Source organism: Chanodichthys erythropterus, chromosome 7 (assembly GCF_024489055.1).
Source record: "Chanodichthys erythropterus isolate Z2021 chromosome 7, ASM2448905v1, whole genome shotgun sequence".
Taxonomy (NCBI): domain Eukaryota; kingdom Metazoa; phylum Chordata; class Actinopteri; order Cypriniformes; family Xenocyprididae; genus Chanodichthys; species Chanodichthys erythropterus.
The window spans coordinates 27,779,251-27,851,339 of record NC_090227.1 but is presented as its reverse complement, the minus strand read 5'-3'; the positions used below and the strand labels follow the sequence as shown (position 1 = coordinate 27,851,339).

The window sequence follows — 72,089 nt, the reverse complement described above, 5'->3', positions numbered from 1 at the left end:
AGTCACACTCTCTCCAGACCTCAGGCATATCATTTAGTAAATGTTTGCTTTTGGGAACAAGGTGGATACAGACCCCAACATGTCTTCAAGCTGAAAGCAAACATTTAGAGGCCATCTGCTGTGCACCATCACTTGACATTTGAATGATCCAATTTATGGTTACAAATTAAAAGTTATTGGGATTTCATTATATATATTTTTTTTTCCTGATATGCAATTGCAATGATAGTCAAGTGAGTTTTAGATATAGTGAGCTTTTTTGCAACAAAATTCTCTCATGATCATTTTACACTCTTTTGTTGACCATTAGAATTAAATAGGATGTTTTTTTCTACTGTTCCTTTAAGACTATGTGAATACTGTCTTTGCTTGTGAAATGAGTAATAGTGCATACTTGCAGGTTGTGGGTTTGTTGTTGAGTACAGTGTAGTTGGTGCACTCCATCTTTAAGGGATATTTCACCCAAAAATGAAAATTACCCCATGATTTACTCACCCTCAAGCCATCCAAGGTATATGACTTTGATTTTTGATATATTTAAAAAATATCCTGGCTCTACCAAGCTATATATTGGCAGTGAATGCAGGGCCTGGTTTTGAAGCCAAACAAAAAGTGCATTCATCCATCGTAAAAAGACTCCACACGGCTCTGGGGGGTAATAAAGGCCTTCTGAAGTGAATTGATGGGTTTTTTGTAAGAAAATATCCATATTTAAAACTTTATAATCTAAAATAGCTAGCTTCCAACAGACGACTGTACACATCATATGATGTAGGATGTAGGAGCAGTGTAAGCTTAGACGCCTCTCCTGATTTAAACAAATAGGGCAGTACAACAAACTCAAGCTCCTCTTCTCTTATATCGAAATCCTCCATTTCTTTTTAAAAGTTCTCATTTTAGACTTCTAATTCGTGTTTTGTTTTGCTCTATCCTCTGCGATTCCGCATTCGTCAATATGCGGTTCACTCAAAAATGAAAATTATGTCATTAATTACTCACCCTCATGTCATTCCACACCCGCAAGACTTCAGAACACAAATAAATATATTTTTTAAGAAATCTGAGAAAATCTGTATCTGACTCATCCATAGACAGCAATTTAACCACCACTTTCAAGGTCCAGAAATGTACTAAATACATCATTAAAGTAGCCGACATGACTGCAGTGGTTCAACCTTAATTTTACGTAGCGATGAGAATACTTTTGTGCGAAAAAAAACAAAAAAAACCCAACTTTATTCAACAATATCTTCTCTTTGGTTTCATTCTCATACACTGTTTACGTTAAAGGGATAGTTGACCCAAAAATGAAAATTTGATGTTTATCCGCTCACCCCCAGGGCATCCAAGATGTAGGTGACTTTGTTTCTTCAGTAGAACACAAATGATGATTTTTAACTCCAACCGTTGCAGTCTGTCAGTCGTATAATGCATGTCAATGGTAACAAAATCTATGAGAGTAAAAAAAACATGCACAGACAAATCCAAATTAAACCCTGCTGCTTGTGACGACACATTGATGTCCTAAGACACGAAACGATCGGTTTGTGCAAGAAACCGAACAGTATTTATATAATTTTTACCTCTAAAACACCACTATGTCCAACTGCCTTGAGCGTGCCCACGGCATCCGGTGCGTGAGGTGTGTACGCGCTCTGGCGTAGTTTACGCAAGCGTCGGAAGTGATCTCTCACACGTATATATCACTCATTGTTTACCCAGTGCATAAACATTGTAGTTACGACGGCTAATCAAAATGGTACTTACTTGCGCTTATCCGAATTGTTCAAACCAACTTAAAACTAAAAGATTACTTTCTCTACATTTACATTTCTCTACATAAATACTGTTCAGTTTCTCGCATATTGATCATTTCGTGTCTTAGGACATCAATGTGTCGTCATGAGCCACAGGGTTTAATTTGGATTTGTCTGTGCATGTTTTTTTTACTCTCATAGATTTTGTTACCATTGACATGCATTATATGATGGACAGACTCCAACGGTTAGAATTAAAAATCATCATTTGTGTTCTACTGAAGAAATAAAGTCACCTACATCTTGAATGCGCTGGGAGTAAGCAGATAAACATCAAATTTTCATTTTTGGGTGAACTATCCCTTTAAGCGCTTCCGGGTTCTATCTTAGAATGCCGGCTTGGGTGAATTAACAGTTTAATTCATGCATTGGGTCAGGGGTTACTCTTCCAACACAAATCAATGCGGACGGCCATTTTCTGGAAGCTATTTATTATAGTTAATAAAGTTTGAAATGAGACTGACATGATCAAGGACATCACATAATAATAATAAACAATCCAAACTTCCCTATATTTGAATCCTTCAAATTGATACTTGTATTTCAATTGATTTACATCCTGGAATAGGAGGATATCTACTACTTCTAGTTTTAATTTATGCTGCTCTGAATAGGCTTTGTTGCTGCCTAAATATGGGCTATCAAGTGTTTATGTATTCACATGATATTTGCTTTGCCGTAAACTGTATTTTTGGACTTGAGTGGAATTTCTCCGCTCTAAAAACATGCTATTATTTATCATATTTTAAAGGCATTTAAACTGCACATATGATGTTCAAAAAAAAAATTGCAAAGTATTTTTTAGTGGTGCAGTACTGAGATGTTGCTTAGAAGTTCATGATTGTTCTCTCTCTATGATTTGGAATAACAAAGGCAGGTGCGTAATGACACTCTTCCCAGCATATGGAGTGCCGGGTTAACATCTGCACTGTTGAATGCTTTTATGTGACAGACTGACAACTGCAGCCAAAACAAAGAACGAATAGGTGAACATTTCGCCTTTACTCATGCTGGATTCAAAGTTACCTATCTAACTTCAAAAGAAAAATGCATATTTGCCTCTTCAATGAGCATGTGTCTTGATACGTGTAATAACTATCAAACACGATCATGTTTCTTGAAAGTTTTGCGAGATTCAGAGTGAAATTTCCAGTGAGTGAAAATATTTTACCTCCTTACTTTAAATCCAACCGACAGGATTAACAAAAGCAAGTGCAAAATAAAAATGCATTTGCTAAAGTAACCATGCCATTTTAGCTTGCTTCTACAAGTCTTTGACTATATCAGAAAAGCCATTCATATAGAGCTAGTTTAAGTGATGGAAATATCAAAATGTATTAGTTTACAAATGATGTGCTATGGTAAAAGCGTTTCAAGCTCAGGACATAGTATTGTGCAAGGAACCACACAAAAATAAGTCTTTCTTAATTGATAATCTGCCCCTGCAATCATAATTGTGAAAGGAATACAAATTGTTGGTATTTTACTGCTGTTAATTTCACGTGGAAACGGCAGTTAATTGTATGTATAGGTACTTTTTTGTGGAGTTTTGCAAAAATGCAGATGAGCCTAGGTTGCTAATGAAATTCCTTGGCCTTCTCGTCACAACTCAAAGCAACTGAACTCTATGACCTTGAGTTTCATGTCCGGGTTGTTGTGGAAGGGAACACAGAAGAAAAATAGCATCACTTTTCAGGTGTAACTTTCATGACCAGGAGTGAAGTTATACTTCAATATCACCTTCACTGGCTCTGCATGCCCACAGGGGTGTAAAGTTAGGGAGGTTACTGTTCTCCAGTGCTACACTGAGAGATCGAGTCTCTTCTCAAATATTTATAGGCTGTCACTGCCACACAGCTGTTGCCGCTGCTACTGCCCAAACACACGCTAGCTGGCCTGTGGTCAATGAGAGTCTGCCTGTCAGTCACAACACTGATGCTATCACATAAAAATATACATTACCTTTGTCACTTCAGCAGGTTTCCGAGGGACAAAGTCTGTATGAATGACGTGTGTTGAGTTAGCTGAAAAGGGCACCTGTTAAAAAGGAAATTAATGCAATGAGAATAGTGGCTTCTACGATTCAACTGTCAGAGGATGTGATGTAAGATTGCAATGAACCATATTTTCTAACACATAATACAGCCTCTCATGTTATATGACTGAAGCTGAAGTAATGAGACACTCTGTCTCTGCACAAACTCATTTTTGCTCAGGCCGCACACATCTTAGCCAAACGCTTTTCATCACTTGTATCACTTGATATCCGACACTCACGGTTTAAAGCTTTAGAGTTTGAGCTGACCAACTGGGGGGTTATAAGAGATGATGTAAAAACACAGTGGGTCTCGTTCTCTTACTGTGAGCCCAAATATATTTATGTATTAAACCTGTGTGCATTCATTTCCATGCAGAAATCATGAGTCATCAATTATTTGTTCTACGTTTATGACTAAGAAGAAATTTAAATACATAAAGTATAACATAAAATGCTTTTTTATTTTATATTTATATATTCATACATATTATATATATTATAGTTTCTTTATATATATATATATATATATATATATATATATATTTAAAATGTTATATATATATATATATAATTTATTTATTTTGTAATTGTGATATATTTATATATTTTTTATTTATTTATGTTCATTAAGGCAGCATTTATTTGATCAAAAATACAAAGTTCTGTGATGAAACTCTAGATGGCACAGGCTGATAGGTCCAATCACATCATTCTCTATAGGGCACAGCTGATTGGTTCCTGCTGTATCAGTAGCCAATGAGCTTGCTGCTCAACATTCATATATATATATATATATATATATATATATATACACTACCGCTCAAAGGTTTGGGATCAGTAAGATTTTTAATGTTTTTAAAAGAAGTTTTGTCTGCTCACAAGGCTTAATTTATTTAATTAAAAATACAGTAAAAACAGTAATATTGTGAAATATTATTACAATTTAAAATAACTGTTTTGTATTTGAATATATTTTACAAAGTAATTTATTCTTGTGTTGGCAAAGCTGAATTTTCAGCATCGTTAGCCTACTCCAGTCTTCAGTGTCACATGATCCTTCAGAAATCATTCAAATATGATGATTAGTTCCTCAAGAAATATTTGTTATTATTATTAATGTTGAAAACAGTTGTGTACTTTTTTTTCAGGATTCCTTGATGAATAGAAAGTTCAAAAAAGAAGAGCATTTATCTAAAATTCAAAGCTTTTGTAACATTTTACACTACCGTTCAAAAGTTTGGGGTCAGTAAGAATTTTTTATTTATTTATTTTTTTTTTTTAAAGAAATTAATACTTTTATTCAGCAAGGATGCATTAAATCCATCAAAAGTGACAGTAAAGACATTTATAATGTTACAAAAGATTAGATTTCAAATAAACACTGTTCTTTTGAACTTTCTATTCATCAAAGACTCCTGAAAAAAAATATTGTACACAAATATTTTGAACAATTGTACACAATAAATGTTTCTTGAGCAGCAAATTGACATATTAGAATGATTTCTGAAGGATCATGTGACACTGAAGACTGGAGTAATGATGCTGAAATCATTTTGCTGAATGCTGAATTTTAAAATATTTTCAAATAGAAAAGTCATTTTAAATTGTAATAATATTTCACAATATTACTGTTTTTACTGTATTTTTAATTAAACAAATGTACCCTTGGTGAGCAGACGAAACTTCTTTTAAAAACATTAAAAATCTTACCGATCCCAAACTTTTGAGCGGTAGTGTATATATATAATTTTGAATATTATTATTTTATTTCCATTTTGTATACATGCAAGATTACAGAGCCAAACTGAAGATGCAGGCATACTTCTTTTGAAAAAAAAAATTAAAGAGAAAAAAAATTCAGCACACCTAAGGATACTTGTCAACATTATTAGAACATGAGACCCAGTGTCTTGGTGACAAAGTCCAATTTCAGCTGTAATTGTGATTTATGACGTGATGTGTTGAGGTGTACAAGCCATGCAGATCTACATGTCAATTCTATTGATTTAAAAATAAATACTTCCTGCGGTGTGTCTTCTTGTATATTTTGAGCTGTCAGCATGTGTTTGCATGCCCGAGTAACAGATGTTATGTTTTTACAGAGCAAAGGTCTTGATTATGTAATGTGCGTATTCGAGTATGTGAGATTACAGAGCGGAAATGAAGACATGAATATCCACATCGAGGGTTATAACTCTGAGATTAAACATTCCATCCTGACAGCAGTTGGTTAAGCTCTTCCTATTGTACAGAGTGTAACAGGACAGGGGTCCTGTATTGTAGACAGTCGAGGTACACAATTTGAGATGTCCTAGAGGACGCCATTTAATCCTGCAAGTGCAAATGTGTTGGGTTTTGTCCCATCATATTTTGGGTTTTGGGTTTGTCCCATCATATTTTAAATATCAATATTTCAGGACTCACTTTTTTTTTTTTTTTTTTTTTTACATAATTTAGTTTTGGCCCCTCTTATGTCAGAAATGACCTTTATGTTCTTTCTCCCTTTGGCATTAAAGCCCTGGAACGCTCTGGACTCAATGTCAATGTCGCAATGTTCTCAACAATGACATACTGTATATGGGTTGTCAGATCTACAGGACAAAGATAATCAAATCAAAACTAGTCCAAAATTAAAACTCAAAATACCACTTACAAAGCAAACACAAAGTTATTTGATACAGGGGCGTAAATTTCATCTGACAGTAGGGGGGGGACAATAAACATAAAATTTATTAAAGGTACAATTTGTAAAATTTTTGCAGTAAAATATCCAAAAACCACTAGGCTAGTGTTATATATTTTGTCCAGCTGATTACTAACAATATCTCTAATGTTTTCAACTACTTGTAAATCATGAGAAAATTCCCATTCTAAACAGTGACACGGGGCAGTGCAGTCGCCTTTCAATGACGCAGTTACCTTTGTTACCGCCTTTACTGACGTAGAAACCACATGACAACAGTGCCGTGGACAAATGCGGAAGTAGAGTCTAGCGTCCAGCCAACCAATAGCTTGCTTCAAGCAGTTCCTTATTTACTTCTTGCACGTTTTATGGTGGATTGTGTTAATTATTTATGGAACATAATTACTGTTTACCATCTGCCGCTGGTTCTGTCGACAAGGACAGCTCCCGTAAACTCATGACCGGAAAAGCGGAAGCGGCGCCGGCGACTGTGTCATAATAAAAGTCCGGCTGCTCGTGAGGCGTGTGTTGATCAATCGCTCCAGCTCCTCGTTCAGCTCCCACAACACTCGGTCCTGCTCTGCTTCATACTACAGTAACGTTAATAATCGCATCCACGAACATGAGTTCTTCCAGACTCCAATCCCTATTCTTTTGCACCGTCCGTTGAGATGGAGACCACATGTCCCAAGGTTCCACTCTAAAACTTTACGTCATCAAACTACGCCTTTGTTTTGAATAGGCTTCTAGCGACCTCTAGCGGAAAAAAATATCACAAATTGTACCTTTAAGAGCAATTTTTGAAGGGGACACAAATAACACAGCCAAAATTTTACTTATAAGGAATATATGTAATGTTACACAGAAGAAAACCTACTATTATTAGTATAGCATGGAGTCTGCCATTATGCTCATTGTTTCTCTTTGGTTCAATGAAAAAAAACTGACTAAATTGGCCAAAATATTCTTCAAAATCTTATATATACATATATATATAGATATATATATATATATATATATATATATATATATATATATATATATATATTATATATTATTTTATTTTTTTAGGTTGTTTACAACCAAGTCACCAAAATAAGATGAATACCAAAGTCCCTTTTAGTTTTTGTGAATACACACTGAGCATAACCGAACACACAACAGAAAATATATTAGCCTTATTACAGTTGACATATTCTTTTTACAGTGTTAATTGTTGTTGGTGTGGGTGACTTATAATATCCAACAAGCTATGTAAACAAGCTAGGTAACATTACAATCGCTAAAGTAGCGGACTCACGGGGGGGTGGGGGGGGATAGAGAAAATAATCACTTCATCCGATGTTTTTGAATAAAATAGCCTTGACAGCCGACTTACTGGAACTAATCTGTCTGTAAAACTGTTCTCTCCCGCCGGCGCCGCCGGACTTCTACAGAATCTACACACACGCGAGTGTGACGTGCGCGGTGGACCAAACCACTGTGAGGCAAGGGAGGGGTGACTCAAAATGTTTCTAAACTTAAAACGCCCGTTTGCGTTTGTATTGCTTCACTACTTACATAATTATTTTAAGTTTATATAATTTATGTACAATACTTAGCGTGGTTATTAATTATTATTTTTTTTTATGGGGGGGGGGGGGGGCAGCACTCAGATGGGGGGGTCCTGACCCCCCAGTCCCCCCCGCGATTTACGCCCCTGTATTTGATTAAAGTAGCTGTCTTAGAAGACATGAATAAAAACTGAACCCGAAAAAACAATATCATTACTGCCAAGCATCTTGTCATGTCAAACGCCCAACCTTTGAAAAAAATCAGGCCATGGCATACTTTAAAAGTAGCCTATAATTCTGTGGGAAAACCTCAGACTTGGCAACACTGCATCGCATGACCCACTAAACACACTGCATTACACTTTCTCCATGGATGTCCTAGAGGAATCTGTATTCGGCCCCTTAATATTCTGTCCACCAAATTATTTAGTTCTCTCAAATGCATGTATTAATTTTTCTTTGCTCTGCTGACAGCATGCAACTGTACTCAAATAAACCAGTTTTATCTCCATCTTTATGAGGTCAGTCTGTCTCTATGACATATATAATGCATAAAAAAATTCTGTATGGAAAGAATTTTAGCATTCTTTTTGCCACATTAAGGTTTGGTAGTACATGATTTGTATCCATAATAAATGTACAATTTACATTCCTCTCTTTTTCTTCAATGCTGATGAATACTCAACTGGTCATCTGCTTTTCATTTCCATCTCTTCTGTCTCTTTTGGTGCCACTACCTCTCCTCTCTATCTCTCTGAGTCAGTGTCTGCGTGCGTGCTCACGCTGAGTTGTAGTGGGTGAAGTTTCACACAGGCTGATGAATTGTGGGTATTACTTCCACTCCCTCGCTGTCCTCCTCCATAACTGTGCTCCCGGCAATGTGAGTAAAGCGGAGCCTTGACTGTGTAAGCATGGAGTGTGTTTGCTTGCCTGTATGTGATATATTGTGCTGTGCTCTGCAGAGCAGGGACTGATGGCTATTCCATGTGACCTCTGTTCTTAAAAACGACAACAGCAGCTACTGCTTTCCTGAAAAATAGAACACTTTCTGGGTTACCCTAATGCAATTTTCTGTCTTCAGTTAACAAGTAAATATAAAGAACATGTTCAGGCTATGTTTCACCTCCCCCCAAAAAACAAAGCATTATCATGAACACTTTTTTAATGACAATTTCATAATACACCACCATTGTAAATTTTTGGGTCAATAAGTATGGCAAGCAGGGCGGGGCCAAGAGCCATGGGAACAGAGCAAGGCCGGTGGCATGAGTGATCATGAGCATCACCTGCACGGTACACCGGATACGAGTCCCACGTAGTGGCTACACAGCAAAATCTCCAGAGTTAAATCAGCTCAGCTCAGAGTACATATGGTCCCTCTCTAAATACTGGTAAAATAATACTGAAGCAGAGTTAAAGTTAAAGAGATAATTAAACAATGAATCAAGTGATGATTGTGCATTAGTGATGAACACCTGCTGTTAACAAGCAGAATCACTGAAGAAAAGAGAAACACAAGAACTACAACTGACTTCAGTCACAGCCTTATTAATTGCTTAATTATCTCATTCACTATTTAGAGATGTACCATATGTACTCTGAGCAGAGTTGATTTAACTCTCTGGATTTTACTGTGTATGGAATGATAAAAGGAGGACTGATGACAGTGAAGGAGAGAGAGGACCAGGCCTGAACTTTACGTTGTGTTTTGTTTATGTTTGTGACTGCCGTCCATGAGGGCCTGCCACTTTACTTTCTTTTTAGTAGAGTTTGTTTAGAGTTTTGTAGAGTTTGCTAGTTCCTGCCTCCTTCCCTGAACTTGAACCTCATTACAGTAATATTTTATTTTTTGAAAAAAGTCTCTTATGTTCCGCGAGGCAGCATTTATTTGATAAAAAAATACTAAGTTCTATCATGAAACTCTAGATGGCACAGGCTGATAGGTCCTTAAGTCAATCTGCTTGCAATCCCGTCATTCTCTATAGGGTACAGCTGATTGATTCTTGCTGTATCAGTAGCCAACGAGCTCGCTGCTTAAATTTCAACAGCTGGTCAGCATTTGCTAGCAGTTGCAGTGTGCTTTCAGAAACTCTCCATCTTCCCCAGCTCCACCTGCTTAGATCTTCTATGGGTAATTCATGTTTGCATATTTTACTTGCTTACAACAGCATGTTTTGTATGTATTGCCAGTAGCAAGTCCCATACTTGCTCTGCAGTAGCAGCAATAACCAACAGCAGCAGCAGCATCGACATCATCATATCCATTAATATGCCAAACACTCAGAGAGTTGTCATGACAGAAATGCAGTTATATTGATATTATGGTGAAATATTAAAATTCAAAATAACTATTGAAGATGCCTTCATTTACACCGACAATTCTTGCTGTTAAATTCGTGAGAAACTGATTCAGGATTTATCGTGAACAAAGTTGCAATGTTTGGAAAATCTGCTTTTTAATGGATGCTGGGAAATCAGCCTGGGGTTTTAGATAACGTTTGCTCAGCCTCCTTTGGCGTCATTCTGAAGTCAGAGACAAGTGTTTATTTGAGAGCTGATGAACTTTGATAAAGAACAGTGGGACTAAGCTGTGCTCTGTGATGATATCGGCGCCGGAGCATCACATGAAAGCCTTTCAAAGGATTTAACATGTCTGAGAGTGCCAGAGTAAAGCTGAAAGAGAATGTCAGCAAAGATTACAAATAATTATTACTACTTACATTGTGTTTGATGGATAATTAAAATGGTAACTCACCAGGTACAGTAATTGAATTTAGTTAAAACTGCAGTCTGCTCTCTTTGATGCATACATTAATAGTATTTTACATTTATGGTTTCTCATTTTTATCTTTAAATGATTAGTTCACCCAAACATATAAATTCAGTCACTTACTGACCTCTAAAATGTATCACATCAAACTTCACTGGTTTTTGAGAGCTACAATGGAAGGCAACATTAATGAGTAACCCTTTATATTGCCATGTCAACTTTTCATGGTCCAATCAATTCCTAATGGATAAAATCAAGTCTCTGAATATCCTGAAAAGTACATCAAATCATAAAAGCAAGATTAATTGAAAACATAATTCATGTTAAATGACTTAATTGCTCTTCAAAATCACAGGTGATGAGTAAAAGGTCACATGCAGAAATGAAAGGTGTTTGGTAACCATGCTGAATATTAGGAGGATAACTGTGTGTTAAGAAGAGATAAGACACCTCCACAAAACGCTTTTGCACCGTCAACGGAAGCCTTTCATCCGCAATCACACCACATTCACACACTTTTTCAGGAATCTTTTATAAAAAGATGTCTGTGGGCGAGGTGAGTAAAGCTAAAGACAGGAAGCCGGCTGTGAGAGGTGTTCTTCTCATGAGACGAATGAGTTCAATAAAACTTGCTCTGAATGAAACTGAGCTTACATCACTGCTTATGAGCGTGTCACAAGTTTTCCTTTCAAGAGACTAAAATTAGCCTAAATCTACACCAACAGAATGAAAAGAAGTGCTCAGTAAGAAAAGAAGAACTAATGTATCTTCAGGAAATTATCCAGATAACGTTCAGCTTCAGCACCTCCTTTGTATTTTCAAATTCTGGTGCTGTTTAAAGACAAACTGACCATCGGGTCATAAGGTTCTGGCAATTAATTGTGTTAAAATGAATGAAAGACATAATGACTACCCGTTTATAAAAGTGCTACAACTGGGATATAAGATTTTGTTAGGTAGTGCCAAGGAAGAGGAGGAGCAAGGATCCAAATGAAGCGTAGTTTGTTCAAAATACATAAAGATAATCCAAACAGGGAACAGATACATAATCCAAACAGGGAATGAGAATGTGACAGTTTTACAAAATATGCAAAGACAACGACTGACCAAGACACGGAGCCATAAATAGGCAGCAAAGCTTACAAGATAACAAGGAAACAAGAAACACCTGGGGATAAAATCAAGGGAACCAATGAAAAACAAAAGGGGCTTAAGGTGGAGCATGGGACCACCAGGGCAGAGCAACGAGCCAGGTCGGACCTGATAGAGCAGGGAGCCAAGGTGGAACAGATGGAAATGGAGACCACCAAGGCCGGGGCAGATGGAGAAGGTGACCACCAAGGTGGAGCAGGCAGATCAGGGGACCACCAAGGAGGAGCAGGCATAGACAAAGACCAACATGGTGGAGCAGAAGACCTTCAAGGCAGAGCAGACGGAGCCAAACCCCACCACAGTGGAGCAGAAGAACTCCAGGGTGGAGCAGACGGAGCTGAAGAACACCATTGAGAGCAGAAGTCCTTCAGGGTGAAGCAGATGGAGCCAAATACCTCTGGGGATCAGGAGGATGTGGCGCAGCAGAGAATTAGACTTAGCCTTCATGGCCATGACCAAAGTCCCTTTAGGACAAGTCATTTCGCTCGGCGGCCATCTTTGAAATGCCTCTCGGGCATGCAAGTGCAGCTCCTATCTCTTTAAATGGGGAAACAAAAAATTCTCCGAAGCTGTTTGCCAAGCTTTCGATTAAATTTCATATTTAAAATCACCAATGAAATCTGAGAACAATTGTCTCATAAATATTGTTTCTACACACTCAAATCATGACAAAAAAACCCTGTATTTTTCAGGCTGGAACAAGCTAATGCGCATGCGCAGTCCTAAGCGCGCCTCTCACTGTTTCTAGGAACTGGTGCTTCTAACGGCTGCTGCAGTGACGCAATGACTTTACCAGTCAGAGACTGGCTCTTATTTACAAGGCGGGACTTATTCCGCCATATTGCGCGTTGCACTTTCTCCCATTCAAAACGATATGAGTGAAGGCTGATTTATACTTCTGCGTTGAACCTATGGCTATGCGTCGGTTTTCATTTATACGTTGTCCGTCATTATTCTAGTTGTGTCGTTATCCGTGTCGATGCGCATGCTAGGCAGTGTCCGTGGTCATGTTGAGTATCAAGACAAAAGCCGAAAGAGAAGCAGCTCGTCCTGTATGTTGTAAGAGAAGCTTCAGCATGGCAGCAAATAGGCAACAACTTTTGTTGCAGCTTGACGGTGCGTGTTGAAAATGCTCGCTCTTCTCCACTCGCTCAGCGCCAGATTTTTTTGACCTGAAGGATGGGTTCTAGCAAACCAATCACAACGCTTGTTGTCCACGAAGAATTGGCGTGTTGTTACATTTTTGAAGAGGTGCACATCAGGCTACGCCATAGGCTACGGTGTACACTCAACGCAGAAGCATAAATCAGCCTTGACGCGTCTTTTGTTATTCTATAGTGTTTGCTGTGACAGAGTGGGTAGGGATAGCCTCCATGACAAAGAGGGCAGATGGCTCAGAAGGAGCTCTGGTGGACACTGCCGCCTTGAGAGAAGTGTGTGTGGACTAAATGATCAAGTATTCTGGTGTGGTGGCCATGACGGTGGAGGACTGTGGTGGATACTGCGGGAGTGTCGCGTTCCATTCCACCTCCGTGACTCCCACAGAAAATGCAGAACCACTCAGCTGCAGTGCTAGATTGATATAATGCTCTAGAGGAGTGTTTGTCAGCTGGTGGGTCGAGTGCAGTGTAAGAAATAACCAATGGAATTCTATGTTTTTCTGATGCAAGGCTTTTATTTTGAATAACATGCATGAAAGCTGTTGACACTTCTGCCAGACGCAGTTTAAATAAAGATTGCATGAGAAAAAACATATCCTGATTCAGTGTCTCTGGTCAGATAAGATATTGTCAGGCTATATGTCAGTGTCATTAATCTAATGTTATTTTAATGTGTCTCACCTCAGAAAATTAGGATATATTATATATATATATATATATATATATATATATATATATATATATATATATATATATATATCATAATGACCATGGGAAACTGTGGGTCCCATGGCCAAACCAGTTGAGAACCACTGCTCTAGAGTCCATTCAGGGTCCCATAGCATGACTGAGCAGCTCAGATGCCATATATAAACAGGGAAGCTATCAAGGAAACAAGAAACACCTGCTGAGGATACAATCCATACAAGGGAACCAATGAAACAAAAGGACTAAAAGAGGATTACAAAACTTAGAAAACTAACAATACAACAATAAGAACAATCATTTGAACAGTTTTTCTTTCTTTTTCCATATTTTTCAATGAACAAATCATTTGGACTGGTTTTGTTAACTGAACAGACAGATTCATTAAATAGATTCAACTAAATAATGATTCGAGCATGAATTTTACATTAACTCTTTCATGAAATCTCGTGAATGCGGGAGTTACATTTTCTAGTGAATAGTGATTTCAATTTTGACTCACACAAAGCTATCGTATGACTTCAGAACTTGGAATGTATTGTAAATTAACTACTTTTATGGTCCCTTTGAGTCCCTTTTGAAGCATGAAACCAGTGTTGTTATTGTTAACCAAAATAAAAACTATTACAAATAATTTTCAGCAATTGAAATAAAGCTTAAATTAAAGCTAAAATATACTTAAACTTTTAAATTAAACAAAAAATTGAAATATTTCCTTGGCAAACTAATTGAAGAACTGTTTTAAAGGTGTCCTAGAATTAAAAATTGAATTTACCTTGGCATTATTAAATAACAAGAGTTCAGTACATGGAAATGACATACAGTGAGTCTCAAACTCCATTGTTTCCTCCTTATATAAATCTCATTTGTTTAAAAGACCTCCAACAGGCGAATCTCAACATAACGCCAACTGTTACATAACAGTCAGGATCATTAATATGTACGCCCCAATATTTGCATATGCCAGCTCATGTTCAAGGCATTAGACAAGGGCAGCCAGTATTAACGTCTGGATCTGTGCAGAGCTGAATCAACAGACTAGGTAAGCAAGCAAGAACAATAGTGAAAAATGGCAGATGGAGCAATAATAACTGACATGATCCATGATATCATGATATTTTTAGTGATTTTTGTAAACTGTCTTTCTAAATGTTTCGTTAGCATGTTGCTAATATACTGTTAAATGTGGTTAAAGTTACCATCGTTTCTTACTGTATTCACGGAGACAAGAGCCATCATTATTTTCATTATTAAACAAATTAAAGGGGCCGCAGCCTGAATCAGCGCATTTCTAATTATGATCCAAAATAGGCAGTTAAAAAAATTCATTTAAAACAATCTATGGGGTATTTTGAGCTACAACTTCACAGACACATTCAGGGGACACCTTAGACTTATATTACATCTTGTAAAAAAAACGTTCAATGGCACCTTTAAGTAATAAAATTACAAAATAAATAAATAAAATAAATAAATAAAACTATATAGATTACAAAAACTAATAAAACACAAAATTACTAACACAAACTAAAATTAAAATATAAAAATAAAAGCTGATTCAAAATATTAATAATATAATACTGTATAAATAATACTAAAATAACACTGCTTGAAACTTGATACAATGGAACTGCCTGAAAAAAAAAGACAAGCACAGTCTTCAGAATATCTCCTTTGTGTTCAACAGAAAAAAGAAACTCATGAGGGTGAGTAAAAGAGAAAGTTCATTTTGGGTGAAATAATGCTTTAAATGGATGGCACATGTTCTCAATTATTTTCTGGCAAATATTTTAGACCCTGGTTAGATACAGAAAACTGAAAGAAAATATGATGAAATGGTTTAGCACAGACTGATGCATATCAATCTCAATCATTTCAATATAATAAGACATTAAGTACAGAATTTGAACATGAGCAAAAGGTTCTTGTACTCAGTGTTATGTTGAAATGTTATAAATGTGAGAAAAATGAAGGACTGAGGAAGCAATCTTCATTATAATGGATCAGCATGGGGTCTGCAGCATATTTATGGTAAGGCATTATCAGCGATGCGCTCGGGCGACTCTCTCACTCATAAATGAAATACATTATTTCCATTGCAGACTGGTGTACATATTACTAATTAGGAGGCCCATCTGCAATAAGCAGAGATGAGAAGAAAGAGCAGGAGAACTGCAAGTGACAAGGCTGAAGACAGACAGCAAGTTTCCCGACTCTAAATATTAATACTGCATGTTATGGACCTCCATGAACACAAACTGCATTCATCCATCATGTCAAAAACAATATGGTTCTTTCCATAACCTTAGTTCTAAAGCTGAGTTTGAGACACAGGCATCAAACAAGAAAATTTATATAATATAATTTACATAATATATACTACTATTCAAAAGTATGGGGTCAAGATTGGTGGAAAGAAATTAATACTTTTATTCAGCAATAAAGCAAAAATGATAGCAAAAACATTCATAATATTACAAAAGAATTTAAGAGAAATGCTGTTCTTTCAACTTTCTATTCATCAAATAATCTGGGGAACAAATGTCGAGCAGCACAACCATTTTCAGTGTTAATAATATGAAATGTTTCTTGAGCAGCAAATCATATTAGAATGATTTCTAAAGGATCATGTGGAGTAATGAGGCTGAAAATACAGCTTTGCCATGAAAGGAAATTTTTTTTTTTTTTGAAATAAATTAAAATAGAAAGCAGTTCTTTTAAATTGTAATGATATTTCACAATATTACTGTTTTTACTGTATTTTTCCATCAAATAAATCATCAAAAAAGACTTTACATTAAAAATACTTACAATATTTCGACCCCAAACTTTTAGTAGTGTATATCATATGCAGTATGAGTACTAAGATCAAAGATACCGGGAGAAACTTGTCTGTTAGTATTCTCATTCATCTCAACAGCAGCTGGTCAATGGTGACGTTACAGGGTTAACAAGGCCATGCTGACCAGTTATACCTCAACCCTGTGTGGATTTATGGTATTTATTACACAACACATAACAATTTTACATACTTTGAAACATCACACACCAAAACAGTTGACCTAATTGGAATATTATGATAGTTCTAACTTAGCATTTCACATCAAAAAATATTGTTGCATGTCTTAAAATTCTAACCAAGGAAGATGATGGTTTTATTTAAATGCTATGGATGTGATCAAACCTATATACAAAATTGTAATGCAAGTAATACATGTCCAGTTAAAACTAAAAGAACACCTAAGAAAAACACTAGCAAATATTACACCAACTAGAATAATTTATAAAATGATGAAAATACAGATAAATATACTCAGTATGTGCGCAAGGTTGACACTCGTGAACTGCTGAATTTAGATTGTCAACAGTGGAGAAGTCATTCAGTGAGATCCTAATAGGAAATCTCACATTGTTGAGAAGGGGACAACCGGTCTCTATCATTTGTCATTGTTCAGAGCAGTCCAAGAGGAAATGTCATTTGTCAGATCCTGAGAAGGTCTTTCAACCCTTTGTCTTTTAACGGCCCAGTCACTCAGGTAGCACTGCATGTTCCCTCTGAAGCAACCTTGGTATTTTCTTTGAAACTGAAATGTTATACAAGAACCCTGTACAAATATTCAAATCATTACATTTTCTTCCTCATTCTATTTAAAAAGGTACACCAAGTAATTACATGGTCTGGAATAACATGCTACCAACTATTACTACTTCTGTATTACGCATGCAGTATGTAACTTTTACAAATTTTCTGTATGCTTGGAAAAGCCAGATGACCCATTACTTTCTAAAACATGTAGTGTACAGCACTTTAAAGAATTCTATTTCCCATAATACAACACTTCAAACTGATTTTTAATATTTTTTTTATTTTTATTTTAATTATTATTTTAAGAATTATTTGACCAAACTGACAAATGTTATTAACATTAAACTGAATTAAAAATGTAAAACATACATTATAAAATGGATAGTTCAGGCCCTTGATTCTGATTGGTTGAACCACGTTCAAAGCCATTGTAAAGCCTGAAAACATACAGCTGACCGCATTACATTAGTATCGCTGCACCACTGAATGTGTATGTTGCTGCATGTCTTAGCAACCACTCTTAACAACGTAAACATATGATTGTTCTCTATTGATTTTGTTCACTGAAGCTTACTGCATTATGTAGAAGAGTATTGTGAGAGCGATATCAGGTGACCGAGTGTATTACCTGCATTCAAATTTAGCATCAGGTTAGTCCTGTTTCATAATAAAAATCTGTTTGAATGTCTGCTGCGATCTTTTCCTTTTAACATTTAATGGGTTTTCCTGTTCCCTGCTGACACTGACAGCGCTAGTGAAAGCATTTGGGTCTTGTTCCGTGTTCACAACAAGTTTCAATATAAAAGTCTTTGCGACTGAGTGACTTGCTCATAAAAACAATCTTTGCCGCCATCTAATTGCATAATAAATGTAACTGTTGCTATTCACGATTAGGGACTATTTTTTTTTTGGAAGAAAGCCTTTTAATGATTTTACTTCTTGAAAGTTGCATTGATACATATTTTTTGGCTTTGATGTTTGTATTGCGTGGTAACCGTTTTATAAAAGCAATAAGCCCTGTGAAGCCGTGGTTTACAGTGAATGTATAACAGCTAAAACAACTCTGCTCCGCGTCGTGCTAAAAAAAAACCGCCCTTTAGCTGCTATAAATTCACTGTAAATTCACTTGTTGCTTTATTTTATTTCCAATTACAGGACATCATTCACTGAATTTAAACTAAATACATTGTTCAAAAGTTTGGGGTCGGTTTGGGGTTAGTAAGATTACATTTTTTTTTTTTTAAGTCTCTTATCCTCACAAAGGCTGCATTTACTTGGTCAGAAAATTCAGTAAAACAGTAATATTGTGAAATATTAAAATTTTTAAATAACAGTTCCTTCAGAGATCATTCTAATATGCTGATTTGGTGCTCAAGAAACATTCCTATTATAATCCACGTTGAAAACAGTCTTGCTGCTCAGCACTTCTGTGGAAATTTTTTTTTTTCAAGGATTCTTTGATAAATAAACAGTCCAAAAATACATTGAAACAGAAATATTTTGTGACAATGTTAAAGTCTTTACTGTCACTTTTTGATCATTTTAATTAGGGCTGCACAATTTATCGCGATTAAACCGTACGCAATGTCAGAGCTCTGTGATCAGTAGTAAATGCTTCTCCATCTGAAAGCCAGAGGGCGCTCTTGTGCAGAAACTCTAAATATGCCCTGCCGCAGAAGAAGATAACATGCATCATATTGCTGTAGCTGAATAAACAGAAGATTGAAACGCTTTGATTAAACGTGACTAATAAACACACGACTGCCTTATTCTGTGTGAGAAGCCACATCATCTAACAGAAGGAAGCTCAACTGTCGTTATGAAGTGAGTTTGGAGTAAAAACATGTTATTAAATGTTGTCTTTTGTTGGACAATATGTTAATATACTTCATTGACAAGCTGTGCATAAAATAAATAAATAAATAATCACAGTCTTTGCGGTTTCATAATCGCACTAAGAATCGCGATTAAGCGATAATCACGTATAAGTTCAATATTATTTTTCGTATCGTACGATAAAACGTGCAGCAGTAATTTTAATGCTTCCTTGCTGAATACAAAAACACACACAAAAAAAAAAAAAAAAAAACAGAAAAATCTTACTGACCCCAAACTTTTGCACAGGAGTGTAAATCATCAGAAAAATGCAATGAGACAGCAATGTAGCATATAAAAGTAATACATAATGTGGTATACCTCTGCTTGCTCAAATCCATGAAGTCTACGAGAAAATTACTTAGTGTACCTTTAACTATCTGGCATATTGACTGTAGAGTAATGGTTATCAGATTGAATGACGCAACGGTAAGACTCTAAAGAAATGTTTTAAATGATTTTATCAGTCATTTGTTCTTTTATATAATAATAATTATGATAATAAATTATAATAATATAATAATAAATGTCTATATTTAATCATCTGCATGAGGCATGCGTTTAAATGGTTTGTTGTATCATCTAACGGTCTTTACTGTGTGTGTCGAGGTGCCCGTGCTCTCGCCCGCTGCTCTGCCCCGGGTGTGTACCGCCATTTGGGTGATATTCCCTTGAGTTTCTTCCTCTTCTTGTCGGATACACACCACACCTTCTCACAGTATTGCTCAACCCGCTGGAAGTTGCTGTAGCCAATCAGCTGCATGAAATCTTTGTACCAGAGCTTTGAGGAGGCGGAGGGTAGGCTGGGAAAGGTGCAGGGCGGAGGTCTGTGCAGAGAATCTCCTTCCTCTTCCTCCTCCCCTTTATGGAATAGACCCTCAACTTTGCCCTCATCCAGCACCTCCAAAGTGACGCGCACCACCGTCTGGACAAAGCTGTGCTCCGTGGACTGGCACACATAGACTCCTGCGTCTCCCTTCGTTATTTTAAGGAGCAACAGGCCATGGGGGGTTTGAATCACACGATCATCACCTTTCACCTGAGAGAGGGAGGGAGAAAGACACTAGTGCAAAGGAAACAATTGAATTTATGTAGCTTGTTTTGGTGGTTCGTCACCAGTTAAAAGTGCATTGTGCGGTTGCTAGAGTGTTCTGGCTGGTTGCAAGAGTGTTTTGGGTGGGCCCACATCCAAGTCTTGGGTAAAGCTTTGATTCCTCCTTTAAAGTGCACCCATTATGCTTTTTCGAATGTTACCTTTAATGCAGTGTGTAATATAGCGAATGTAAAAGGTCTGCAAAGTGTTCAAGATCAAAGGGTACAACAAATAAAGCTATTGTCTCCTAAAATAATCAATTGAATCGTCAACTGTGGCAAGCAGGCCGTGAGAATGGAGCGAGGCCGGTGGCATGAGTGCTAATGTGTGTCACTTGTGCACCACAGCGGTCTTGAGTCTCACGGAGGAGCTCTGGAAGGATAAAAGGAGGAGTGTCGACAGTGCAAGACGAGACAATTTTATTTGTTGATTTAGGTTTATGCGTTTATCTGGGAGGGACTTCCGCTTTACTTAAATTTTTTTATTTTGTGATTAAAGTTATGTTTAACATTCAACCTGTTCTCATGACGAAAACGTACCAGTAGGCACGTTTTGGCGAGTCGCGAAATACGTACCAGTGAGTACATATCGCTGCGGTTTCACTGCGAATTGTCCACTGAGCGGCGCTAAAAGAGTGTTCCTTTTTTTTTTTTTTGCCGGAGCAGATTATAGGGTGAATGCGGTACGTCTTTATGACGTTGCTTTTTAGACAAATTGCCGCAGTTCTCGATTTTACATTTGTGCTCCGTTTCGTTTTAAAATAACATCCCACCGGCGCTACGCCTAAACCTACCCGATGGCGCTAACAAAAGCAAACGTGACTTAAGAAGCGTCCGCGATCGTATACCATTTTTCAGCTCGTTTAGATCTCTTTTTTTTTTGCCCCAGTCAGTCGCCTTTCACGGGATTCGTACCCAGGCAGGGGGGAAATCGACTCCTTGTCGTAAGTCCAACTCCGTATCGGCCGAGCTAACGAGCAAGCTTGGTTACAGCCAAAAAAAGCGTAATGCGTAGAGCCGGAAAGTCCAAAGTACGTTTGTTTACAAATCGGCCGCTCCAGTAAGAAGCGTTTTGAAGTTGTGACATGATATTGCGCGAGGAGACGTCAAAACGAGGCTTTACGAATCCGTAATCCGCCCCCGGCCTTCGTCGAAACCGTGTCTGAAAACGAGCCAAAGCGCTCATTGACGTTTTACCGGCCTCTAGCGTTCGTTTCTGTCAGAAACTGCAGCCAGACGTACGTGCCGGTACGTAATTTTGTGTCTCGTGAAAACGTGCCCACGGGTACATGTCTCCCATGAGACCAGGTTGTTAACATTTGCCGGTTCCTGCCTCCTTCTTCCCCGGGCCTTTAACATGGTTACATCAGCAATTCCAGTCTCACTTCCTGCTACATACCTACGTAACAATGTAACAAATTCGAATAATGCCAGCCAATGTTACCAATGTTACCAAGTCGGCACTGAAGTTTTAAAAATGTGATGCTTTGAGCGCTGTTGAGCTGATTCGTAAAAACCTCGGATTGGCCATTGTGTTCACGCGCTCAACATATATGTCTGTGTTTGGATACAATGATCAACGCTTCAAAAACATGTTGTAAATAGACATCAATGATGCTCTTCACTGAGCGCTTACACAGATACACACGGAAGCATTTGAAAGCAGGCCATTCAAATGCTCCCACTTTCAAATTCAAACAATTCTGTGTGCTTTCAAACGCTCCCGTGCGTTGATCATTGTAGCCAATCACAGACATATATGTTGAGCATGTGAACACAATGTCCAATCAGAGGTGTTTACGAATCTGCTAAACAGCTCTCAAAGCGTCACATTTTTAAATCTCAGTACCGACTTGGAATCAAAGTCGGTACTTTTGACAACATTACTGTGTTGAGCTGAAGAAGCTTCAATCTGAAAATCAGATATGGTAATAGGCGTTTTGTTTCTGATGCACACTGTAAGCGTCAGACCAACGGACTGGGCCGTCTGACTAATCAGAGCAGAGTAGACTGGCGGAAAAGAGGGGTTTAGAGATACTGAATCTTCAAACTTTTTCAGACTCAATGTATATTATGAGAAAATTAATGTGTTTTTTGACCTTGGATGCATGTAGCCCTCTTGCAGGAGATTGCCAAAACCAAATTAGGAACCCTTAAAAATAACATAATAGGGGCACTTTAATTCAAGCCTATGCAATTTCCCTGATTTATCATTTACCAGGCAAAAATCATAAGTTTGATTGGTTTGAAGAATAGCTATACACTTCCCTTCAACCCACGTTTTGAGGTGTAATTATGAGCTACGTGTCAAAAATGTAATAATTTCAGTGGTTTGTTCTAATCTCAAAACTCAATTGAGAGCAATAGTAATAGTGATGCTCACGTTAGTTAATACTACTAATACATGTGCCATTATTGAAAGTCTAATTTACCATGTTTCTGCAGAGAAATGTCTTAGCAGATATGGTCAGTGACATAGCCAATGTCATTATTCTTTTTCATTTAAGACGAATCACTGGGGGCTGTACTACCCAGCCTCCCTGTGGTCAGAATGGTGCAATGAAGCTTTAATCTATATTTAACAGCCTTCTCTCATCAGGGGTTCAGACCATTGCTTGTGATGAAATAATTTCTGAACCTGACAAGAGCTCTATATAATCCAAGTAAACTCTGCATGTTATATGATTATATATAGGCTGCATGTTTGAAGAAAAATCTGTTATTGCATTCAGAAGTTGTTTACTTATATTTTTTATAATTTGAAAAAATTAATTATATAGATAAATATATGTATATAATATGAAATAAATTCTCTTTTAGGGGTAGGGATTGAGATAGTATTATGTCAAATTAATATAATATATTAGGTTTTATATAAGAATAATACAAGTCTATAGTATGTCTTCTTGTAGATGTCTATTTGTACCTCCTCCATGTCCATGCCATGTTGAATGTACCACATTACAGACGCCTGCAGTGATCGTGGTCTGCACTCCAGTAGGGTACTGTTGTTCTCCACACCATATACCAGCTTTTCTGAGATGCTTTGTTCTTCTGTAACACACACACACCCACATACTGAACAGCCTATTCATTATATGAAGATCTTTTCACCACTTTCTTGCAACTCAAATTTCTCTGTAAACTATGGAAGCTTGTTTCTACCAAAGAATAAAAATTTGTGTCTAACAATTCTGACTTTTTCTCAGATTTGTGAGATATAAATTCAGAATTACAAGAAATAAATTCAAAATTGAGAGAGGTAAACGTGCAATTATGACTTTTTCTTTGCAATTGGGAGTTTATATCTTGCAATTCTGACTTTATTTATTTTATTTTTTTTAAAGGTCAGAATTATGACAAAATCAGAATTGTGAGAATAAATTTGCAATTAACTTTTTTTTTATTTTTTATTCCATGGCAGAAACAAGCTTCCGTAGTAAACACAATCTTACATGCAAGTAATCCAAATATTGTGTTAATGGCTGCTACATGACTCCTGCCAGTATCTAATGACACAATCTGAATATTCATGCATCTTGTGAACAGATACTGTCAGTATTCAAGGAATAGAGTTTTTCATATTATGTTCTGTAATAGAGCACAACAGTACAGTTATGAAAGTAAAACAAAAAATCTTCTTGAACAAATGTAAAAGTCTTGTTATTTGACTGTCACATTTGAGTCCTTGCTGGATAAAAGTGTTTAATAATGAAAATAACGATGGCTCTTGTCTCTGTGAATACAATAAGAAACAATGGTAACTTTAACCACATTTAACAGTACATTAGCAACACACTAATGAAACATTTAGAAAGACAGTCAGAAGAAGTCAGTTATTATCGCTCCATCTGCCATTTTTCGCAATTGTCCTTGCTTGCTTATCTAGTCTGATGATTCAGCTGTGCACATCCAGACATCCTGCCCTTGTCTAATGCACTGAACATGGGCTGGCATATGCAAATATTGGGGGCGTACGCCCCGACTGTTACGTAACAGTCGGTGTTCTTCACCTGTTCTTCGGAGGTCTTTTAAACTAATGAGATTTATATAACGAGGAGGAAACAATGGAGTTTGAGACTCACTGTATGTCATTTCCATGTACTCTTGTTATTCAACTATGCCAATATAAATTCAATTTTCAATTCTAGGGCACCTTTAATCTTTTGTGCAAAACCTGTATGGACGCCCACTATACATAGTGTACCTGTTTGCCAAACAGAGCCATACACACAGGCTAACATTTATGATTGCTATCAAATGCTGTGAATGGTCTAATATTTTTTCCAAAATATCGTCTGAACTGAAACACTCCTTTTTTAGCAATCGAGGTTGCCAGGGTCAACTTGCAAGCCATCTAAGCTAATAAGACTCTAAATAGTGTTCTGTGCTCATGTGTGCAGCCAACGACAGAACAGTTAGCATGCTTAGCTCAAACTTTTACCATAGCCTTAGAACTGGTACACCGTTTTTGCTTGCAAAAACAAAACAATGGCACCGTGGGTTGAAATGTGCAGATTAAGGGGCGGTAATTTTATAATAAGATCCCCTTCCTATGTCACAAGGGGAGCGAAATCAGATGCTTGCAGAGAAAGGCTTGCAAAAACAAAGTTACTGGGTTGTCCTTTTTCATGCTTTCTGGGTTGGTAAATGCACCGGGGACCAGATTATAGCAATTACACACAAAAAAGTCAGATTTTCATGATATATTCCCTATTATTTCCTAAATAAATAAAATAAAAACAAAAATGGTACTGATCCAAATCGTTTGAATGGTAGTGTTCATCTGAATATTTTTCTACCAAAAAAAAAATATAAAACATGTTGTGCTTATATAATAAAACACTGTTAATCATAAAGCTATTGATTCTTTGTTTTGATTTGATTCCATTCACATTATAGTTTAGAACCTATAGTTCATTCTACCATATACATTGTTAGATTCAAACTGACGACTTTTGTCTTTTTGTCTTCAATATTTTTTTTTGAATGTTGTAATGTTTAATATAAGCGCTTATATTAGATGTTAGTTTGATTCAAGTTGAAATGCCTATGAAGCAAAAAAAGAATGATAAAATTACTTCTGGAATAAGGCAGCATTGAGAAGAACTGAGCGGACAGTGTCACGCTCTATTGTAATATACTGTGCTGTCTGTCTGCTAAAGTAAAAGCACCATCTGCGAATAAAGATCCAGAGACTCTCATTAACTGTACCATGACCTCTTCAACTTTCACGAATCTCATCCGCCTCATTTTTCCTTATAAAGCTCCTAAGACTAGTATTCTCCAATGATAAGGTTGTCGCCAGAACATACCACTAAGCTGAAGCCCATTGCACTGCTGAACTGCGTTGCCATGGCGGACGTCTTGCCGTCTGAAGCGCCTAAAGAATAAAAGAGAAAAATGAGACATTGACAAAACCCAGACACAGCCTGTCTGCCTGCCTGCAATTGTCATAATATCATCCTGCCGCCCAAGGTTTGTAACAGCACAAGGAGGTGACAGAAATTCAGTCAGATTCGCTCCGGTTTTTGTTGGTACTCTGTGAGTAATGACTCTGACAGGCATTTGGTGCCGATTGTGTGCGACTTGTCTGGCTTTGCATACAAAGTGAGCGTGTGATGGGTATTAATATGGGCGATAGGTGTTAGCCTCAATCGCTAACAAGCTCAAACTGATGACCACACTGAGACAGCTGACAGGGTTTTGAATCGGGATTAAGCAAACACTCCCACTCACCCTTTGCTCCGATACGCTCGAAACACAAGCGCACACACGCTACCCTGCGGCTGAGTGAAACATCAAAAGAGCTCTCACAAAAACACACACTCAGTGAGTTCACTAATGGAAACACCGGGCTGGAACCCGGACAAGATTTGGTGTACATACATTAACATTCTCACATACTAAAAGAACTGTAGAACTTAATCAAGAAATGCAGAGTTCATGGAAATAAAACAAACTCTTCCAAATGTCAAGGAATCTTTATGTCTTTAATCTTTTCTTATTATAAAAGCAATCTTCAGTCTCAATACTTTCAGTATATGCACTACCAGTCTGAGGCTGATATTTACAGAGCGTTTTTATATATCCCCCAAATATCAGCTCTACCAAATGTCCAGAGTTATTTGAGATTGATTAAGGCTAAAAGATTAAATGTTAAGAGGCACAAGATGTAATGACTCCTGCTACAAGAGGTTTAAAGGAAAAGACTGCCACCCTTGGAGAACATTAATATCTATCTACATACAGCTAAACAATCAAGAACACATTATTCATTTACGCAATAACTGTGTACAATTACATGTAATTATTATCATAAATATTAAGTAGCTAATAAATGACCTCATGGAAAATTAAATAATAATAATAATAATTTAAATTCAATGGCCCCAAAAAGTATTTGGACACTTACAGCCAGATGTCTGAATGTCATTGCACTACGTGACAAAATATCAAACCAAGCAGTATTTATTTGAAAGGAAAATTGTACTTCTAAAGAGACATGTTAGGTTTCAAATGTTATTAAAAATAAGGTACTGTATTTGAACATTTTGCACAGCCAGAAAATGTTAGTTAAAGGTGCTAAAGAGGATGTTTTGTTTTATATATTTTTGCAATATTACTTGAAACTGTCTTTACTAAGTGATAAAAGACTATTTATTAGGTGCACTGAAAGGAATAATAATATACATCATCTGTGCACGAGGTAGGGCCTTAAAAACATCAGCCAATCGTTTACATGATCATCGCATAAACGATTGGCCCTCTGGCTTGTCAATCACTGCATTATGTTCCTTGTGAAAGACGTGCGCGGATTAGCCCTTTGGCTTGTCAATCACTGCCATGACGTTCCTTGTGAGAGACTCTCCAGTAACTTTCCACACTCCACAGGCACCGCATGCAATGTTTTTGTCAGGAGACAGGAGTAACAACTGCAGATTATGAGTTACCTGCGGTGAGTCCGACATAATGAATCCACTAACACAACACAGCGAATGCCGGTGGTAAACACTCGTGTTCCAATACTCGTGCACGAGTTTTGGGAGGCGTTCCCTCGAAAAGAGCTGTGAAGGAGGAGGGTTGTTCTTACGCATGCGCTCATTTCAAAAACTCACTAACAGTCTTTGGTTTCTCAGTCGACGAAAAGATCCTCTTTAGCACCTGAAATGTGATGTTCAACTGAATGAAATTGAGGAGAACTAGCTCCATATTTCCACTAACAATGACTGAGAGACCATTTGGTTAAAAGTCATTGCATCAAATGGCTCAGAAAAGTGAATTTAGTTCTGAGAAAAGTTCTAGAATCACTTTTGGTTTAGAATTTTTATATATGTGTAATGAAATTGATGGTTTTAAGTGTGACTTAATTATCTCGTGACTTAAACTCAATTATCTTAAACTTGTGACTTTTGTCATTTATCAAAATTTCCTCTTAATGTCTTGCTATCATTGCATTACTAACAAAATATCAAACTATGCAGCATTCATTTCAAAGAAAAATGTCACAAACACTTTACAAGACGCGTTTCACAAAATTGTTATGTTAGGTTTCAAATAATAAAAGATACTGTTCAAAATTAGGTACTTGGACACTTTCTGGCTGTGCAATGTTATTGGAAAGTTTCCATAGTTAATGTGATAGTGGTTCCCAAACTGGGGTACGCGTACCCCTGGGGGTACGTGAGGTGACAAAAGGGGGTAACTTACGCGAACAAATTGCTGAGTAGTTCATTTAATTCTACCTTAAAATAATATTAAAATCGAGCATGTATTTCTAACTGCCAAAATGTCGTAAATCCAGTACATTTAATCAAATGACCTCATCTTTTGCAGTCATAAATTACTGTATCCACACCAGCAGCATGCATATGATAGATTGCATGCAGAATCTGCTTTAAATGGCGCTAAATTACTGTCGTTCTCGACAATGCACCTTTGTAAAAGTGAGGATTCAGCACTTACTCGCGTGAAGAACAAATATTGACACAGATAATTGATTAATTTCGATTTAAGACTCAAAACTTCTCCGATACAAAAACATACCTTGTGTGAGTTCTTGTATTTAATGATGATAACGAGCAAGAATGCATTGTTCCCAAATATATCCGCATGACTGCAAACGTGACATTATTATACAACAGGTAAAAAAATAAAACGTTCATTTTAAACACAGTACCGTCAGTATTTACTCTATTTTGCAATGAAATAATAGTTCTAAGGAAAACCACAGCAGAACTACAACACACGTCTGGGTTTCGCAATACAATTCTGCGGCTTTGAACGAATCGTGAGAGTCAATGATTCAATGATTGATTCACAGCCACTTGCTTCGTTACTGAATGAATGACTCGATGATTCACTCATAAAAACAGTGACTTGCTGCCACCGGTTTTAGTTTAATATTTAAAAGTTTTACTTATCATTGCATATTTCTCTATTGAACATTTTTATTTAAAACAGTATTTATTTTATAAAGTTATTCAGAAAGGTAAAATATGCACTGGAAAATCAATTTAGGGGGCAAATATTGTCCATTAATGGTAAAGGTGTGACAGCAGTCGAAATGGAAGAGAGGGGGTACGTGGAAGTATGGTAATCCCTTCAGGGGGTACTCCAAGCTAAAAAGTTTGGGAACCACTATGATAGACAACAGGTGAACAGGGAGAACTAGCTCCATATATCCACCAACAATGACTGTGAGATCAGTTGGTTAAAAGAAAGAAGGAAAAAAAAAGATGGCTCAGAAAAGTGAATTTAGCTCAAGTGTAATTTTTGAGTTTCAGATTTTTTTTATATCTATGTAATGAAATTGCCCGTTTTGAGTGCAACTTAAATATATCATACTTTTTGGGTCCATTCTATGTGCCTGCTTGGTTTCCTTCTTATCCTACCTAAACATCTTAGGGAGATTTAGTACCTTTCTGGGCCTTGAAAGTGGTAATTAAATTGCTGTCTATGGAGGGGTCAGAGAGCGTTTGGATTTCATAAAAAATACCTTAATTTGTGTTCCGAAGATGAACGAAGGTCTTACGGTGAACTAACCCTTTAAGGCTTTATTTTATCTAAAGCAGCTTTGGAACAATATGTGCTGTGAAAAGTGCTATACTAATAAATCTGACTTGACTAAATATAAGATATACATTTTTCTATGTATCTGACTGAAATGGTACCTTTTGGTATACAGGCCTGCGGGGTAGTACCGGGAACACGTGGACCCGTCCCAGGCACAGTAAGGGTCTCTGGCTAGGCAGCAGTCTGCGCAGGCGGAACCGTACAGCCCACAATGGTGCACACGGATCTGCGTTACACCCAGCTCAGAGCCCACGTACAGCTGTTGCTATGGAGATACAAACACACTGCTGTCAACTGCTTTGTTACATGTGATGAAAGCCATTATGTCCAAATCACCACGTTAGCATAATGATTGAGATCAAATCATTCTACTGAAGTGGGCATTGTTTGTATATTCTAAATAATTTAATATATTACAGTAATAACAAATAACAAAAGAATCTCATATTTGATTCATAGTATTTAGTAATAACTGTCAGCATTATAATTAACTACAAAGCATCTGTCTTGTTATGAATGCTGAATTTGCCAAAGGTATCAAGACTTGTAATGCTGATCAGTCATGCATGAAAAGTTTACTCAATACCACCATCTCCAGGTGGAAAACTGCAGTGTCTGTGAAAAAGTCTTACTCTTTTGGTAGAGACAAGGATCTCTGTAATAGGAACAGGGACCTAGAATGAGAAAAAAAAAAAGTCTTTAGTGTGAAGATTGTTTCTAAGAGAAATGAAATTGTTTCAATATAAAGACTATAAGGACTTCTGATGACCTTGAAAACCTGCAATTCCTCCAGAAGAACCTCTTCAACTGTGTCGGCTTCTTTGTTGTAGATTGTGATCATTTTTAATACTACAGAATTATCTGAGTTCAAGAGAGAGAGAACCTGAATTATTTACTGATAAAATACATTTTATGTAATATTTTGATATCATTGCGCTAAATAAGCCCTGTGTATCTTTATCAGACATTTTAGTACTGTTTCAGTGTCTTACACTGACCGAGGCTGCATTTACTTGATTAAAAATACAGTAAAACAGTAATATTGTGAAATACTAAAATTTTTAAACAACTGTTTTTTATTGCAATATATTTTAAAATGTTATTTATTCCATCATTACTTCAATCTTCAATATCACATGTTCCTTCAGAAATCATTCTAATATGCCGATATGTCTGTCTGATTATTATCAATCTAAAGTGTATTAATTTCTATATATCACAGTGTATATCTACTAAAAGATACAATACAGTTTGCCTTAAAGGTGCAATATGTAAATTTTAGGAGGATCTATTGACAGAAATGCAATATAATATACATAACTATGTTTTCAGCGATGTATAAAGACCTTACATAATGAACAGTTATGTTTTATTACCTTAGAATGAGCCATTTCTATCTACATACACTGTGGGTTCCCTTAAGTCCGGAACACACCAAACCGACGCCGACGAACTAGTGGCGACGAAATCAGACTGCGGGGTTGGCTCACGACGGCAGTGTCTGTGTCCAAAGTTGCCCTGACACACCAAACCAACACCCGACAGCCGACGGCCAAGTAGCATGTCAGTTCTGCGCCTGTGTGAGATGAAATGCCTATCCGAACCAGCAGGTGGCAGTATCTGAACAGCCAATCAGAATGATCAGATGGCTTGACGGAACAACGAGCTCCGACACTGATTCAACATTTTGAATCGGCCAAAAAAAAAGCAGACGAGGGCCAACTTCAGCCGACGGTGCGGAACACACTGAGAAAACTTAGTTGGCCGACGAACAAAAACTGCCAGACGGCCGACCGTCGCTTTGGTGTGTTCCTGCCTTTAGATGTTAAGTCGCCATTTTGCACCGGCATGTTTCTACAGTAGCCCTAAACGGACAAACTGCTCTACAGAGCGCGTTTGTTTGACTGGCTACTCTCTTCTATCTCAGACGACGATTTGTCCTGTGTTGGCCACCGTAGCTTCCCAATATTGCAATTCGCAACCTCACAGCTAGATGGCGCTAAAATGTACACACTGCACCTTTAAAGTCACAAAACACCAATTAAGATATAAAAAATAAACTGCTGCAAATATTTAGTTTGACACAAGCAACAATCCTTACATAACAACTATATGATGGTGCAGATCTAGGTGTATAAAGTTATACAGGTACTAAAATTGAGTACCAGTCCCTATGAAGAGAACATTGTAGTGTCCATCCTCAGCTTCTACCCGGTCCACCGCCAGCTGTGTGAGTTTACGTCCTCCTTCGGTGTCCAGCAGAATGGGCCGCCTGTGAACGGGCTGCACGGCCTGGAACATGAGGGGATGGGAACGCGCAAAACGAAGAACCTCGTCCGGGTATGCCTTTGAATTGGAGAACTGGCCTCCGTTTATCTTACTGGCACACTGTGAGAGACAAGAAGCGGTGAATATGAATATGCTCATAAACACAAGTCACAAAAGCCTTTCCATTCTTCCATTTTGTTTCTCCTGATTTGAGAATAGCTGTCCTGCTTCTCGCTGCTATAACCTTTTAGAACAAGAGACTAATCAGAAATCCAGTGGTGCATGACTCAAACCACCAAATTGCCTTTTAAAAGGTCAGCTGTCAGACACACTTTTTTTCATATGCTTTTCCTACCTGCACATGGAAACACAAGAAATGAGAATAATTTTAAGATGTGAACTACAGAAAAACCCTGGTCCTTCAATATGACAAGACATAATACACCAGAGAAAATGACTGTGAATTACAGGCCATTACTAACTATTGGAAACCAATCTGACTCTTTTATCGGCTGGAGATAAATAGCCAGAGAAGGACATTAATCAGCACATATCAGATATAATTATAATTCAGACCACAGCAATTTAAACATCTCAATGCTGCAAGTACGCGGATTCAGGCATTAACGTTAAAGAATTGGCATGACACGCTTGAGGAGAATGGTGATGTGCACAGTCATGCTGAAAATAGACTTATCTGCCTTGAGAGATTCTGTGTGTCTGAAGACATAAGATCCAAAATTCAACATTCACTCAAGTGGGCCTCCAAATGACACCGTGTGTCAGAGGTGTAAATGCAACACATCGTGACATTTTGTACACTGGGATTTCTGATATAACAAAAAGATTATGACACAAAGTGACTGATGGACCCAATATACAAACAAATATTACTCACCGATCCAGGTCGCGGGTAGGGAACCCTGCCATCATACACCTTCCAGTGGTGGTCAGAATGTTCCCGGTGTGCAAAAGGCCCGTTAAACGCTGCACGGATGTCTTCCATGTTATACATGCACACTGCGTATCCTTTAAACACGGCGCTGAGTGAAAAAAACAGATGCAGATGAGTGTTCAGACTGCTGTTTGTTAAAATGAACAGAATATAAGAGTGACACATGTGACCTCACACACCTGGTGGTGCTGAACAGACCAAAGATCTCTGGATTTTTCTCATCTTTCTTCCGCAGCACAAACACATCCTCTAAAACAAAACAGAAAGATGCACACAAAAAATGTATCATCATTATATTAAGTTAAATTTGTTTGTCCTGGACCAACATCATTAATCAAATTACCCAACTTTGTCACCTGAACCTCCTATATATATATATATATATATATATATATATATATATATATATATATATAATTTAAAAACATATTCGCATGTTCATGGTTTTGTTTTCAAATGCTATAACATATTAGAGAATTGACTTAGCTAAATGAATTGAAGATTTATAAGATTAAATTGCTTTTTTGTTTCTTTACACTTACTATCAAAGCCAATTAGCACATCTTTCATTATGAAATAATAATCAATTGGAAAATGTGATCAATTGTATAAAATACAAACATGTTGCCAAAATAATTTTGACTGTCAAAATAAACAGAATAGTCTCATCTTGTAACATCTCTGAAAAAGATTAGGTGAATGATACGATGTCAGTGAAAAACAAATGAGCTTTCATCTGAAAGTCAAAGCGATCATCAGCGAGATCCTTCTTAAGATTACAAAGTTCGGTAACAGTTAAGCAACACAGCTGGTGGAACAGCTTTGGATTTTCAATTCACACAGCTGGCTTATACTCAATGTGATAAATACTGTGAAGACATGGAGATGTATTGCAAATTCATCCAGATGGACAGATGGATACTTGATGAAATCTCTATAGCGAAAGGCAAAATGCAAAAAAGCAAAAACTGATTTATCAGCAGTCTTGCTCTGAGGCATCTGATGAATAGAATCACTGAGCTGGAAGAAATGGCTCATCGCTGAAGCTAAAAATGCATTTCTTCTTCCTTTATTTCTTCTTTCTGTGCTATAGTGCCTATTTTGGTCAAGCGGCCCATCTCAATGTATGGTGCAATGCTTTACACTGAGCATGACAGTGACTTCCTCTGTATATTACCAAGACAAGAGATAAATCAAAAGTTGCTTTCTAACTTTACTATATAGTATGCAATATTAGGGTATTGAATCCCAAATATGTCAAAGTTAACTAGATGTTTCCGATCTGTTGATTTTATTCAAGTATATATGCAAGCTTTATGGGTTAACATTTCAAACTCTTAAATGGTAACACTTATATTCAAAAGCTTATATATAAAAAAAACTAATTTTAGTATGTCCTAGTATTGGCATACCAGTCTAATATGTTCTTTGCATCATAAATAAGCTCCAAAGATTTTGTGTGGAGTAAAAGAAAACAAATTAGGTTTCATCCCATATCATGCATATGTTTAGAATTCCATGATGAGGTACAAGGTGTAAACTTCCATGTTTTAAGACAGGCGTAAAAAAGACTGCCAGAGAGGAAAACAGATAATAGAACGTCCCCTACCGAGCTCATCAAAGTGTGTGTCAATGCCGTTGGGTCCAGCCACTGAGCAGATCAAACGAGTCTTCAGGAAAGAGCTCCATCTGTTTACCAGCATTCTTTGACCACCCTGGTCATTCTGACGGAGGGGAAGAGATAAAATAGACACTTAATTTCACCTGACCTGTGGGTGGTGCTATCTTACAGCACAACATTTTGACAAAGATAAAAGTAACTGGTCATTGCTTGGTTGGATAGATTCAGAAATGTATGCCAACACAATGCCTGTACAATATTGCCCCATTATGGAGGCAAAAAGCATCTTTCTCCACTGATGGCCAAGTAGTTTTTTCACAAGCATTTAATTATATTACAGGTGCTGGTCATATAATTAGAATATCATCAAAAAGTTGATTTATTTCACTAATTCCACTCAAAAAGTGAAACTTGTATATTATATTCATTCATTACACACAGACTGATATATTTCAAATGTTTATTTGCTCAGTTTGAGAGCCCAGGTTGCTCTGATAGTGGCCTTCAGCTCCTCTGCATTGTTGGATCTGGCATATCGCATCTTCCTCTTCACAATACCCCATAGATTTTCTATGGGGTTAAGGTCAGGCGAGTTTGCTGGCCAATTAAGAACAGGGATACCATGGTCCTTAAACCAGGTACTGGTAGCTTTGGCACTGTGTGCAGGTGCCAAGTCCTGTTGGAAAATGAAATCTGCATCTCCATAAAGTTGGTCAGCAGCAGGAAGCATGAAGTGCTCTAAAACTTCCTGGTATGCGACTGCGTTGACCTTGGACCTCAGAAAACACAGTGGACCAACACCAGCAGATGACATGGCACCCCAAACCATCACTGACTGTGGAAACTTTACACTGGACCTCAAGCAACGTGGATTGTGTGCCTCTCCTCTCTTCCTCCAGACTCTGGGACCCTGATTTCCAAAGGAAATGCAGGAAATTTACTTTCATCAGAGAACATAACTTTGGACCACTCAGCAGCAGTCCAGTCCTTTTTGTCTTTAGTCCAGGTGAGATGCTTCTGACGCTGTCTGTTGTTCAAGAGTGGCTTGACACAAGGAATGCGACAGCTGAAACCCATGTCTTGCATACGTCTGTGCGTAGTGGTTCTTGAAGCACTGACTCCAGCTGCAGTCCACTCTTTGTGAATCTCCCCCACATTTTTGAATGGGTTTTGTTTCACAATCCTCTCCAGGGTGTGGTTATCCCTATTGCTTGTACACTTTTTTCTACCACATATTTTCCTTCCCTTCGCCTCTCTATTAATGTGCTTGGACACAGAGCTCTGTGAACAGCCAGCCTCTTTTGCAATGACCTTTTGTGTCTTGCCCTCCTTGTGCAAGGTGTCAATGGTTGTCTTTTGGACAACTGTCAAGTCAGCAGTCTTCCCCATGATTGTGTAGCCTACAGAACTAGACTGAGAGACCATTTAAAGGCCTTTGCAGGTGTTTTGAGTTAATTAGCTGATTAGAGTGTGGCACCAGGTGTCTTCAATATTGAACCTTTTCACAATATTCTAATTTTCTGAGATACTGAATTTGGGATTTTCCTTAGTTGTCAGTTATAATCATCAAAATTAAAAGAAATAAACATTTGAAATATGAATGAATATAATATACAAGTTTCACTTTTTTGAATGGAATTAGTGAAATAAATCAACTTTTTGATGATATTCTAATTATATGACCAGCACCTGTATAATGTTTTGCCAGAGAAAGTTGCTTATATTTTCCCTCTGTTGTATTTGATGTCACGCTAACCTCAATAGTATCTGGGTTTAGCCAGCTGCCCAGATGCTATTGAAAATGATAAAAGAAAGCTTTCTCTAACTATTATTGGTTACAATTTTGAATGCTTAACAAGCCTAGTTTTATTCAAAGAGCTAAACAAGCACGTTTTGACATCCACATGCCATACCGCACAGACTCTGCCCACTCTGGTGTAGACAGCTTTGTTTCCTCCATCCATGTTGGCCACCCGTTCCGTGAAGTAGTAGTAAACCTTATCATCAGCAGGATCGTCATTGTCAGGGATCACTGCTGCACCAACAAACTTTGGCTCTATAGGAAAAAAAAAATCTATATATGGTTATAATTGCACAGACACATAAACTACTGTTCAAAAGTTTGGAATCGCTTTATTTTTATGTTTTTGAAAGAAGTTTCTTATGCCCACCAAGGCTGCATTTATTTGATCAAAAATACAGTAAAAAACAGCAATATTGTGAAATATTATTACAATTTATACTTTTCTATTTTAATATATTTTAAAAGGTAATTTATTCCTGTGACGCAAAGCTGAATTTTCAGCATCATCACTTCAGTCTTCAGTGTCACATGATCCTACAGAAATCATTAGAATATGCTGATTTGCTGCTCAAGAAACATTTCATATTACTATATGTGAAAACAGTTGTGCTGCTTAATAATTTTGTGGAAACCGTGATCCATTTTGTTTTCAGGATTCTTTGATGAATAGAAAGTTGAATGAACAGAATTTATTTGAAATCTTTGGTAGCATTATACATGTCTTTATGGTCATTTTTAATCAATTTAATGCATATTTGCTTAATAAAATTATTCTATTCTATTCTATTCTATTCTATTCTATTCTATTCTATTCTATTCTATTCTATTCTATTCCCCAAACTTTTGAATGGTAGTTTATCATGGTTTCCACAAAAATATTAAGCATTCAAATGCAGCCTTGGTGAGCATAAGAGACTTCTATCAAAAACATAAAATCAGCAACAACAACAACAAAAACTTAATTATTTTTGACCATTAGTGTATTTACTCAGCAGGTGTTTAGATAGCACTGGTCTATAATTACAGGATGAAGAATCGTCAACATGCAAAACAACACGTGATATATACATCTGCCATTTTATGTGCAAAATGCATTTGTCCTATATAATCCAATATGAATTCTTATTATGCAGTGTGATCTGCATATCGGGCCGCTACAGCATTGTGCTGTGAGCATGAGTGGGATTAGATCTTCAGTGCTCCATGAGTCATAAGCGAGAACACTTAACACCAGTTAACACCATTCAAAACATGAACAGACCTCAACCTCAGACTGGGGGTGCACACGAGTGTACACAAAAATTTTTAAAAGTCTCCTTGGTTTTGTGCTATATGCTTTAAACACTCATATGTTATTGAGCAGATGACCTCAGTATTTGACCGAGTTTTATTATGTCTGAATGGATGTGAACAGGTCTCACAGAGACGGATGGTATGAGTCAAACACCTCGCTCTTTGTCTCTCTGTATGATTAATGCATCACAGCAGGGGTCTGAATCACATGTGAGAAGTGTGAGACGACACTGTATTCTTAGCACAGACTCATCATCTGTCAGAGAATGCACACAAGAAATGTACAATCTTCAGAATGAATACTAGCATACTTCTTTCTGCATACTGTGCAAAAATAGTATGTGAAACAGAATACAGTATGGAATATGTTTCATATACTGTAGTTTCACCAAATTGCATTTTCAATTTTTTTTTAAAATTGCTTTTACAATTATTATTATTATTATTATTATTGCTATTTGAGATGAGTCCTTGAGATGTTTTCAATCAGTACTAATATAAGGAAATATAAGGAAAAGCAGTAAAGACTGTAAAAAGACAGTAAATATTAGTGCTGTCAAATCGATTAATCGCAATTATATATTTACAGACTTCTATGTTAGATGTTAAAACATTTTAAAATGTTAAAAAATTCAAAAAAAATTTCAAAACACTTATCACATAACAAAGCCTCGTTTACTAAAATCATGTGACTTTGGCTGATTTGAAACAAAAGATTCGTAAAGTGTTTTGCGTTTTGAATCGCCCATCGCTAGATATTGTCAAAGTCGCTATAAAAAGTATTATCGCTGCTTCATAACATTAGGTTGAACCACTGTAGTCACATGAACTGTTTTAAATATGTCTTTAGTGCCTTTCTGGGCATTGAAAGTGTTAATTATCTTGCTGTCAATGCAGGCCTCACTGAGCCATCGGATTTTATCAAAAATATCTTAATTTGTGTTCTGAAGATGAACGAAGGTCTTACAGGTGTGGAACAACATGAGGGTGAGTAACTAATGACAGAATTTTCAGTTTTGGGTGAACTAACCCTTTAATACACACTGAAATGTGTGTTAAAACCTACACAGGCACGGTAAAATTACAATAATACATTGCTAACATAGGCTGTTTGTGCATTGCAACTGGACAAAAGGTTTATTCATGCATCTCCCAATTAGAATTTAAAACAAAACTATCTGTACTTAAATGCACAATTGTTGAAGGTGAAGTATGTATTCCATATATACAGAACAGTTTAATTTTATGCACAGTATACACATAGCAAAAACAGTAGTAGTAGTAGTATTGTAGTACACTATTCTGAATTTATCTTTTGGCGTGGAGCTGATGTGCTAACTGCACCCACGATGAGGGCACAAGCTTTGCTACAGTGATACGCATGGTAAAATCATCACTTTCATTGGGCTCAGTCGTAGCGATCTGGGCTGAAGGCCAGAGCTCCCGTATGGCTGCAGGAGGAGATATACAGCAAAGGGAAACATTAAACCAGCTCACAGCAGGATGCCACAGGCCTCTCTAAACCACACACAGGGCAGCCTGTACATCACTCTTGAATCTTTTTGCATCCAGCAGATATACATTTATATCCATTGTTTTGTGGCAGTAAAAAATGTTGTTGTTGTTGTTTTCCCGAAAAAAATAAAGAAATTTAACAATATAACATTTTTAAATAATAATAAAAAATGCATTGCCAGTTAAAATAGATTTAATATAGTTTCTTTTTGTAGTGAAATTTGTAATAAATAATACACACAAAAAACATAAATATTTAAACAAATAAAAATATTTGAATAATAGAATAATAAATAAACAAATAGAACAATACAGCATTATAGTATGTAGAAAAAATATGATAAACTTTACAAATAATATTTTAGACTTATTTATAATATAATTTTTTCACAGTATAAATTGGGTCTTTATGCATGTAAAATTATATCTAAATTTTAGCATGATCATATTTGGGGATCCAAATATCTAAAAGGTTCACATTTATCAAGTTATGTGGACTAGCTTGGTAATTTTTTACAAAATGCTAAATATAATATAAAAAGCGCATGTAACACACAATATTGCATATATTGCATAATATTGCAATATTGCATAAAACATTTTTATGTTTTTGAAAGAAGTCTCTTATGCCAAGCCTGCATTTATTTGACCAAAAATACAATAAAATGTGAAACATTATTAAAACTTAAATACTTATTTGATCTATTTAATGCATCTTTGCTGAAATATTTATTTCTTAAAAAAAAAAATAAAAATCGTGACCCCAAACCTTTGAACCTTAGTGTATATTTTTCCAAAATAATAATAATAATAATAATAATAATGTTAAAAATAATAATTTAACAAAAATTAAATATATTTAATATTTAATATCTTTAAAGATAAATAAAATTAAATTAAAAATCTGAAAGAAAGTTTTATTAAATTATCTTTTTCTCATAACATAATACCCACTTAACTGTTAACTATTAAATTGACTCTAGTTCTAGGTTGACATGTTTCAAAGCTTGTCAACCAGCATGTTTTTGTTTTGTTTTTTTAACCCGGCTTACAAAATTAGTCATTCTGGTTAAGTTTTAGTTTTCTCTCACCATTCAGCTGCTGTCTGTCACCCACTTCAGTCCTAATGAAGCTGTGGTTGCCTAGACGATATAGAGCAGCATCGTTCTCCCAATAATCAGTGTACAAGCCAACAAACAACTCCCCTCCTGTCAATCAAACATAAATTACAAGAGACAGAGAGAGAAAAAAATCAGTATAATGGATTGAAATCATGGAAGTCTTGTTGTATTAAGCTAAAGTGTTTTTTTAAAGTGATAGTTCACCCAAAAATGAAAATTCTGTGATACTTTACTCACCCCCAAGTTGTTCCAAACCTGTATGAATTTCTTTCTTCTGCTGAGCACAAAAGAAGATATTTTAAAGAATATCAGTAACCAAACAGTTGATGGGCCTCATTGACTTTTATAGTATTTTTTTTCCATACTATGGAAGTCAGTGGGGCCCTGGGCCTGTTTGGTTACCCATATTCTTCAAAATATCTTCTAGTGTGTTCAGCAGAAGAAATAAATTCATACAGGTTTGGAACAACTTGAGGGTGAGTAAATGATGACTTTTGGGTGATTTTTGGGTGAACTATCCCTTTAATTTAAGCAGTTTTCAATGTATAACGTTATTAAATATCATTTAATATCGTTCTTAAATCAGTTCAGTAATGATATGATTTCACAACAGTAGGCGTATACCTCAACATTTACAGACAATGGTTGCTAAACACTAATGCATAATAGTTTTGGTATTCATTTTGTCATACATTTAGATACCACTAGGTGGCACTGCAGACACTAGTAAATAATTGCCTCCCTTTCACCAGTGTGAGTAATACATCCAATAAGTCAAAAAGTAATGATCTACAGGGGCAGGGCAATATCAATTTAGCATCTAAACATTCTTTATAATGAACGATCCTGATGCTGGTGCCGACTGGGAGAGACTAAATTAATAGTCCAGCTGAATAAAGTCTGCAGCTGCTCTCAGAAAGGAAGTCATCAAATTCATCTCTCAATCAGACCCCTGTCGCCATGTGAATGAGCGCTCTGAAGAATTCGAGCTGAAGTGTGTTATGAAGAGCTTTTGTGCTCAGTGGCCCCTGGCTCAGAATGCACTCTATTTCCTTTCAAAACTCGAGAACACACACATTCTGAACATCACGCTGAAAAGGAGAAGGGGGAAGCTACACATAAATAAAGAAATTATGGGATGAAAGATATTTGGCTGTAAACGAAAGGAGGGCAAAGAGAGAGAATATTAAATAGATTAAAAGATGGAGGATTGAAGGAGACTGAAGCTGCAAGAATGGATGAATGCTTACGGTACACAGTGGACACTGAAGGGCTGTTGGGATGGAATGGGCATCTTCCTTTGCCACTCTCTATGTGATCAGACTCCAAACTGAACTCTCGTTCCTGCTAGAACACACACACAAACACACACACACACAGGTTTACCATGTTATGTGGACTAGCTTGGTAATTTCAAAATACTAAATGTAACATAAAAAGCATATGTAAAAGTCATACACACACACTATTGTTTAACCCTTTCATGCATAGAGGTCACAACAGTGGACAGCTATTTACAAAGCATTTTCTTACATATGCATGCATGGGTTTTGATGGCATAGTTGCACATCAACATCTACAGTGGACCCTAGTGCATCATCCTATACATTGCAACCAAGTGGCAAGCTGTTGTATGTCTATTTCCCCCCCCCTCCAAACCAAGAAATTTCAAGTTGCTCCAGAATATCCATCCATTCCTTCTATCCTAGGAGACTCTTGCAGGTAAAAAAAAAAAATGTTCCAAGTATTGATTTTAGATTGGCAGAAAATTCTGATTAATCATCTGTCCACTATAGTGGACATCATGCATCAATAGCTATATTTCAGCTCCAGTTCATACTATTACTGTGACTGTTGTTTTTGAAAATACTTTATCTGCAGAAACTTTTTTGACTGTAAATAAATGTATTTGTTATTAGAATGTAATTTGTATTAACATCAAAAAAGTAATGATTATGTAATGTATGTGACTTGTAATGCATTACTTAACTCGTTACATCAAAAAAAGTAATCTGATTATGTAATGCACATTTTTTATACTTTACTCATAACGTCAAAAAGTAATCTGATTATGTAATGCATGTTACTTGTAATACATTACTTTTTAGATCAAAAAGAAAATTGTTTACATAATACGTTGCTTGTAATGCACTACTTTACTAGATAAAGAAATCTGTTTACGTAATGCATGTTACTTGTAATGCATTACTTTATTCGTTAGATCAAAAAGTAATCCGATTACATAATGCACATTACTTGTAATGAATCACTTGTTAGATCAAAAAGTAATCTGACTACATAATGCATGTTACTTGTAATGCATTACTCATTAGATAAAGTAATCTGATTACATAATGCACATTACTTGTAATGCATTACTTGTTAGATCAAAAAGTAATCTGATTACATAAAGCATGTAATGCATTACTTGTAACATCAAAAAAGTAATCTGATTTTGGAATGCACATTACTTTTAATGCATTACTTTACTAGTTAGATAAAGAAATCTGTTTACGTAATGCATGTTACTTGTAATGCACTACTTTACTCATTAGATCAAAAAGTAATCTGATTACATAATGCACATTACTTGTCGTGCATTACTTGTTAGATCAAAAAGTAATCTGATTACATGATGCATGTTACTTGTAATGCATTACTTTACTAGTTAGGTAAAAAAATTAATCTGTTTACGTAATGCATGTTACTTGTAATGCATTACTTTACTCATTAGATCAAAAAGTAATCTGATTACATAATGCACATTACTTGTAATCAGATTACTTTTTGATCTAACAATTAATGCATTACAAGTAATGTGCATTATGTAATCAGATTACTTTTTGATCTAATGAGTAAAGTAATGCATTACAAGTAACATGCATTACGTAAACAGATTAATTTTTTTACCTAACTAGTAAAGTAATGCATTACAAGTAACATGCATCATGTAATCAGATTACTTTTTGATCTAACAAGTAATGCATTACAAGTAATGTGCATTATGTAATCAGATTACTTTTTATCTAATAATGCATTACAAGTAACATGCATCATGTAATCAGATTACTTTTTGATCTAACAATTAATGCATTACATGATGCATGTTACTTGTAATGCATTATTAGATAAAAAGTAATCTGATTACATAATGCACATTACTTGTAATGCATTACTTGTTAGAACAAAAAGTAATCTGATTACATAATTCATGTAATGCATTACTTGTTAGAACAAAAAGTAATCTGATTACATGATGCATGTTACTTGTAATGCATTACTCATTAAATAAAAAAGTAATCTGTTTACATAATGCACATTACTTGTAATGCATTATTTGTTAGAACAAAAAGTAATCTGATTACATAATTCATGTAATGCATTACTTGTAACATCAAAAAAGTAATCTGATTTTGCAATGCACATTACTTTTAATGCATTACTTTACTCATTAGATCAAAAAGTAATCCGATTACATAATGCATGTTACTTGTAATGGATTACTTGCAACATCAAAAAAAGTATTCTGATTACGTTGTACATGTTACTTGTAATGCGTTACCCCCAACACTGCACATTTCAGATGAGATTGAAAGCGCTCCTCTGAGAAAACCTAGCGATCAGGTGTTATGTTATAAATGTGTCCATCTTGAACATAATCAGAATTATCAGCTAATAAGGGTAAACTGACATACTGTGGTACAGTAGATGGAGCATCTGAATTGGGTTACCACAGTTTTACCTTGACAGGTTATAAAGATCTCTGATATCAGAACATAAGGACATATCAATTTGATAATTTTTGCTGAATAAAAGTATTAATTTCTCAAATGATCTTTTTCTCATGACATTATCCCCACTTAAAATATCATCTGGTCACCTAGCATATATAATATTTTGTATACTGGTCCCCTCTAGGTTCTAAAAACCTAACAAGCAAGAGGTGGTAAACCAATTTCAACAGAAAGATCATGCTGGTCGACTAACTCCAGTAGTTTTGCTGCATGGCAAACAGCAAGGAAAGACATGCTGGTCTAAGCTGGTATTTTCAGAAGGGTAGACAAAATAGAAATCTGAAACTGCAGTTCTTAGAAATGCAGCAAGAAGAAGAAAAAAACAACACAGCAAATAATCAATCAGCCTTTGGGCAATTTGTATCATTGAGTATAATGTATTAACACATCAGTATCATTGTATATTACAGTGGCTTTCCATCATAAAACATACAGGCCTTCACTGCATTTCCTGCAATCTCAGGGGAAATATACCATCCAGGTAAAGCAATGGAGGGTAAAATGAGATTTGAATGCCCACATCCAAGTCCTTCCCCACATGAAAAGCCCTTTGAAGAATCACATTCTCTCTACCGTTACTGCAAAGCTCACTTTAACCAGAAGGTGACAGTATAAGCTGTACAACATGTGTCACAAAACAGGCTTTCACAAGCTTGATTTATGTGTTCTCACACTGTGTGATCCTGGAGAAACAAACACCAGACATGTAACACCATTCCATCCATCATTTCCTGTCTTTAGATCATTCTTCTACTCTTTCAGCAGGTAGACATTTTTTTTTTTCGATCATTCGCTCCTCTAACTTCATACAAAACTGGAATGGAAATAAATCCTTAGCCAAAACCATAACTTCAGTTTCATTTTATGAAGCGTGCCGTTACATGGGAGAATTATGAGTATAAATCATAAAAGTTGGCTGTGGTCTATGTAGGGTATATGCAGAGGGGCCGTAAGGTCTTTTGTAAAGGTACAAATCTTACTTAACACAGTCTTGTGATCACTAGACCGATGGCATCAGCCCTCGTGGCCAACACACATGGTTGTGCGTGTGCGTATCTGCTTGTTTAAGCAGATGATGTGCCTGAAGTAACATTTGTGGCATAGATGAGATGAAATAGTATGAGATTCACATGATAATCAGCACACCTTAAGGCTGATGAAGTCATGCACATACACAAACTCACATGCACACCTTGTGGGTGGACACATGGTTCAGATTTGAATGAGGTTTAGCGATTGTGTTGCGTATAGTTAGGACGGCTGAAATGTTAGGTGAGAGTTCACCTGAAACTGACAGCTGCAGAATACCGAAACTGAGTGTTGGTGGAATTACTAGTATGTGAAGGTCTGGTCCAAAACCAAGTGAGCTGCCTATGCCTTTTAAGCATGATTGTATCTTCCCTTGACACTGAGGGGGCATTTACACAATACCGTTTTCTGAAAACTTTTTATATGTTTTGGCCGTTCGTTTACATGACAATGATGTTTTAGGAGCCTGAAAACACAAACTTTTGAAAACAGGGTTCAAAGTGCACGTTTTTGAAAAAGATACCGTTATCGTCTTTGTGTAAACTACAAAAAAGCATATTCATGAAAACGGTGACGTTATGTGCATGCGTATTATGCGTTCAGACTATAGGTGCATAGTTTTTCTTTACAATGTGACATCGCCAACTACTGGCCTGGCATGCATAATACACCATTTTTAATCGTTTTGCGGATCCATATGAACGAAGTGTGTCGGACTACATCCCACAACAACAACAAACCACGGCCCTACAAATTACACCCCCTACTACAAGTTATGCCCACGACAAATATTTCCCTTACAAATATGTGACCCTAGATCACAAAACCAGTCATAAGTCACATGGATATATTTGTAGCCAACAATATATTGTATGGGTCAAAATTATTGATTTTTCTTTTATGGCAAAAATCATTAGGATATTAAGTAAATATCATGTTCCATGAAGACATTTTGTAAATTTCCTACCGTTTTCCTACCGATGGCGGATTTTGTTTTTCTTTCAAAAATGTATTTTTGTGAGTGGATATGCATTGCTAAGGACATACTTTGGACAACTTTAAAGGCGATTTTCTCAATATTTAGATTTTTTTTGCACCCTCAGATTCCAGATTTTCAGATAGTTGTAAGTTGATAGTTGCCAAATATTGTCCTATACTAACAAACCATATATCAATGGAAAGATTATTTATTCAGTGATGATGATGTATAAATCTCAATTTCAAAAAAATTGACCCTTATGGTTTTGTGGTCCAGGGTCATACATATTTAAATACATGTTTCAAGTTTTAAGAAATGACACTGAAAGTATATTTTAGTTTACCATAAATGCTAAAAAAAAAAAAGTTATTTTTGAAATTAAATTTAGAGGTGTACTTAAACTTTTTTGGTTAAAAATTATCAAAAATCAATTATTGCAAGTACATATCCAGCCAGTGTTCAAAACTATCTCTTTGCCTCAGCCCGATTCACAACGGTAAGCTTGTAATCATTTTTAATTTGAGTGGTACTGATAGGTTTCCATGGGAAATACGAGTTTGCCTTTGCGTCAATACGTCAAGTCTGTATACATAAAAAAGAAGTCCCAGACGATGCAGGTGGCAGATCATTTGAAGACTCTTTTACAGCAGCTTTAATAATTAAGCTTGTTATTTTGATGGTGGATTGTAACCAAGAATGGTAAAGACGACCATCATCATTGACAATTACTAATCACCAAGTAGTAAAAAAGACTTCGGACTGCAGAGTGGCTAACAGCAAAAAAGGGAATGCGACCAGGCCTGTGCGAAAACAAGAATAAAAATATCGTCAGGGCTTTTGAAAGGTGCCCTGAAATCTGTTTTGAATGGACGCAGAGATTGCTTTTTTTCTGCTGTACAGGTAAGACAGGTAGATAATGATAATTAAATAACACTAATACACACTAAATACACATAGTCACGCAATGTTGATGTTGTTAACATTAACAATTTGAGAACAAAGTATAACAATAATAATAATTTGCACAGTTTGATGTGATGAGCTAACTTTTGGTCAGAACAAAAGTGGCAGACATGTTACTTTTTCAGATGACATTTTCCGGTGAAACGTATTATTTTGGTCGTACTTCCAAGACGTAGTATCTGTACAGTATCCACACCAGTGCGGTGACTGACAGCCCAAACATTCTCCTCAAAACATTAGATTCATCAGCGCTGAGGAGTCGTGCCGATGCACAACCCAGGTAAAATGAAAATTCCAATTTCCAATTGCAATGGCGACAAAGAGGCAAAACTTACAGACTGCAGCATTTAAAGTTCAGTGAATCGCATTTATTTAAAGTCTTCCTGTACCTCAAACAGTAAACTAGAGCATCATCAATGGGAAGGTCATGGGTTCTATTCCCAGGAAAACCAAGAACTGATCTAATCGGATACAATGTACAATAGGTCGTTTGCATAAGTGTCTGCCAAATGTAGGCTAAATGTTAATATAAATTTTAACTACAACAGATTTTAATTTAACTGTGATTAACATGCAACACATTTTTATTATGTTATGTTACATGTTATGTTATATGTTATGTTATATTAGGACACTCAATAGGTTTTAAAACAGAGTTTTATGTATTTATTCTGGCAAGGTGTTAATAATGTGGGTGCATTAGTATACAGTATAAGTATGTGTAAATCCCATGAGAAAACACAGGGTTTTGGTGAAAGAGAAGACAGTGGAAGGAACGGTGTGCTGTGATGTGTCAGGTGAAGTGCGTATGGGCGCAAAGGGCTGGAACGGTGCTTAGATTCCTGATGTTAGGGAAGGAATGTGTGCAGGGGCGTTCGCCTGCATGTACATGTACGCTCCTCTCACCCGCTCTCCCTCCAGTTCTGGTCTGTGTCTCTGTAGCTTTATCAGTCTTTCCTGTCATCATAGCTACATCTGCATCATGTCATCCCCGCACTCCAGGGCCGAGTGTGTGTATAATTGTGCAGGTACCTGTATCCATCTTTGTCGTATTGTGTATATATGAATGCAAAGACCATCTCTTATGTGCACAGATGCATATGTGCCTCGTATGCATCTCATTAATGTCTCTGAGTGTTTAGGGGATAGCTGTTCAGACTGAGGCGTGTGCTGGCGGCCTGCAGCTCAGTGCTGGAGTTATCAGGCACCCCGCTGAAGCCTGTCTCCTCTAATTAAACCCGCTCTGATCTCCTGCCTATGGCTCCCACAACGCCCGTGGCTCTCTCCTTCACCTCTGCCGGAGGGTCAGGGAGCCAGAAGTGCTTCCTATTCCCAGCCAGGAGTTCTGATCTCTGAACTTGGTTAAGATAAAAAGCGGGAATGAGGTGAGAAAGGAATTCTAGGGACTTCTATGATTTCTGTGATGTGGAAAATGCAGACGGAGCCATGGAATCTAAAAGAATGTCATGGATGAATAAATCAAAAGTAGGGTTGTGAATATTAAACTGCAAAAGACTATGTAAATATGAAGTCTGAGTGATCTGTGTGAACGAACGGTGCGGTTACATCTATAGTGCATACTTAAGCACAGGTTACACTTGTGGTGTTTTTGAACTGTTTTTGAAGTCCTCTCTCTCTCTCTCTCTCTCTCTCTCTCTCTCTCTCTCTCTCTCTCTCTCTCTCTCTCTCTCTCTCTCTCTCTCTCTCTCTCTCTATATATATATATATATATATATATATGATGACACTTGACATGAACTTCATCTTCAGAGCTGCTTTGAGAGTCACTTCATGAGCATTTCACCATTTTACTTGAGAAATATATCATATACCTTACACACAGAAACTCAAAGGTCGTCACGACAACCCGTCAAAATAAAAATTAAGTATTAACTTGAAGAAATTGTGACAGAACTATATTACTAATTTATAGTAAAATGTACTTCTCAAAGTATTAGTAATAATAATAATAATAAAATTATTAAAACTGATTTTTTTTAAGGAATAAATCTCAAATTTTCTTCCATGTTTTAATTTTAGCAGTAAACCTCTGTTGTGCAGCACTTTGTCTGCCAAAAATAAATAAAAACAGATATTGTTAAATTTTGTTTGATTATATTTTAAAAGCTTACTTAAATGGTTAATGTTTTATGCCTTAATTTTATTTCCATAAAAAATTTGTCTTAATCATAATTTTAGCAAAAAATAAAACTGAAAACACGAAATTCCTTACAATTTTAATCCAATTAATTAGACATGCTTTTTGATTATTTAAAGTTAATTAAACCATTAAATAGAATCCAGAAAAAGAATTTGAAGAAAATAAAATGAAATTTGAAAAAAAAAAAAAATATTTCATATGGCCCGCAAAATTAAATTTTTGTTAAACTTTAAATAAATTGAGCATGATTTTAATTAATTAGACATGCTTTTTGATTACTAATATTTAAATGTAAACATTAAAACAGAGAAAAAAATTAAACTGAATTTGGGAGAAAAAAAATTATAATGCCTTAGAATTCTCTGTCCTTAAACCTGCAAAAGATTGAGAAGTAGAGAGAAAGAAAGACAGCAGGCTGACTGCCATGATGTGGCACAGGAACAAATCCAGATTCCCTCTTTCCTTTAAATAAACATCTCCTCTTTGCTCTTTTCTTCTAGCCTGTTCCTTCAAATAAAGCTCACTTCTCTGTGATTAGCCGCTCTGTAATTTGACTGAGGCTCTCCTGGGAGGATGGAGATGTTTGTTTTCGCTTGTCTGGATGTTTGGTTGGAGATTTTAATAGAGTAAGAATGATAAAACATCCCGCCACACACACTAAAACAAACTCTGTCTATCTCTCAGGAGACCAGGCTGCTGAAGTGTTAAAGTCGCTTCAGAAAGAAAGTGCTGCCAGAACTACTTTCTGTAACTTTTACATTAGTATTGATGGGATTTTGCCTCCTCATTAGAGAGATAGTGGAGAGAATGACAGGAAATTGTTGGGGAGAGAGAGAAGTGATCAAGGCTCAAACCTACAACACCCGTATGAGCAAATTAAAAGAATGTGAATGTTTAGCATACAAAAATGGGATGTACTGTATATACAAATAATCATTTGTTTTTACAGCCAATAGAAAGGCAGATTTGATGCACTAATTTTTTTCCCCGCAATGACAAAGTTTAACTGCCGGTTAAATCACCGGTTTCTATAGAAACAGTCAGACGCGCGCCTCCAAAAAGACGCGCGTTTAGGTCTGCGCATGCACATTAGCTTGATCCAGCCTGAAAAATACAGTTTTTTTGTCATGATTGGAGCGTTTAGAAACACAATTTATGAGCCGGTTGTTGTTAGATTTCATTGGTGATTTCAAATATGAAATTTAATTGTAAGGTTGGCGAACAGTTTTGGAGAATTTAATGTTTCCCCATTCAAAGAGATTGCATAATGCCCATGATGCCCGAGAGGCGTTTCAAAAGATGGCCGCTGAGTGAAATGACTTGTCTTAAAGGACTTTGACGTCTAGAAAAACACTGTGTTGTTTCATTCAAACATTATGGACCATGGTAAGCAAACTATGGGACAAAAGGAGAAATAAAACGAGGATCAATATTGGTGCACCGTTTTCGAGATGGCAAGAGCTTTGCGACAAACTTCGACTTGAAAGAGACGCCGCTCGTGCACGTTATTAGACAGGTAAGACACATAAGACAAATCAATGTTTTATAGCTCAATGTTAGAATATCATCAGTATGGTATTCTAATGTTGATCTACCTTACTGCTTACTGTCTCATACAGCCAACAAACTGATACATAGAATAACATTATGACTTTCAACACACTCAAATGCAGTTTAGTATGATAGTGTAACTTTAGACCAAGTGAAACAGTGCTGCGTTACCTCACAATTTTATTTCGTCAAAAAAATGTACCTGTATTAGTAGTAGTTCAAGTAGTTTGGTAGAACAAAATGTCTTCATTCCTTTATATCCCCTAGGACAGTGTGGCACTGATATCTGTCTCTCATTAGTAATCGCGTCCATGATTCACGGCCATAAACATTATTTCCCCATAAACATTATTAGATCCATTGGCATGATGACAAGTTCCATGAGTCCACGCACATTCAATGCGTCATCAATCTATGCCTTTGTTATTGTTTTGAAGAGGTTAGTGATCCCTAGCGGCAAAAAAATACAGATTGTGCCTTTAATGAAAACCATTTTTAATAATTTTAGTTTGTTTAGTTAACACTTCTGTGGACATAAAATAGACAAAAAAGTACAAATTAACAAAGCTTGATATTGATGTACTGATATTAGCAGGTTAGCCTCATGCAAAGCATGAACCTTCAACTTTTCCACACAGCAGTGAAGATGTAGGTCGCATTCTTTAATCTGTGCTTCTAAACCACCAGATTTGTAACATTCCTTAAATGATAATACAATTCCACATGCTTTTAAGTATTTTTTCCCTTCTAACTGCAAACTGCGAACTTCCAGCAAGCTGAATACTAGCCATTGTGTTATCAAACAGCCTTATAAACTGAAATGTGCTTCTAAACTTCACGGTGACACACAGCATCTGGATCTTTTTACAATCAAAGATTTCAGAACTGAAAACACGATCAATGTTTTAGTGTCTTAAGATGTTAAATGCTTTAACTTGTTACCACTCTGACTGGTTTCAATTATCGCAAGAGTCTCTGCATGATTCCACCATGTGTGGAACCCAGTGAGAGTGACCGTCACAAACTACAGGGGTAGTTTCCAGTACAGTCTCTGGTGACAAACAACAGCACAACATTGGACACAATTCATCTGTGAGTCACCTCACATTCCTCAGAAGACAAACAGGACCTCCTCAAGAATTGTTTTCCATAATGGAAGTCAAAAAGTGGACAGAAGGCCAAGGCAACAACGGAGCATTTTCAGCGACCTCAGTCTACTTCCGATACAATAAAAACCTTCAAAGATGCTGTGGTCACTGAGGAATCTCTGAGACTTTGTTGTCAACAACTGTGACTCACATCATGGTTATAAAACATGTCAATGTAATTTTGTTTGTTCACCTTCTAACTTCCACCTAACAAGGTTTCAATGATAAAAGAAGCCACAGTGTTGCTATGTTTTCCAATAAAAATATTTACTTAGATTTTATATAACTATGTAACTATATAACTATGGAGCCCCGTGGCCACGATTTACTAATTTGTTTAATTTACTAACCAATGAGGTACATTCTTGTGTGTCACACAGCAAGTTTGAGCTTTTGGAAGAGCTTTGTTATCTTACAAACTTTTCATTGCTCAAGATTTTTTTTTTTTATAGTATATAAGATTTACCTGTGTTCCCTGACCCACTCTGATATAGGCACACACTGGGCTGAAGGCTCCAGTTCCACATGCTAACAGGTGGGTGCTGTTATAATGCTGCACCAGCTTAATGTAGTTTGCACACTCCGGCTAAGAGAGAGAGAGACAAAGAGAAAGAGATAAATAAAAGCTTTAAGAATGTTTTTTTAACACATTTCATCAAACATTGTAGTCATGTAAAAGGATACTACTGTGTCACATATACAGAATGTATAACAGATTTACCTTCTCTCTGCCCTGCATTAAACAATCCTCCACCTGATCTTCAGAGCTCGCCCAATGAATCTAAAACAAAGACAGGCGGATTGGTTCTGGTAATGTTGTTCTGGCACAGAAATGCTCTTACTCTACTTGGCTAAATACTATCACAGTTATATTTTCTGACCTGTGGTCTTTTTTCCGGGGTCAGGGGTTTGATTACCAGGGAATGCATGAACTGACAAAATGTAGCTATACCTTGCAATGTAAGTCGCTATGGATAAATAAGTTTTCCAAATGCATAAATATAAACATAAATTCCAAGTCCTCTACAGTTGAATTGTAGCTCTTTATAACCCACTAATTATAATCCTGGCTTTATTATAATTATATAACAGGCTTTTCCAAGTTCAATAAACATTTTTTTTTCTACTTGAAACCTTCTACTTTTTTACACCTGAAGAAATGAAAAGTACTTTTAACACATTTGTTTAAAATCATGTGCATAACAAGACTCATTAAAATGATTGCATTTGGTGTAATCATGACGGGCACCATACTGGGATCACATGACCAGCTGTATACTATCAGTAAAACTGAATTTTTACTGTCTTTGACAAATGACAGATCGGAAGACATTCAATTGCAATTTAAAATCGTATGGAAGCTTGTGAATTAACAAACCATATGTGTATGCAGAATTTTAAGGTAAAAAATATTTGTGCACTAAATCGTTATAAACATCATTTCTGTAAAATGTGTGGTTATGAATTATTATGTCCATAATGACTGTTTTATACATAACTATTTATGTTGATCGGTGGTCATTTGGTTTGTGTGGATACAGTATATTCATTCATTTTACCATAGTGAATAAGCAGAGGGTAACAGCTGCTTCACAACAATTTTGAAAGTTCCATACGACTGCCACTAGGGGAATTCGTATGCAATAAGACACTTTAGTTTGGAATTAATTTACACACGCATCCGTGTTTGTATTTCTACCAAGTCTTTTGTGTGCTGCTGTCGAATTGTCTTGAGCCAAGGATTCAGATAAAAAAAGAATTTTGTTTCTAGCCCTTGCGGTTCAAAAGCTATTAGCATAAATATGAGTGCAATTTTGGATTTGGTGGTGGCGCTAAAGAGACTGAGTTAGAAACTCCAAAATTGCTGTGGTTAAATTTCAGACTGTCCTCTATCTGTGTGCCAAATTTCATAACTTTCCTTCAAGTGGTTCTATGGGCTGCCACAGACTTCCAGAGCGGAAGAAGAAGAATAAGAAGAAGAAAAACGGCAATGATTACAATAGGTGCCTACGCATCTTCAGTGCTTGGCCCCTAATTAACAGTTTCAGTGCAACAACTGAAAAACGAGCACAAGGATTTGTGAATGTCCATAAATTGTAGGGAAGCAGATGGTTGCAATCCTATTCTGTGTTCTATTTGCTTGAGTGCTGATTTTATTTATTTAATAAGTATGTGTGTAGTTATGCTGAGATTGATTTAGCAACAGACGTAAATTGATTTGCGCAACTTACACTCAAGAGCCAAATGAGCTGATAAACTGTACCACACATGCACACACACACACACTCAGATGACAATGCTGGACAGACATGTTGCCTGAGAACGTGTATGCAAATATGCATGTACCTCTTTGTGAGGGGCAGTGATGCGCTCCAGATTGAGAGAGTACAGGATGTCTTTTCCACCAACGATTAGCCTTTCCTGAGTCTCGTCCAGGAACATACTGTAGTGCTGCAGACGCCCCTCTCCGGCCTGGAACAGCCATGTCCTGTTCAGCTCCCATAACTCTTCAAGCACACAAACAATTAGAAAGTATATTTTAGTGATGCTTTCTCATGCAAAATTTACGACATGGATTGTAGGTGGTTGCCAGGGTGTTGCTAAAGTATTCTGAATTTTGGTTTTAGAATAATTCAATGAGGATCCTAGAGTATGCTATTGTGTGTGGTCACCAGGGTGATGCTATGCAGTTATATAAAAATATATATTTGCTAGGGTTTTATCGCCTATTTTATCATCTTTCAGGTAATAATGCTACACTCTAAAAATGCTGGGTTAAAAACAACCCAAGTTGGGTTGAAAATGGACAAACCCAGTGATTGGGTTGTTTTAACCCAGCGGTTGGATTAAATGTTTGCCTAAACTGCTGGGTTGTTTTATTTAACTCAACTTTGTTTAAAAATTACTGTATTTGCTTGCTTAAAATGAACCAAAAATTGTGGGAAATTAACATTTATTAATATGTTAAATAAATGAACATATTAAAGGGTTAGTTCACCCAAAAATTAAAATTCTGTCATTTATTACTTACCTTCATGCCGTTCCACACCCGTAAGACCTTTGTTAATCTTCAGAACAGAAATTAAGATATTTTAGTTGAAATACGATAGCTCCGTGAGGCCTCCATAGGGAGCAATGAACACTTCCTCTCTCAAGATCCATAAAGGTACTAAAAACATATTTAAATCTGCTCATGTGAGTTCAGTGGTTCAATATTAATATTATAAAGCGACGAGAATATTTTTGAAGCGCCAAAAAAACAAAATAATGACTTATTTAGTGATGGCCGATTTCAAAACACTGCTTCATGAAGCATCAGAGCATAAATGAATCAGTGTGTCAAATCATGATTCAGATCGCGTGTCAAACTGCCAACGGCTGAAATCACGTGACTTTGGCGCTCCGAACAGCAGATTCGACACACTGATTCATCTCCGATGCTTCCTAAAGCATTGTTTGAAATCAGTCATCACTAAATGGCGCTCCAAAAATATTCTTGTCACTTTATAATATTAATATTGAGCCACTGTACTCACATGAACCGATTTAAATATGTTTTTAGTACCTTTATGGATCTTGAGAGAGGAAGTGTCCATTGCTCCCTATGGAGGCCTCACAGAGCTATCGGATTTCAACTAAAATATCTTAATTTGTGGTCTGAAGATGAATGAAGGTCTTACGGGTGTGGAACGGCATGAGGGTGAGTAATAAATGACAGAATTTTCATTTTTGGGTGAACTAACCCTTTAATAAGTTTAATGAATAACAATTAAACAATAAACATTTAATAAATTGCTTCCTAATAATGTTCACCTTTTCATTATTTTATTGCCTCTAGTAATTATGTGTCTGCACAGCAAAATCTCCAGAGTTAAATCAGCTCTGCTCAGAGTACATATGGACCCTCTTTAAATAGTGTTAAAATAACACTAAAGCAGAGTTAAAGTTAGAGATAATTAAGCAATTAATTAAATAATGATTGTGCATTAGTGATGAACACCTGCTGTTAACATGCAGAATCACTGAAGAATTTAATTATCTTAATTATCTCATTAACTTCAGTGTTACTTGCTTCAGTGTTACTTTAACACTATTTAGAAGGGACCATATGTACTCCGAGCAGAGTTGATTTAACTCGGGGGATTTTACTGTGTGATATTTAATTCCAACCTATTTTGGGTTCATTTTAAGCCAGCCATATAGTAATTTTTAAACAATAGTTGGGTTAAATAAAACTGCACATGCTGGGCAAACATTTAACCAAACAGCTCGGTTAAAACAACCATTTGTCCATTTTAAACCCAACTTGGGTTGTTTTTAACCCAGCATTTTTTAGTGTATGCTTGACTGTTTAGAAAAGTATTAGTACAACTCCCCTTAATCCACATGATTTTACGCACCATTCATATCCAAATCACAAACTGCGTAGGATGAGTTGTGCACCAAACTTTAATACTATAATACTGAATTTATTAGTGAAGCTGGTTTGACAAAGAAGTCTAGCTAATTAAGATGTCCACCCAAAAATAAAAATTCTGCTATCATGTCCTCAAAACAGGCAAAAAAGCCCCATAAAAGCACCATGTGCACAAGAATCCAAGACTTCTAAAGGGCATAAGATAGTTTTGTTATATATAGTTTTGTTATTCACAGGCCATTTTGCGAATTAATCAGTCAGATTATTTTCAATTAATTTGTTGATCCCCTTCACAAATCATCATGATTTGAGGGTTTTTAGTAGGGATAAGAGGATGTACACTACTGTTTAAAAGTTTGGGGTTGGTAAGATTTTAAAATGTTTTTTTTAAGAAGTCTCTTATGCTCACCAAGGTTGCATTTATTTGATTAAAAAACATCAATACTGGAGATACTATTACAATTTCAAATAATTGATTTCTAATTTAATACATTTAAAAAAAGAAATTTATTCCTGTGATGTTAAAGCTGAATTTTCAGCATCATTACTTCAGTCTCAGTGTCACATGATCTTTCAGATATCATTGTGATATGCTGATTTGGTGCTCAAGAAACATGCTTTATTATTATCAATGTTGAAAATAGTTGTGCTGCTTAATATTTTGTGGAAACTTTAATGTTTTTTTTTTTTTTCCTCAGGATTCTTTGAATAGAAAGTTCAAAAGAACAGCATTTATTTGAAACATTATCATTATAATTAACATTATAAATGTCTCTATCATAATTTTTTATCAATTTAATATGTCCTTGCTGAATAAAAGAAAAAAAAAAAGTAAAACTTTCTGACCCCAAATTTTTAAACTATAGTGTACATTGAACCATTATAAAGCTCATCATGCCAATCTCTTTGTTACTCCTTTGAATTTCTTTCCACCACAGAGTGAAGTCAGGCAGCTGGAACAGGATTAAACAAACCGCATATATGACCAAAATCAGACAAAGATGCACTGCTTCAGTGAATCGTGATATGAAAGAAATTGGATTATATGATTAATCAAAGTATGCAGTGTCAATGACTTATGACAGATTTCCTGAGTACGTTTGCATGTGTGTTGGGTTGCTCCATAGGGAGTTGCCTTCGTAATGGTCTTGACCTTCTGATTTATTCAGCGTGTGTGAGTTGGCCCTCCAGTCATACACACCCAATGACAAAATGTGTTTTTCATTTTAAATGCTCTCTGGTTGCTTTCGACTGAAAAATGGCAGCCTCCCAACATACACAGATGTAGGCAGATCCATTGATAAGTGGATACATACATATATACCACTGGATGCTGGTTGAGTTCAGTGACACATTAATAAAAAAAATAAATAAAATTGTAAAAAAAGAAATATATTAAAAGGACAATTTAGCAGAAAATGAATCATTCTGTCATTACTTTAATGTAATTTCCAAACCCCTATAACTTTCTTTCATTTATTAAATGTGTATTATATTGACCACTCTTTTTAATATAATGGAAGTGCACAAGACAAAAAGCACCATAAAAATGGTTGATATGAAGCCATAATGAAACCTACTGTAATTGAAGGAGCTAATACTGTAGCTCACTGGAAGGGAAAATCACCAATGCTATCATATCACTTCAGAGGAGTATGTAGTTTGAGTCATATGCACTGTTTTTGTGTCCTTTTAGAAGCTTAAAATCTTCAGTCCCCATTAATTGATTATACTTACGTGGACCAAATTTTCTCCTTTTGTGTTCCACAAAAGAAAGAAAATCAAAGAAGTTTGGAATGAAATGAGGGGGAGTCTATTTCAATTTTGTATATAGGCCTACTAATTCTTTAAATGAGCCACTTAGAAAGTTGAAGGGCAAAAGCATGTATGGAAAGAAGATAAGGGAAGTAGACAGACAGATACGGGATAAAAACTGGATTACTGAAATGATAGCGAGAGGGATAAAGAGACATAAAAAAAGTGGAAAGAGAAAGACAAGGTCAAAGACAGACATTTAATGTGTGAGACTTTGATCAAATTTTAGTGTCTGAGAGCAGCTCTTCTGAAAGACACTCAATGTGTCTTTAATTATGTTTATGAGTCTTTCAGTTAACAGAACTGCCTTGGGATACTCAAAAAAAAACATGAAAACAAGTAACGCTTACACAGTCACACAACCACAGTTTTCAGGTTCATTTAAAAGTCAATCTAATACCTCACTCTGCTGTTTTGCAGATACAGTGGGGTCTAAAAGTCTATATGAATAATTTCCTGTTCCCTAACCATATATAAATAAGGCAAAATAACAAACATATTGCATGAAGAATTTCGTATTTCATTCACTCATTAATTCAAGGTCTCAGCCCTATTGATATTTAGCTATTGACTTGTCGTTTAGTTTTATTTATGTTCAATGTATGAAATCAATTCCACTCTGCCTCGTTCATGAAGACAAATGAGAGAGAGAAAGAAAGAAAGAGAGAAAGAGAGAAAGAAAGAAAGAAAGAAAGAAAGAAAGAAAGAAAGAAAGAAAGAAAGAAAGAAAGAAAGAAAGAAAGAGAAAAAGAAAGAAAGAGAAAGAAAGAAAGGGCATACGGCATCATAATGTTTATAAAGAGACCTTGTATCTAGAACAAACAGCAAATTGTCCCAACACAGGCCAAAAACTAATCCTGAAAGCCCCCAGAGGCAATGAGAATTTTAACCCCTCACTGTTACTAACCCGATGCCCTTGACTGGGCAAGGGTCGTGCTATTAGCCTCTTCAGTCGAGGGGTTGGGGAGAAATCAGGCTGAAAAATAGAACCATTCATCTGCTATAATAAATAAAAAATGTAGTGTAGTGGGAAAATGTGAAAAAAAAAAAAACGTGGTTCAATCATGACAACTCTTGGAAGATTTTTAGCATGGTAATGGATATGTCAATGTTAATGTATTTGGTCTTGGTTGAATAGATCTGCTACGCTGCTGCTGTAGATTATTTCTGTTGTTGTAGATTATTGCTGTTGCTGATTATCTCTACTTCTGAAGAGCAAGTACAGGATCTTGCTACTGCCAATACATATGCCGATACGCTGCTGCGAGTAAAACATAGTGCAGTTGCACAAATAGCATATCATTAATCCATAGCAGATCTATACAGGTGGAGCTGGGGAAGGTGGAGGGTTTTAGAGGAACTCTAAAGCACACTGCAAACTACTATAATCAATGTAACCAGCCATTTAAATGTGTGAGCGACAAGCTCATTGGCTGTAGAAGTGACATGGACCAATCAGCTTGTACCAAGTAGTTCATGCTGTAATTATCATCAGCTTGCGTTAAGGACCCATCAGCCTGTGCTTTCTAGAGTTTCATGACTGAACTTTGTATTTCTTGTTATTTTGTCTGTAATAGAAAAGTAATTTTAATTGACAAAGAAAAAGTAATTGTTAAACAATGATTTTTGTGTATGTTACCGACGGCAACATATTTGTTCATTCAGATTTGTAAGTGAAAGTACTTTTTATGGGTGCCTCTATGATTTTAAGACAGGAAGTGACTGCACTTGCTCGCAGGGAACACTGTCAATCCCATTCTTAGACCTGTCAGCTAATAAAATTGAAAAAGCAGTTATTGAAAGGGAAATGACCCAAACCCGCTCTAATCCAAATCCCCATGTGCTGAATGGGCTGTATTTCACCGTAAGCCAAACTAAAGACCTGTTTCCTCTGCCTAAGGCATCTGAACCTCAGCCGGGGCGAGCAGGTCTAAGGAAGTGCCGGTTCTCCCTAAAGAGGACTTTGGAGGGCTGAAGATTCAGATTTAAAGAGAGCTGATAGGCTGATTGCGGATGTGGACGTCTACTCCCTTTGCTGAGGGGCTATCGGCTATCGGAGATAGGAAAGTGCTTTCATCCTGGGAAGGAAAAGAGCTTCCTTCATTCATCTGTCACTGTGAGTTCTCCGTCTTTTGTCTAACAGGAAAGGTCATTTTGTAGACCCTCTGATGGATGAACTTTTCATAAATCATATTTTTCTCACTTTTATTAACAGGGGTCCATTTTATTTTATTCAACAAGACTTTAAAGGAGGCAGTAAGCCAAAACAAATTACTATAAAAAGTTCTGATTCTGAACAGAGAAGACTGAGAGACTTTGTTTAAGAGAGACTCTGTCCTCTAACACAGCATACTGACTGTGTTAACCTGTTAACCCTAGTAATTATCGTAAGGGTTATCCTGTATTTGGAAATATGATCTTTGCCTTCTTCCAGACAGACTGCATGTCTAGGCTACATATCCTTCACAAGTACAGCTCTGTATAATGGAATCAGTACATTTAATATTTATAGCTTACTAATGAAAATAAATAAATAACCAACCAAAGTCAATGAGGAATCTAAATGCTGCCCTTTATTACAATAAATCAATACATGTTGAACTTTAAATTCCCTAGCTCACAAATAAAATAAAATCTGAAAATAAAATAAAAATCTAAGAAATACATTACTTCACATTACTTGCATCACAGTTACGCACTTTCTCTCAAAATTCTCAATGCCATAAAACAATAACCTTGGCCTTTTTGTAATTCTAATTTCCAATAATGGTTCTTGTTTGATTCTCGTTACTGTAATATATATATATATATATATATATATATGCACAAACCCGATTCCAAAAAAGTTGGGACACTGTACAAATTGTGAATAAAAAAGGAATGCAATCATTTACAAATCTCATAAACTTATATTTTATTCACAATAGAATATAGATAACATCAAATGTTGAAAGTGAGGAACAGCTGGAGGACCAATTTGCAACTTATTAGGTCAATTGGCTTGATTGGGTATAAAAAGAGCCTCTCAGAGTGGCAGTGTCTCTCAGAAGTCAAGATGGGCAGAGGATCACCAATTCCCCCAATGCTGCGGTGAAAAATAGTGGAGCAATATCAGAAAGCAGTTTCTCAGAGAAAAATTGCAAAGAGTTTGAAGTTATCATCATCTACAGTGCATAATATCATCCAAAGATTCAGAGAATCTGGAACAATCTCTGTGCGTAAGGGTCAAGGCTGGAAAACCATACTGGATGCCCATGATCTTCGGGCCCTTAGACGGCACTGCATCACATACAGGAATGCTACTGTAATGGAAATCACAACGTGGGCTCAGGAATACTTCCAGAAAACATTGTCGGTGAACACAATCCACCGTGCCATTCGCCGTTGCCGGCTAAAACTCTATAGGTCAAAAAATAAGCCATATCTAAACATGATCCAGAAGCGCAGGTGTTTTCTCTTGGCCAAGACTCATTTAAAATGGACTGTGGCAAAGTGGAAAACTGTTCTGTGGTCAGACGAATCAAAATATGAAGTTCTTTTTGGAAAACTGGGACGCCATGTCATCCGGACTAAAGAGGACAAGGACAACCCAAGTTGTTATGAGCGCTCAGTTCAGAAGCCTGCATCTCTGTTGGTATGGAGTTGCATGAGTGTTTGTGGCATGGGCAGCTTACACATCTGGAAAGGCACCATCAATGCTGAAAGGTATATCCAAGTTCTAGAACAACATATGCTCCCATCCAGACATCGTCTCTTTCAGGGAAGACCTTGTATTTTCCAACATGACAATGCCAGACCACATACTGCATCAATTACAACATTATGGCTGCGTAGAAGAAGGATCCGGGTACTGAAATGGCCAGCCTGCAGTCCAGATCTTTCACCCATAGAAAACATTTGGTGCATCATAAAGAGGAAGATGCGACAAAGAAGACCTAAGACAGTTGAGCAACTAGAAGCCTGTATTAGACAAGAATGGGACAACATTCCTATTCCTAAACTTGAGCAACTTGTCTCCTCAATCCCCAGACGTTTGCAGACTGTTATAAAAAGAAGAGGGGATGCCACACAGTAGTAAACATGGCTTTGTCCCAACTTTTTTGAGATGTGTTGATGCCATGAAATATATATATATATATATATATATATATATTCAGACTATTTGTATAGACTATAGGCATAACAATCTAAATGTGTGCAGCCTGAACATAATCCAGTTCACCACTCTTGAAATATTTCTCCCTGAACAAACTCGACAGCTTGCTAAACATTTGTCTATGCTGATCTGGAATGGTGAAGGTTTTTGGTTTAGATATGAAGCCCAGAGGGGTTTGCTTCTTGTGGGCGGGCTGGCATGGAGATGTCCCTGATCTGTGGCCCACATTTCAGTGTGGCCTTGTAGAGGTGGTGCGACCGGGGGCCTCAAATACATCTGAGCGCATTGTGTATTACGTATGTATGATTTGCTCTGACACATGTTATTTGTACTTTCAACCTTTGCTAAATTGCAGCTGTCATACTTCAATGAACAAATGCAGAGGAAATGAAGCTGGTAAACATCAGCCTGCCCCTCCCTCAAAAAACTCTACAGGAGACTGAAAACATGAAACATGAGGAAATATAGGGGTGAAACAAGCCAGATTCAAACTCTGTTTGTCCATGTAAGCACCACAACACCACCAGATCTCTGATTATCATACTGGTGCACTAGGCTCATCAAATGCATGGGCACTAATCATATTTAATGACAGCATGAAATCAAATTTACACATGGTGGCAACTGTCATTTCATATTGTCTATAAGACAAATACCAATTTAGTGCATTTAGCCTATATTCATTCCAATGCCACAACATACTGAGCAAGTACAAATGTAACTTATTTTACATATGAACCATAATGTGTTTATTTGTTTACAAATATAGCAGTTTATCTAGACATTTTATCAGTTAAATATATTAGAAGTAATATCCAAGATAATTCCAAAGTCAAATTTCTTCTCTATGATGAAACAATGGCTCTTTAGAGATACGGCACATTGCAAAGAAGTGTTTTGTCTGTGTTGTATAGCACGTAGGTTGAGATTAAAGCATTTACCAAAGCATTTAAAGCAACAGTGGCACACTGATTTAAAAGAGACTCCACATTTAGATGCAACACTCAGTTAAGGGTGAAGATATGAGATGGGGAGAACTTAGATAAAGACTATTTCCATAAACAATCTCAGTGATGCTTGGGCAAAACATAAGTGAGCAGACAAAAAAAATGGGGGTTTGTTGAATGACAAGAAAAGAAAAAAAGTGCAGAAGAAAATAAATAAATAAATAAATAAATATAAATAAAAAAATTCCCTCCCCCGAGTCATAAAGTGTGATATCAAGCATCAGTTCTGTGCTGAAGAACTTTGACCCATCAAACATTGAACAGGAAAAAAAAAAAAAAAAAAAAAAAAAAACCCCCCCCATGTTTTTTTTTTTTTTTTTCCCTGTTCAATGAAAATGGCCCATCTGCTCTCCCATTCATAGGCCAGGGTCTTTCTGTCCTGTCAATCAAGTTAACAAAGACAGACAGGTATTTTGATTTCAAACATCAACGCTGACTGAAACAACATGCTACTGGTGATTCCACAGTGGCCATGAGATAAACTTCAATTACCTGCTAGGACACATGATGTGTAGATACATAGCAAATTGCCAAATACACAAACACAAAACGCACGTCAATCATTGAGGCAGGCAGAGCTAGAGAGACAGAGGTCAGGTCCTATTGACTGCATGAGGCTCAAGGAGAGACACATGAAGGCATTGCTATATTTATATATATATATATATATATATATATATATATACATATGAACTCAACTTTGTGGAACTGGAAATTTCTAGTAGAGGAACTTTGATCAGGGAACATTTGCTGTCCATGCAGTATATATGCTCAATATTATTTTTGTGCAAGCTTATATTATTATTACCGGTTACATTAAAGTTTTAATTTTAGGACACACACACACACGGAAAAACAAAACAAAAAAAAACAAAAAAAACAAACACCTTATTAAATATAATCATTTAGAAAATCTACTAGGTGAATCAGCCTTGTTATTTTAAAATATGTAGGTGATTATAACAAAATCCCACTCAGCATTTTACACGAAACACCCAGCTCATCATAGTATATTTATGAGTTTTTTCACTTTTCAACCTCATACGTCTGGATGCTGAATAAAGATATTCTTTCAGTTCGATGTCTTGGCATGTACAGAGATAAACACACATTTTAAGTGGTATCCTTTGAAATCGAACTGAGGGGATTTCCATGGTTTTATTCCCTATAATTTCCTCCCACCTGGAATAACTGCTCACGTTTAAGAGCTGAAAAAGTCTCAAAACACACAACACAAGTGCTGGATACAGTAAGGACTGTCACACACTCACTTCTTGGAAAAAACTGCCTTTCAACACCCAAAGCCAATAGGTTGAATGCCAAAGATTTGAGTTCATAAAACATTTTTCTCATATTTAACTTTGACAGGGCATTGGACAGTGTGTGAGAGAAATACAGTTTAAGAACAATTTACTACTGACTGATTTAAATAATAATAAACCTTGACATTTATGTATCATAATTCTTGGACTGTCAGTCTGAGCAGATTAAACCTGACTAAGTATATCTCCTGAGTAATGTCACATCATAATTCACTTACAAGTATAAGAAGATTAGCTCTACTCAAACATCCTCCCACAAGAACTGACATGAATACCTCAAGAGACAAGTCTGTAGAGAAATACTGGGTATCAAAAAATTATTGTAACAATTTTCAACCAAAGTCAGAAGCATAAAACCTTATGGTTCTCTGTGGATTTCGAGGTATAGTAGTTTGAAATCTCCCCAACATGAGAGAAGATTACACCATCTCTACAAATCCATTATGTTGTGTTGACTACTTGTGCATAATGTCACCTCTAAATGAATGCCACATGGACACAAAGAGAGTGAATGAATGCAAAGATGATTAGCTGAAGATATAGGACAGAGAACATCTAAAAGAAATCCATCAACTGCCTTTACTAGAGTACAATGTATCAAAGAGGACATCACATGGACTGCTATCCTTCAACGCTTGGATCTTTGATGAAATTCCAGGCTATTGTTTTATTGAAAATGGTTGCTGGGGGTGTGTGATGTAGGGACACAAGCTGATTGATGGATACATTGTGAATTACATGACCTTGGAGATCTTTCATTGACCAGAGAACAATGTGCACTCATTGAAGCCACTGTAAGTCAAGAAAACCCTTGTTTTCAGGGGCTGTTTGTGGGTCTGCTGTCCTGCACTGATTGTACTGACTGTGAAGTTTATTAAAAACCATGATTTCTTCCTTCCTGTCTTGCTGTCTCTGAAGAACCCGTCTCCATGACGACCCTTCAGATGCCAAATTTCAAAGGAAATTATGGGTTTATTGGGTAAACAGACCTTCCGGGACTGTCAGGAGAAACACTGAGAAAGACACAGTGATAGGTAGGAAGAGGCAGAAACAGACCAAAGCAGGAACAAACTCTCTCAAGAACATCATTAATTACGCAATGACCTGCAGGCCAGCACTATCTGGATACAATGAAAGGGTAATGAAACAGCAGGAGGTTTTCTTGTGTAAGTCCTTCTCCTTTCATGTGCTGTGGACTCAAAGCTAAACTTATCTTTAGAATAACAAATAGGTCATTATACCTAGAAATAAACATGTTTCACATTGCATAGAATTTAAAATTCGGATAGTTTATTTTATTTTATTATTTTTTTAATGAATTTACACTTTCATTCCAATGCATTTGATCCAGATCACACACAAAAATCAGATCACAGTATGTTCTATAAATATACACTTACATATTACTATCATCTACCAATAAATAAATTTTAGCATATATATATAGACCAGAACATCTTCTGAATAGAAGAAGGAAAGTCATACAGGTTTGGAACTACATGTAGGTGTGATGACAGAATCTTCCTGTTTGGGTTATTTATACATTTGAATGTGGTCAAATTTCTGTCCCAGACCAGAAAAGTTTGCTGATTCAGTTGTTGTGGTGTATATTTACATTGTTTCTAGATTATTGGGCAGAGTGATCGGTTGCATTTTAAATGAGCTAACATCATCACTAATCATAACATCAGCACAGGGAGATGTGAACGGGTACTATCATTCTGTTATCATTCTGACAGGATTATAAGACCAAACTGATATAATAATGTTATAAACGGAGGAAAGAAGTATTTCCAATCATTAGCAATGGTTAAAGGGTTAGTTCACCCAAAAATGAAAATAATGTCATTTATTACTCACCCTCATGTCGTTCCACACCCGTAAGACCTTTATTAATCTTCGGAACGCAAATTAAGATATTTTTGTTGAAATCCGATGGCTCAGTGAGGCCTGCATAGCCAGAAATGACATTTCCTCTCTCAAGATCCATAAATGTGCTAAAAATATATTTAAATCAGTTCATGTGAGTACAGTGGTTCAATACTAATATTGTAAAGCGACGAGAATATTTTTGGTGCGCCAAAAAACAAAATAACGACTTACATAGTGATGGCCGATTTTAAAACACTGCTTCATGAAGCTTCGGAGTGTTATGAATCTTGTGCATCGAATCAGCCTTTCAGAGCGCCAAAGTCACGTGATTTCAGCAGTTTGGCAGTTTGTCACGTGATCCGAATCATGATTCGACAAAAAAGATTCATTACGCTCCAAAGCTTCATGAAGCAGTGATTTGAAATAGACCATCAATATAATTTTTTTTTTTGACGCACCAAAAATATTCTCGTCGCTTTATAATATTAATATTGAACCACTGTACTCACATGAACTGATTTAAATATGTTTTTAGCACATCAATGGATCCTGAGAGAGGAAATGTCATTGCTCCCTATGCAGGCCTCACTGAGCAATCGGATTTCAACAAAAATATCTTAATTTGTGTTCAGATTAACGAAGGTCTTACGGGTGTGGAACGGCATGAGGGTGAGTAATAAATGACATTATTTTCATTTTTGGGTGAACTAACCCTTTAACTTCAAAGAAAGACATGCAGCCATCATCGCTTTGCATCAAAATGGCCTCATATGCAAGGAAATTGCTGCAAAGATTATTGCACCTGAAAGAACCATTTACCAGATCAAGGAGAGAGGTTCAACTGCTGTGAAGAAGGCTTCGGGACATCCCAGAGTGCCTAGCAAGAGTGCCAAGGCCATCTCATCCTATTAAATCGTGTCACCACCAGTGCAAAGCTTCCTCAATATTGGTAGCAGGTGGGTGAGAGTGAATCAGCATGCACAGTGAGGCTAAGAATTTTGGACAATGGCCTGGAGTCAAGGACATCGAGGACAGACTGAAATTCTGCAGGAAGTACAAAGATCGGACAGCAGAAGACTGGCGCAAAGATATTTTCTCTGATGAAGCCCCCTTCCAATTGTTTGGGACATCTGGAAAACCAACTGTCCAGAGAAGAAGAAAAGGTGAACACTACCATGAGTCCTGTGTTGTGAAGCATCCTGAGACCATCCATATGTGGGATTGATTTTTATCCAAGGGAGTGGAGTCTCTCACAATTCTGCCCCAAAACACTGTCATGAATAAATAATGGTATCATAACGTCCTGCAAAACAACTTCCGATCCAGGAGCAATTTGGTGATGATCCATGCATTTTCTAGCATGATGGAGCACCATGTCACAAGGCAAGAGTGATAATGATGTGGCTCAGAGATCAATTTTTTGGATCCATGACCAGGCAATTCCCTGGATCTTAATCCCATTGAGAACATGTGGTCAATCCTCAAAAGGCAAGTGGACAAAGCAGAAGCCCATAAATTGTGATCAACTCCAAGCACTAAAAGGGCAAGAATGGATCGTCATCAGTCAGGATTTGGCCCAGAAGCCGATATCCAGCATGCCAGAGCAAATTGCAGAGGTTATTGAATGTTTTTGCCAATAAAAGCCTTTGAAACTTATGAAACACTTACAGTATCATTGTTTTCCAGTATATCAAAGACAAATATGAAAATATAAACTACGAATACTGAAGAAGCAAACTGTGCGAAACACAACATTTATGTCGCTGCCAATACAGAAATGCACATATGAAAGCAATGAAAACCTTCATACGAAATAATGTGGAATGGTAAAATATTAAATTTGAAAATTATATCGTACTCTAAATGTTACAAAAACAGTCTTCTGTGTGCAACTGAAATTCCCCTATTCACCGAAAAGAAAACAACCCTTGGCAGACTCCTTTAAAGACATCTGAAACATAGATGATCCTTGTTGTCTGCACTGAGGTAGGTTTAAAATTACAGCAGAGACTCGAGCAGCACGTTAGTGATTATGACCCTAGCCTAAATGCAACATGAGCTGGCTAATGGGCTGTTATACTATCAATTTAAACCAGAATATAAAAATTAAACACAGACCTTGGTCTTCCTCACTGAAAGCCAAACGCTCTGTAAAACAAATCCCAAGGCTGAATTCAAAACTTCAAGATAATGTTCTCCAGTGAAGGGTGATGAAAAACCGATTTATAGTGCTCAAACTGTGATTATTCATTTAGTGACGACTGACGATGGAAAAGCTACTACAGAACTTGTTATTATAGACCATATAACAGAGCTAAACTAAAGTATGCTACCTATTTGACTGTACTGAAATGTCAGAGAGCTCAAAATATGTCTCTTTTCTCACATTCCTATTGATGTAGGGGGTAACCATGTTATATGTTTGGATTGTTTCAACAAACCTCATAAAACGTTCACGAACATCCATTTACGTGATGATAGCCGGTACCAACTGGAGGTCCGTGAGGATTTGTATGTTTGAACGGCTATAGATTCAGGATAAGAAACTGACACTCTTTATAAGTAGCTGGGACAAGGGCTTAAAGCTCTGGAGAGCTTTTGGGGGGCTCCTTGTTGAAATTTTGCAAGGGGTAACTGTTCAGTAATGCCGCTCCGAAACCAGCAAGGTTTATTTATACAAGTTAATGCACGAAACTCAAACTCTGTCTTAACAGCGTGACATCACCTCAAACTGGGGTCGGACACTCCAGAACCAGTTGGAAGTGTTTTGAAATAATGTTTAGAGTAGATTGAAACTGAATTCACTCTCGAATAAATATACAACTCTCGCAGATCATGTGCTCAACATGTTGCCCCTTGGACCCTGCGGTAGGGAATGATGTACAGTCGCACCACTAAATAATTCAGCTTCACTATTCGATACTCTCAAAAATACCTGCATATAATCAAGATGCCTGTCAGGCTCGGAATGCACCAGTGGTATGTTTTTTAAGAAATGCGGTTGGCAATTTTCATGTCTGAAATCACGGCAGTGTTATTTTCCCTCATAAACAAACAATTGTGCCAAGTTGCAGCTCCTACTAATTACACCAATTTCAACAGCAATCCCTTAACTCTCACTTTAGTTGTTTTTACCCTCAAAGCCACTTAAAAATAAATATCGAATATGCGCACCCTCCTACACAATTCCACTCAAACACCTACAAACCAGTTGAACGCGTTGTTGCTTCAGCTGTTAGACAATGAAGCCAAAACATTTCAAGGCGATGAATGTAAGTTTATTTTGAAAAAATAAGCTTCCTTTACACATAATTAGCCTTTGCTGTAGCTAATTTCCATTTCTTTAAGCAAAGCCTAGCCAAATGGTAGCATGCAGAGCAGCAGTTTAAAGCTTCGTGCTTAAACAAATTTGAATTGGTAATTCTCTTTTGGACTGCATTTTCCACTCGGTTAGCTTCACACAACTCTGAAAATTGCAGGAATATAATGCATTCAATCTTCAAATTGTATCATTTTATTAGTGTGTCAAGCCCTAAATGAAGGTTAATATGCTTACTAAAACAAATTTAGAAGACTGAAGGAAATCCCACTGAAACTTTCCTGCCTACACAGCTTACCTTAAGAAAATGAGCACTTTGCAGCTTAGTATAGCTTTTCAATGCAACAAACTCAAATGTAATATCCAGAACCATATGTTCTAGGCAAGTAGGAACAAAGGAACATTCAGAAAATCCACAAAGATAACAAATTCAAGCTCTATAGATATTGATAAGCTTGTCAAATATGTTTACTCAAGCACACAAACACAGGTTGCTACAAGAAATTGGTGGCTAGAATTCAGAAGTCCACAAGCACTACCTTTGAAAAATGTACCCATATGCTACGGTCATTGATTTATATAGCAAAATTGTGGTAACTGTGTGGAATTAGCAACCATTATCATTAGAGATTAAAGTGACAGAAAACAGAATTTTCCCAATGTATTTCATTATGATTTAACGATAGCAAAAAAATTGAAAACTCGAAATTGATGAACTTTTATCCACCAAATTGTTTTAACGTAAGAGTGGGCACGGCAGTTTGTAAATTGAATGAATCTGGCTTCTGGTGTCATCCACTGACTGGTATTTCTTACCTATTATTTTAATGTATTGTCGTAATTATAAGTACACTGGTTTGTAGCGCAAATAGTTCCAGTGTACTTTGTTTTTCCTTTAGTTATTTATCTATAGCTATTACCTAAAGGTACTTAAAAACAAACTGTGGACTAAAAACTGTGGCATTTTTAAATTAAGGATCTGGTAAATTGGACAAGCACTGTTTCTGTAGGCAAAAAGATCCCACTTAGCACATAACACATGCTGACAGATTAGGGCAGGATTCAATTAAGTCAACTCCTGGTTTTTATTCTAGATGTAATTTATAACATCTTAAAAATTTAAGAAGAGAATCCCAATGGGTTTAACCACAAGTCAACCTCCTGTGATTGCCTCCAAGGTCTACAAAAATGCCTTGACTACCTCTGAGGTCTTCATGTTATTCAAATTTTACAGCTTATACATGTTTTTCATTCCATAATGATAGGATACAAGAAAAAAAAAATGCTGCTTCTGCTGAGTAGAGAAAACTTTATCAGTCTAGACATGCAGAGCACACAAAGTGAATGACAGAAAACCCCAGAATAAAAAAAAAAGAGATGGACATTGAGAGGAACTGTAAATAGCTAGTAAACTTGGAAAAAGGTTAGGTTAGCCTAAAACAAATCTTTTCTGTAAAAAATGTCACAATATAAATATATACTTTAAGGCATATTTTAAAGGGATAGTTCACCCAAAAATTAAAATTCTATCATTATTTATTCACCCTCAAGTTGTTCCAAAGCTGTATGAATATGCTGAATACAAAAGAAAATATTTTGAAGAATATGGGTAACAGCTGATGAGCCCCAATGACTTTCATAGTATTTTTCTCCATACTATGGAAGTCAATGGGGCCCCTCAACTGTTTAACAGAATTGATGACAATTTTCAATATATATTTAAAATATTCTCTCTCTCTCTCTCTCTCTCTCTCTCATATATATATATATATATATATATATATATATATATATATATATATATATATATATATATATATATTTTTTTTTTATATATATACCTTATATTTATATTAAATATATTTATATCAACCTGACTATAAAGAAAGTCATTTCAGGTCAGATCAGGTAGAAATAGTTATATAATGTCAACAATTTCTCTATTTTTTCCATCAAATCAACATTTAAACCAAAAAAAAAAAAAAAAAAAAAAAAAAAAAAGTAAAAGGAGGAAAAAATAAATAAAGAAAAGAAAACAAGGCAAAAGTAGAATGAGAGGCAATGAGAGAATCAGGAACAAAAATTCCACATTTTATCTTTGCCTGGGGACATTTCCTCTGGAGCCAGCCGGTTTCTTTGCCACACGTCAATCACAATTAGCTTGAGTTTGCCAGCAGCTATGCACACAACCCACTGAATATGACAGTCAAAATCAATGTTATGACAAATCTGATGAGAAAAGCCACTCAGATGCACCTCAATCTAAAACCTTCAGTCAGCGCACAGAGCCAGTGCTTTTCTCAAAGGAAAAGGTGTCAAAAAGGAAAAGCATTGTTTCCATGATTTTACAGATAGCTCATAGACGGTATTGGTTTGATTTACTGCAAACTGAAATTCCACATGGACTCTCAACCATGACCAACGCTGGGGTGTGGATTTTTATATGACACAGTTTCCACAGCATTTTGTTCAA

The 72,089-nt window shown here is 36.4% G+C and overlaps 1 protein-coding gene across 1 annotated transcript; it reads right to left on the bottom strand.

Moving 5' to 3' along the window:
- Positions 1 to 19,791: 19,791 nt before the first annotated feature.
- Positions 19,792 to 54,207, bottom strand: sema3e (sema domain, immunoglobulin domain (Ig), short basic domain, secreted, (semaphorin) 3E). Its single transcript, XM_067389203.1, has 16 exons — positions 54,055 to 54,207; positions 52,430 to 52,489; positions 52,175 to 52,294; positions 41,334 to 41,430; positions 40,054 to 40,170; positions 36,264 to 36,406; positions 34,339 to 34,453; positions 32,909 to 32,978; positions 32,673 to 32,817; positions 31,672 to 31,894; positions 30,276 to 30,367; positions 30,139 to 30,180; positions 29,605 to 29,771; positions 25,747 to 25,814; positions 23,358 to 23,485; positions 19,792 to 20,378 (listed from the first exon to the last, which is right to left on the bottom strand). The coding sequence occupies exons 1-16, from the start codon at positions 54,148 to 54,150 to the stop codon at positions 19,932 to 19,934; spliced, it is 2,130 nt and encodes a 709-aa protein (XP_067245304.1). The 5' UTR covers positions 54,151 to 54,207; the 3' UTR covers positions 19,792 to 19,931.
- Between the last annotated feature and the right edge of the window lie 17,882 nt (positions 54,208 to 72,089).

Excerpts from the sequence above, each read along its gene's own strand:
- sema3e (XM_067389203.1), bottom strand. The coding sequence starts at position 54,150 with ATGTTCCTGGACGAGACTCAGGAAAGGCTAATCGTTGGTGGAAAAGAC. Across the intron at positions 41,431-52,174 it reads GAGTGGGTCAGGGAACACAG|CAGGAACGAGAGTTCAGTTT; the intron begins GTAAATCTTATA and ends TGTGTGTTCTAG. Across the intron at positions 30,181-30,275 it reads AGGAATTGCAGGTTTTCAAG|GTCCCTGTTCCTATTACAGA; the intron begins GTCATCAGAAGT and ends TTCTCATTCTAG.